Below are 64,986 nucleotides of genomic sequence, written 5' to 3' on the forward strand. Positions count from 1 at the left end.
CCACAGTGGTGAAGGATAGAGCCCATTTATCCCCAGAGTGAGTTACTCATTCCATACATAGATAAATAGGTAGGTGATAGATGAACAGAGATGGGCTTCCCTGATGGCTCAGATGGTAAAGAATCTGACTGCAATGTGGGAGACCCAGTTTTGATCCCTGGGTCAGGAAGATCCCCTGGAGAAGGGAATGGCAACCCACTCCAGTATTCATGCCCAGAGAATCCCATGAACAGAGGAGTCTGACCAGTCCCTGGGGTAACAAAGCATCAGACACAACTAAGCGACTACCACATCTAACTTCTTCTATAGATAATACATAGGTGATAAATGATTGATAGAAAATAAGTAAATGACTGATCGATGGATGATAAATGATTGACAGATAGTAGACACATAGAATATAAATGATGGATAGATGTTGATGATGGTGATGATGATCATGATAGATTGATAAATAGATAGACAGACAGATGCTACTACTAGTCCAGCTCTGAGCCAGGTACCAGAAGCGCAGTGATGGGTTAAGCATGCTCCCTCCAGCCGGTGAGACAGAGAAGCAAGCAATTAATTAAAATTCAGAGTGGTGAATGCTGTGCTAGCGAGATGTACAAATTGTTGAGGGAGCACAGGGGAGGGGACTGTTAAATCAGCTGGAAAAAGTAATGTCGAAAGATGTGAAAGAGAGACTGGCACAAAAGAGTGACATTTGAACTAAGTGTTCTGGAGGATAAAGAGAAAGTCATCAACAGGAGACAATGTAGGGAAGAGCATTCCAGGCAGAGGAAATGATCAGAGGCAAGGCATGAAAGTCTGGATAAATTACAAAAAGACCAGGCAAAGGGGGAGAATTCAAGAAGGAGACAATAAGGCTGAAATTCTGGAAAACAAACCAGGCCAAGAAGGTCCCTGGTGGAAGGACAACTGAAGAGTCTCCAGAAAAAATCCCTTTGAACTAGAAAAAGTGGTTATAGATACTCTGTAGAGGGTATCTATGATTTCAAAGGGATATTTCTAAATTGGAAGGTTGAGATACTGGGGAGGCTGCTCAGAGAACTGAGGGAGTTGAGATGAATAAACAAAAGATACGTAAGTAAAATGGTGAAGGATGGATGGATGGATAGATGGAAAATTAAATTCATTATCTGGCATACCATCTTTATAACAGTGGGTGAATTAAGAGGTCTTGGAGATGATTATTTTAATCTGATACGAAGGGACTACAAGTGGGACTACACCAAACTAAAAGCTTCTGCATAGTAAAGGAAACAATCAACAAAATGAAAAGGCAACCTACCCTACAAAACAGGAGAAAATATTTGCAAACCATATATCTGATAAGGGACTAATATCCAAAATATATAAAGGACTCATACAATTCAACAGCAAAAAAAAAAAAAAAAAAAAAAAAGTCTGACTAAAAACTGGGCAGAAAACAAAAAAACTGGGTAGAAGATCTGAATAGATATTTTTCCAAAGAAGACAGATGGCTAACAGGTACATAAAAAGATTCCCTGCATCATTGGGAAAACACAGGTCAGGATCACAACGAGATATCACCCCATACCTGTTGGAATGCCCATTATCAAAAAGACTGAAAATAACAAGTGTTGGTGAGGATGTGGAGAAAAGGGACCCTCCTACACAACAAGTGTTGGTGGGAATGTAAATTGGTGTAAATGGAAAACAGTCACACGGAAACTTCTCCAGAATAGATCACATCCTGGGCCATAAATCTAGTCTTGGTAAATTCAAAAAGATTGGAAAACAGTATGGAGGTTCATAAAATTACCATATGATCCTGCATTTTCACTTCTGGGTATTTACACAAAGGAAACAACAACACTAACTAATCTGCATCCCCATGTTCATTGTAGTAACACTTATAATAACCATGATATGGAAACAATCTAAGTGCTCATCAATGAATGAATAAATGGATAAAGAAACTGTGAGATGTATATACATAGAGAGAGCTGAGAAAAAGTGAAGATTGGTAGAGAAGGTAATTTCTCCCTTGAGAGAGATATAGAGACCTTATTAGTAATCTTTTCAGTCAATAAGTCATATCCAACTCTTTGAGACCCCATGAACTGCAGCACCCCAGGCTCCCCTGTCCTTCTCTATCTCCCTGAGTTTGCTCAAACTCATGTCCATTGAGTCAGTGATGCCATCCAACCATCTCATTCTCTGTCGCACTCTTCTCCTCTTGCCCTCAATCTTTCCCAGCATCAGGGTCTTTTCCAATGAGTCAACTCTTCGCATTAGGTACCCAAATTACTGGAGCTTCGGCATCAGTACTTCCAATGAATATTCAGGGTTGATTTCCTTTCCTTTAGGATTGACTGGCTTGATCTCCTTGCTGTCCAAGTGACTCTCAAGAGTCTTCTCCAGCAAAACAGTTCAAAATCATCAATTTTTCAGTGCTCAGACTTCTTTATGATCCAACTCTCACCTCCACACATGCCTACTAAAAAAACCATAGCTTTGACTATATGGACCTTTGTCAGCAAAGTGATATATCTGCTGAGTAATGATTATGAAAGTTTACCTTTGAAAACAATACTTCATTTTGCAAAAGAATGCCTACATATTTTTGTATCACTGAAAATTTTCAAAGCTATGAAGCTGAGGTTTGATACCTTAGGACTCTGTCAGCTGAGGTTGTACAACCATCAATTCAGTTCAGTTCAGTTCGGTCGCTCAGTCTTGTCCAACTCTTTGCAACCCCATGGTCAATACCGAAATCAGATTGATTATATTCTTTGCAGAATATAATATATTCTGCAATATATTCTTTGCAAAGATGGAGAAGCTCTATACAGTCAGCAAAAACAAGAGGGGGAGCTGACTGTGGCTCAGATCATGAGCTTGTTATTGCCAAATTCAGACTTAAATTGAAGAAAGTAGCGAAAACCACTAGACTATTCAGGTATGACCTAAATCAAATCACTTATGATTATACAGTGGAAGTGAGAAATAGATTCAAGGGAATAGATCTGATAGACAGAGTGCCTGAAGAACTATGGATGGAGGTTCATGACATTGTACAACCACAGAGACAGAATTTTCTGAACTGAAATTCAGCACACCTGGCCAACTCCAGCCTCTAAAGAACAGAGCGACAACAGAATGTAATGTGTGACATAGGTATCATCCTGGGGAATCTGGGAGTAGTGGAGGCTGTCAGTATGGTTCCAGTTCACAGCTGGTCAATAACAGCAAAGGTCTACCCACAGGCACTCTCTAGGTCTGGAGGTGGTAGGAGAAGGAAGGAGGGTAGTGAGTGATGAGGGTACACAACAGGGCAAATGGGAGCACACACACACCCTAGATCAAGGACACTCAGAGATGACAGTCCTGGTAAATCCGACATGACTGGAGCTGGGGAGGCTTCCTGGAGGAGGTAACACCTAAGCTAAGGTACAGACAGTGGCTTTTGCTGGGACACAGGCACCAGAAGAGGAGCAGTTTGGTGGATGGGAAAAGGGACACAAAGTTGGGAAATTATAAATTCATTTAGAGACCTGAAGTCTTTCTGTCTGTGCTTTCTCTTGCACAGATCTTACCACATCACAGGCCCACCCCTGTCTCCATCTTTCCAAGTCCTCCATCCTCCTAAAAATCCTCCCAGCCTTGAAGCATTCCAAGGATAAGGATGGCCTGGTTAAGGGGGTAACCAGGAATGATGCCCTGGAAAAGCAAACCCGCAGCTGGAGACGGTAATCTCCACCCACATCATGACTGCTGCCTGCTCACATGTCCTCCTGCACGTCTGGGGCAGCTCAGCCGCCTTCCCCTCTTTCTCTTTCCCTGTCAATATGCCCAGCTCCCCACATTGCCCAGCCCTTCCGGCTTAGTTGGAAAGGATTCCTGTCTCCTCCATCCAGAAGAAACATGGTTAGCTGTGTGACTTTAATCCAATCACGAACCTCTCTGGGCCTCAATTTCTTTGCCTATAAAACAAAATTAATAATTCCCAGCCTTGCCTGCCCCGCCCCCCAGGTCTCTTAGGAGAATGAAATGAAATGAAAATGGTCACCTACTGAACATCTGCTAAAGATACACAGGTTTTCATTGTTTCAGTAGAAACCAAATACATAATTATATTAAGCTGATTTTTAATTTCTCTTTGCTCATGGTAGTTTTTAATGTTGTTACAGTAAATAAAAATTACTTATTTAATAACTCGGGGAAACTAAAGTTTGAAAAAATAAATTCTACTTAGAAGTGGAGGAAAGTCTAGCATTTTGAAATTATACAGGGACATTTCCTATTTTGCGTTTCTTGTGACTCTTCTCTTTTAAAGGTATTGTTATTGTTGCCATCATCATCATTGATGAATGAATGAATAATTAATTTTTATCCTCATCTTGCAAATGAGGAAACAGAGTCTCAGGACGACTAGACTAGTTGCCCAGACACATAGCCAGTTACTGGCTGAGCCAACATCCAGATCTTTGGTCTCCATGTCTAGTGATCCTCACATTACAACACAAAACATTTTTGCATGACCTGTTTCCAACGTTGGCAATGCTTACATTCAATTTTTAAATATCATGTGTGTTTAGCTGCCACAAATCTAAATTCACATATGAAAACTAAATAGAATTAAAATAAACACACATACGGTGAAATTCAGCTATCTAGAACTTTGATTAATGCATTTCTCCAGATACCCAAGCTTTCAGACAGCTAGAGATTTAAACATCAACTTTGCTTTTTAATTTTAATCATTTCTAGAAACTGTTCTCTAAAAATATGTACTCTTTCCCTGACTTATTAATCAGCATATACAGAAAGTAATGTAACCTTTCTTAAAGCCTAAAGGTAGCCATTCTAATCCCATCTGGGACTGGAGTATAAATAACTTCATCATGTCCCTTCTCTGACCTCCATGTGCTCAATAACAACAACAACTAACATTTATTGGGCACTTACCACATACACTGTTCTAAGTAAACATGAACTGACATAATCGTCCAAACCCTAGAAGGTGGATGCTGTGACATCTGCTTTATAGACAAAGAAAGGGAGGCACTGAGAGCTTGAGTAACTTCCTCAAGGTCACAGAGCTGGCAGGCTGGGGACTCAGGATATGGATCCTGGCAGCACCGCTCTAACAGTGAGACCAGGTGCTTCCAGCCCTGACCTGTAAGGCCTTACCCTCTACGCCCCAAGAAGTGTTTGATGGGCATGGGTGCAAACCCCCAGCATAGCCCAGGCTCAGGAAAGACCGCCGCCCTCTCCAGACATTCCATACGGTCTCCCACAGGCCACCGCAAAGCTTCGTGGAAATCCCTTTCTTCTCCCCAGCTCCCAACAGTTGCTGCAGCTTATGAAGCTCGAAGATCCTCGGCCGTCCTGTTGGCCCTCCGGCCCTGCCAGTTCTGAACTTTATACCTTCAGCCTTTTTCTGGCTCTTGACAAACGGAAAAAAAAATCATTCTCAGGATTGATGTGTGTGTGCCTGTGTGTCTGCCCACAGAGGAAAAATGACATTTTTGGCCCTTTCCTCAACTTGTAGTTGCATAACACCGGAAGAGACGAGGGGCTGGACAGAAACTCAAGGAGGCGGTTGCAGCCTCTTGCCACCCACCCCAGCCCACCATGGGCCACACAGCAAACCCCGCTGCTGCCCAATCCTTTCCCTTGCTCTTCCGCAGGGAATCACTGCTGTGGCCTCAGACCCAACTTGGAAAATGTAGCATTCCTGCCCACCTTCCAACCTCATCGCCCACAACTCCCCAGCACACAGTCTTTTTTTTTTTTCCAGACGATCCAGATTCCTCATTGATCTCAACCCATGTTTCATGCTTTCCTACCTCTGTGCCTGTGCCCACACTACTTCCCCTCCAGGAATGCCCTCCCTTCTCCCCACCCTATATCCAAACTCACCATCCTTCCAGGCTGTGCTGGGGATACAGAGATGAATAACGGAGGAAGGGTCCCTGCTCTCAAGACAATCATTAAAAAGTGACTGTACAATTTAATTGCATATGGTAAAAAGCCTTCACTGCTACACCTGTGCTCACATCTGCTCCACCCCAGGTGCTGCCACCATCACCTAGCAGTGCTTAGAAATAACATCAGTGTCTCCTTCCACCACCATCTGCAATTAACAAAGATTCTCTTAAATCTTTAAGGCCTTTGACCAAAGCCCACTGCCTCCAGGGAATCTTCCAGAAAACCCCAGTGTCGATGCAATCATTCCTCCTCAGAATATACCCCCTTGTTGGTTTCAGTGGACCCCCCCCCCACCTCTGTGGGCAGCCCTGTGTTGAATCTCACAGCTGCATTTACACAGTGAGTGTAACTCTGAACCCTACACTCTGGGGCTTCTGACCAAGTACAATCCCCTTCCACTTACACCAGGTGCCATAGAAAGACGAGGACAGTCTGCGGGTGCCATGTCATGGCAAGGTGTGGAAGCATCCAGTGAAGCCAGGAAGTTCGTAAGGCCCATCTGATGCTCTAAAGTGCAAGCCTCCAATGTTTCAATGCTGACTTCCCAGATTGAAGTCTGTGTCGAGCAGTGCCATTCTTATGGTTAAAGTCAGATCATTTAATGGTCCTTTTAATTTTTTCTCAAAATTATCATCTTGGGTAGTTTTTCTGAAATTTTTTCAATAGTTTGTAAGGGGGCTCTTGACAGACAAAACACCATATGATGAACAGACGCAGCATCAACCAGCAAAAATCATCTTGCCATTGACAGTCCCCAAGATTTTTCCAGAATTGAAACAATGAAAACTTTTCATGAATGACTTGTCCAAAGATAATTTGGTAGGACAAGGTAGACTCAGTGAGGAAAAGGCCTTATCAGGGTAAGGCTGTGTTCATAGTGGAGTAAAAGGAGATAAAAACTAAATCAAGTTCTGTAATTAAGACAAGCAGTGAAGAGGGAACAGTATCTCACAAAGGTGATGAAAATCCAGTCCGAGATGCAGTCACGTCTCAAAATTCTTGGAGAAAGTGCTCCACTTTCCTGGGGTGTTGGCTCCTCAGGGGACGTAAGTGCCCCGCCCTGTGTTAAACAGGATGGATGGGAATGTGAGCTGGTGGGAAGCAGGGCGGCCTGGCTGCTGAGTGAAGTGGTGTCAGTGTTGCTGCCAGCCCACCACACTCTCCTACGATGATCTCACAAGATGACCACCCAGGCAGCCGCGGGGCGGCTGTGCACGGGCGGCCATCTGCCACACTGGGGACGATCTGCTCTACTCGGCCAACTGCTTTAGAAGCCACCGTTCCAGGTGGCAAGCCTGCATCCCACATCAGAAGGGCAGGTCTCGTGGTCCAAAGACTCACCTCCCTCGGTAGCTCGTCCTTGGAACACTCCACATACACATCCACATGCAGAGAGTGTTCAAGACTCATCCAACAGACCTATGACTGACAGTCCAGATGCTGTGGAGTAGAACACACAGGGAAGCCACGGCTTCCTCTAAGATGCAAGAACTCTCTCCTGCTGCTTCCAGTCAAACACCTGCCCGAGACCCCATCACCACAGACAGGACCTCTCATGGGTGAATTCAACACACGAAAGCCAATAAACTGGAAGAGAAGCAGGACCACTCACCAGTGCATTAAGATAGTGGTCCTTCTCAGAGCTTTCCCTGTCAGAGCCAAGGTTCAGTTCCTGGTGGGGGAACAAAAGATCCCAAAAACTACAAAGCATGCTCTCCCCCTCAGAAAAAGTTTAAAAAGAAAGCAGACCTGGAAAATGGAAAGCTGTAGAAAATTACAGTTATTGTTTTAATTATTATCACAATTATTAACTTGAGGAGGAGGTGAAGGAGAGAGCTTCATTGCATCCTTACAAAAGAAAGCAAATAGTCTGGTGACCATCAGCTGCCTTCAGCCATGGAGAATGGGCTGCTAGAGAGCCTGGTCCCTTCCATCACACTGGGAACCTCCTTCCTCGAGGGGTTCCATCAGAAAACAACTAACATGGTGCAGGAGAAAGCCAACAGTAAAAGCTACCCAGTCATTGTGATAACATAGAAACACTATTGCCTATGGTATATGATAATTATATCAAGTTGTTCTGAATAAAAACAAAACTCCCCAATTGTATACATATTCAGTGCATGCTCAGAAACTAGTACAACTGATGCAATAATTCCTCTGTCTCAAAATTAAAACAGGATCTCAAAGAAGTAGAGGACAGAGGAAATAAAATCTTGATAATTGTTGAATCTAAATGGTGGGTATGTAGGAAGGTTCATTGTACTTTTCTCTCTGAAAATGTGCATTAAAAAATTTTTTTAACAAGAATTGTCAAAAATTCAGAGACATGTAACAATTACTGGTCCTACCACTTAAACACTGTGGAAGTCTTTGTGGTTCAGGTGACTGTTGATTCTTAGAACTACCCTCTTTGTAGTACATACAAAATAAAGATTCTTGTGTAATTGCAGAAAAAAAAAGAAAGAAGAGAGGCTGTGGAAAGGGAAGAAGAGGGGAGGGGGGATGGGGAGGGCAGGAAGAAGCAGGGGAGAGCACAGATTTAAGAACTGAGCTTCCACAGGAGCAGGACCGAGTTCCCATCATACCTTCCCATGTGTGACCACGGGTAGGTTTGTGGTATTCTCTGTGCATCTATTTCTTCTTCCTGAAAATTAGGATACTGTCCTCCGTAGGCTTGTTCTGGGGCAATAATTAAATGTAAAGTGAAAGTCTCTCAGTCATGTCCGACTCTTTGCGACCCCAAGGACTATACAGTCCATGGAATTCTCCAGGCCAGAATACTGGAGTGGGTAGCCTTTCCCTTTTCCAGGGGATCCTCCCAACCCAGGGGTTGAACCCATGTCTCCCACTTGCAGGCGAATTCTTTACCAGCTGAGCCATGAGGAAAGCCCAAGAATACTGGAGTAGGTAGCCTAACCGTTCTCCAGGAGATCTTCCCAACCCAGGAATCAAACCGGGGTCTCCTGCATTGCAGGCAGATTCTTTACCAACTGAGCTATCAGGGGAGCCCATAATTAAATAACAGATGTTAAATATTCCACACATAGTAGGCACTCAAGGAACCCTGACTATTATTACTTTATAAGTCTTTGTGCTTTATAAAATAGTTACACTCAGGAGATGCTATGCTTTACAAAAGAATTCACCCCAGGGTCCCTTTAAGCTCCTAGCCCTGCTAGTGCATTTTAAACGGGATTGAGTTTGCAGAAACCCATTTACACAGGACTTTTCAAGAACGCAGCAGCCAAGGCACTAATGAAGGCAAGAAGATCTACAGAGAGTCCCTGGGCAGAATCTCTCAGATCCTGTCCAGCAGGATTCTCTGAAAGACAGGAAACTAAAAAACATCTTCTCTGAAAACCCGCAAAGTCCTACTGGCTGCCCTCTGGGAAGCCTTTTTTTCCATGCATATTTGGAAGCACTACAGTACCTCTAGCTCTGGATCCAGGCTTATGAAGACAATAGCACTAAGCTAACAGCACTGGTTAACATTTACTGAGAGCTTCCTATGGGAGAGGCTCTGTGTTAATTCCTGTGCATTATCCTACAGAAGGCGATAAAAGCTAATGTCTGCATAACTACAAGTGCTTTCAGATGAAAAAGTTTCAGATCTTCCTCACAAAGATCTCTGTTGGTTGTTTTCTTTTTACCCAGTTAGAAAAGGAGGCACAGAGCAGGTAAATCATTTGCCCAAGATTACCCAGCTATAAATGATGGATTATTGGAACCAGTCTAGCTCTGAAGTCTCCCCGTTGCAGACCCACTGCTCTGTGCCAGGTACCCTCTCCCCACCGGCACTGCATCCAGCAGCGACAGGACTGTAGGGCTAGGGTCCCTGCAGGAGGCCCCCCACTCCCCATCTCACTTAGCCCTCCACAAGCTGTTGTCAATTGCACTGAAGTATTTACAGCAACCAGCCACCGCTGACACCTCTGTCCACGTGGGCTATAATTTGATGCTCAAGCTGTTAAACAGCCGCTTTTGAGCGCTGAGCTCTTCACAATGAGTGTCTCTCCCAAGAGCCAGGCTGGCTGCCTCTCAGCTTCTCCTGACACTTGCACATCTCTCCTGCGGGCCCCAGGCATGCACACACACACACACACACACACACACACACACACACGCCATGCCAAATACCCTATCACACACAGACACTTCCTCAGAGGCACAGTTATCATCACAAAGTGATCTGAGTTCACTGTTCAGGACACACACACCCCCCCCCCCACGCATGACACATGTCACAGATTCCCAACACACCCAGTTCACACTTCTGTTGTCATCAACACACAAAACACTACATGGGTAATGGCTGAGGATATCCCATGACTGCTAGTAATGCCCATCCCATACCCATTTCCATGAAATAAGCCCTCCCCACGTAATTGTTCGTGGGAAAATAATGAACACACTCAACTCTGCATTAGTGTAACCAGAAAAACACTAAATAGACTTTTTCACTTACTTGTGCTAAATGCGGCTGTCACTTGGTTGTGCCTGTACCTGATCATTGTTTTATCTAAGTGGTGGGTGTATAAGGAATTCATTTTGCCATTCTCTCCACTTCCGCCAGTGTTTGAAAAGGTTCATCCTGCTGTGTACACCTAAAGCCCTGACTCTACATCTGTGTGTGGGCGCCTATGCGTTTTGCAGGGTAGGTAAGGTGAGAGGTGTGCATGTGCTCACACTCCAGCACGGCTGCCTGTGTGTGTGTGTGTTTGTACGGAGCAGACCCCGCACTGTGACTCTGGGGCCGCCCCTCTCCCCGGGGAGTCTTTGCAGGGTAGGGCTGCCCTCTGCATAACTATCCAAGAGCAAACACATCAGAAACCAGATCCCCTCGCAGCCCCCATCAATGTAGCAGTGGGAGGAGGGCTGTTCTGAAAGAGACCAGGGGCAGGGGATGAGGGAGGGCAGAGAAAGAAACGGGGACCTGCTGGTCCAGAGGAGAATAGATTCAAGAACACGCGCTCTTCTGTAATCACCAAGGAGATGGTCCAGAGCCGTGGACACTGACTGGTTGAAGGTCTGAGGAGGACCTGGGTTTCCAGCCCCTCAGGGGTCCTCTGAGGTCACCAGATCTGAGAGGATGGGGGTCAGCCTCAGCCCCCTTCCTGGAGCTGCTGAGGCAGGGTGCCTAGAGGGCTCCAGGAGACAGAGGCACCAGAGTGAGCCTGAGCTGAGAAGACGCCCCGCAGAGCGGCCTTCGGACAAAGGAGATTCAGACTGGATGCAGAGATGGTGGAAAGATGAATGAGGACAGAAAGAGAGGGAAGGACCAGAGGGGCAGCGAGAAGAGAAGAAATGTCTGAGTAGGATGGATAAGAAGACTGAGGCCAACAGGGGACCCTGGGCAGTGCTGAAATAAAGGCCAGAAACCCTCACAGCAGGAAGGGATAAAAGGACTCAGGACCAGGGTCTCTCTGGCAGCCTTAGCAAGTCACTGACAAAGAGTGGATTCTGCCCTACCTGTCCAAGAATCCTCAAGGAAACCTTCCTGGGACGTGGACAACACTGTGAGGGGGGCGGGGGGAGGGGTGAGTATCCCTCCCTCTTCAGAGCCCGCCTGGAGGCCCATGGAGGAGCAGGAAGCTGGTGGGAGGGAAGAAAAGGAAAACCTTCCAGTGGGGACAAAGGAGCAAAGGACCCTTGAAATCAGATCAGAGTTCAAGTCCTGATGCTATTTCCCGTGCAACCTTGCAGGAGCCCCTTAACTTCCACAAGTCTCATCTAGAAAATACAGATCCTCACCTCAAGTCCCCAGGTGGACCAAATGAGACGATGGGGATGGAAATACTTTCTAGCGAGGTCTGTGCAACTCTTCATTGATGGAGGCTGCCAGCAGGGGAGAAGCCATGAGACAGCATAGACATGACAGTGAACAATTATCTGCCAACAGGGACATTTTACTCTTAATACTTATGTGTGCTTCTACGTCCTTCTTCATCTCACAAAGCATTTGAGTTGGCTAAGAAGAGAAAATCAGACAGATTGACTGAAGGGCAGATGGGTGGACAGAGGAATAAAGACGGAGGCAACAAGAAGGCAAGAAACTTCTAGAGCAAAGGTCATTTCTTCAGACATTCAATTCATCCTTTCCTTCTCAAGCATCTTCTGTTTGGTTTCAGATGACTTTCCCCTGGTAGAAGCGTGGCAATGTCAGTCTACTTCTCTCCCTATTCCTTCTCCTCCTGCACACAAGCATTGTGCTCAGGCATGTCTGACTCTTTTGTGACACCATGGACTGTAGCCTGCCAGGCTCCTCTGTCCATGGGATTCCCCAGGCAAGAAAACTGGAGTGGGTTGCCATTTCTTCCTCCAGGTTTTCTTCCTGACCCAGGGATCGAACCCAGGTCTCCTGAACTTCCTGAACTGGCAAGCGGATTCTTTTACCACCTAGAAAGACCCCTGTGCACAAGACCAGACACTATTTCCTAGCTACCCTGCAATCAGATGGAGTCGTATGACTGGGTTCTGACCAAGGAAAGTGGTCAGAGTGATATTTGCTGCTGTAGACCTGGCCTTTTAAAAACTCACACATGACCCCCACCCCACCCCCACTCTAAATCCTCCGCTCTCTTTCCTCCTCGGCTGAGTTTAGAAGATCCAGTGGAGGATGCCAAGCCATTAGAACTGGGGTACACAATCCCCAGAGGTCGATGATAGAATTTGCTATGTTGGAGCTTCATATATTTGGACGAGAAAATTTTTATCTTTATTTTTACTGAACCTCCAAACTGAGATTCAATATTATATTCAACTTCAAAGAGAGGCAACAAATTCCAATGGTATTCCCCATACCTGTAACTAGGTCACCCATAGAAGTCACAATATTTTTCTAAATCATGTTAAGTGGCTGCCAAAATATCAAAAGATCATTTACACTGAAAACTGTTGAAGTTGTACTATTAATCCTTTTGCTATTTTCTATTTAACTTGTTATATTATTATTATTCCATCCTATTACATAAAAATTTTTAATACTTTGATACTTGAATTTCAATATAATTATTTTATAGTCCCATGAATTGGATTTTTTGTATTGAACATTTTTATTCTTAGGGGTCCATTGGCTTAACCAGCCTGCCCAACAGGACCCACGACACACAAAAAAATAAGAACACCTCCTCTATAGAGTAATAGAGCCCCTAGAGGGAAGGCCCTGGGTCTCTGGATGATGTCCCCTGCCCTACTACCACCACCACTGATTCAACATTTGGATTATGAGATGAATAAAAAACAATCTTCATTTGTTAAACTACTAAGACTTTGAAGACCTTTTATATACAGAGAGTAGACTTTGTAGATCCGGGAAGAGTACAGGGTGGACTTCTTGGCTTGAGTTAACTCTAGACTCAGTCTTAGTTCTCCTAAATGCCCTTGTTGATCCTGGAATGCCCTGGATGCCCTCCCCTCAAACTTCTGCTGTCCAAATGCTCCCAAACCTTCAAGTCCCAGCTCAAATGCCACCTCTTACAGGAAGTCTTCCTAGGTCTCCTCCCCATCCCAGAACCTCCTTGCCCTTGAATTGAAGCACCAGGCACTACCAACATTAGACTGTGAGCTTCCTCAGGGGTAAGACATTGGATAAATTCCCTTCCTGTCCCCCAGCTTACAGCCCCCCCCACCCACAGTGGGCCCAGTTCAGGAATGATCAGCCATGGTAGGGCTAGTAAATGTTTGCTGCATGGGAGGTAGGTGAGTGGCCAGGGAACTGTCTGTTTGATTCAGCTCTACTCCCTTATAACCTGGTCCAGGTCCACACAGCGTGTGCACACTTAGGGAAAATGGCGTAGGCGAGGGTGAGGGGGCACTAGTGCTTTCCCACACTGGGGCCTCAAGTTCCCTTCTCTTGAGATTATTTCTGTTCAGTCTGGATTCCCAATCAACACATCTGTCCTCTAGGTCTCTGTAGTCTGGGTAGCCAGATGAGACTAGAAGGAGTTCAAAACAAGACGAGTCCGATGAAAGATGCCTTCTGTGGGTCCCAGCTGAGGCAGCCTCTTTATCCCAAACCCTTGAAAGCCACTCTCTCTGCCCACTCCCCTCTCTCCCATCCCTCCCTCACCCTCACTCACACCAGGCAAGTGAAACCTCTGCCCTTGGACTGGGAGCATGTCTTTTCTCCGTGTAGCTCTGGAAGCTCAGACCTGCCCCTGACAGCTGCTGCACCATGGGAGAGTGGAAACGGTGCAGAGGTCTCTGGTCCCCTCTTTCAGAGGGCTCCTGCCAACTCAAGCTCCCTTCAGAAGGGAGAAGAGAATGGAGATGAGCTGAAGTCCCTGCTGCCTTTCTCTCTTCACACTGTGGGGCTCACGGGGCCCCAGGCCCTGCTCTGGAAACTGCTGTGCCCACTCCCTCTCCCCCACCACACAGGGCACCAAACACCATCACTGCTCTATTAAGGGTCAAACTTCTGAGTAACATTAACTCCACTTGACTTTGAGCAATGTGACGCATTTTGGGGGCGCTTCCACAAGCAGGTGGTTGATTCATTCACGCAGGTGCCAGGCCTGTGTCATGTGCTGAGAACACAGTGATGCACTGGACTCAACTCCTGCCCTCAGGGAGCTCCCAGTCTGGTAAGGGAGGTAGAACAATGAGTAGAAAACACTCTACAATAAGTTATTTAAAAGCACCAGGGGTTGTAGAAGTCCTGGGGACAGGATCTAACACCAGCCTTGGGGGATAGAGATGGAAGGCTTCCTGGAAGAAGTGACACCGGGGCTGGGAGCGAACCAGGTATTAATAGAAAGGGGAAGAGACAATCCAATGCATGAACCTTTGAATCACTGACTCTTGGACTTATCAAAGGGTAGAATCATAGACATCTAGAATCATTCTAGTGAACAACAATGTATTGTGCCAGATGACCATGATGGGTAAAAAGATCTCAGAATCAAAGGAATCTTGTATCTCAAACTTGGCCTGGCTTCCATAGCGGCTCTTGAAGGGTAGACTGTCTCTTCCAACTCCAAGGACCAGGGGAGAGGAAAATGAGTTTGAAGTTTCCCTGAGTATAAGAAAGAAGGGTGAATCCCTCTTGGTGGAAAGAAAGGAATTCTCTGGGATGGACAATGGCACAGCAGGAGGGGACCCTGGCTCCCTGCTAATGCAGTGACTGGTGACCCAATGGTCAGAGCTCTGTTGTTAGGCGTAAGAGTCAAATAGGACGGAGTTTTGGGTGGTGGTCAGTCTCCCCAACAGGTTGTGGAAGTGATTCACCTCCTAAATTATATCCTCCAGCTAGTCTCTCTCAAAGCCCCCTGTATCCTGCCTTCAGAGCCCATGTTACAGTTTTAATTAGATATGCACTTGTCTGTTTCTTCCTCTCCTGCCTAGATTATCACCACCTTACGGCCAGGCACAACATCTGTCTCGCTCACCACTGTATCCTCAAGCACAAAGCAGGTAATAAGAGACTTGCTGAAATGAATTGAGATTGATGAGTGGATATGGAAGGACATTTCAGCAAATGAGGGATGGCCTGGTGGTAAGCTCGTTTCATTTCACAGAGAGCAACACTGGGCCCAGAGAGGATGGAGCTGCCCCAAGCTCAAGCAGCCAGTGTAGACAGAGAGGTGGGGGCAGGGAGGCCTGTTACAGGGTGGGAGCATCCACAGGAAGGCACACATAGCCCTGGCCCCCAAGATGCCCCAGCCTCTACAGAATCAGTTTCTTAAGGAAGTTCTCCTTCCCCTTCCGTACTCCACCACCTTTATGGCAAGCCCAGCCTTCTCTTCAAATGATGTGCCAGAAGGAGAAAGGATGGAGCAGCGACTGGTGTGAAGGTGGGGGTGAGGATGAGGAGTCCAGTTTCGGTGTCAGAGCTTGGGGACCTACGACAAGGACTGGACAGCCTCAGCACTTAATCTGTGCGGTTTTCCGCCTTGCTAGCTAGAACACAGAGCCAGGCAGGTTAGCCCAAGCACATCCCCTGAGCACGTTAGCGTGGATAGGCCCGGGTCAGTGCAGGGTCACGCCTGTTAGCGCAGGGTCAGGCGTGCTCAGAGTTGGGTCATCCCTTATAGCGCTGGGTCGGCTCGCTTTAAAGCAAGAGCTTCCCTGTTTGCAGATCAGCCTCTAACGCAGGGTCAGAGCGGGGCGGGGCGGGGTGGGGGGGTCCCCTCCTCGGTAGCGGCGGAATAGCTCCGGGTACTTCGGGGCCAGCGGCGCCCCCAGGTGGCAGGGCCCCGTCGGCGCTCGGATCCGGGTCTGGGAGGGTTTCAGGAACTTCGTTCCTCTCTTTCAGGTGGGAAGCCTGGTGGACCCAGGTCCCGGGCCTCGCCCTGCAGAAAGTGTTTTGCTTCCCAATATTCTTTACACGCATCTTTGGGGCTCTTTCTGCTCACAGCATGCCACTGGGTGCGTGAGCGCATCTGAGAGCGAGAATCCTAGAGGCAGGCGGAGAGCAGACGAGTCATCGGCAAATTCCAGTCTCCGCTCTAAAAGGAGCGACCGCGGAGCCCGGCCCTTCCTCTCCCGCCTCTCCCCTCTGCCTTGGGTCTCAGTCTGCGGACAGGCTTGCTGCGGACTTGTCTCTGAGGGCGCGGTCCACCCCCCACCCCCAGGCTCTGTGTACTTGCCGCTGCGACCCTACACAATCTTAAGTTCTGAAAGTTTGCACTCAGACGGGACACCGAAGGAAGAAGCAGAACACAACCCACTCCCCAGCCGGGCTTTGGAACTGTCCTTCCCACAACGCGGGCCACCTACCTTGGTTCCAGTCCTTCCAGCCCCTCTCCCTCTTCCTCAACACGTGGACACTCCCCACAGCGCTTCCCAGAAAGCAGGGTGCAGTGTCTCTGGGTGAACAGAGGCAGGAGTAAAGAGGGCTGGGGAAGAGGCTCCCTGTCACTTTGGGGACCAGCCTCCCATTCCCTGCCACCTATCCCAGTGCCACAACGGGCAGGGAATTCAGCAGGCTGCCAGGTGATGACTCACCTTCACAGTAGCATGTGTTCCCCATTATCCACAAAGGAGGCAGGTTTATGCAGAACCAGGGAACCAAGAAGTCCTTGGAGACTCAGCCCCTCCAACAGCTCTGCCAGGGGAGGAGAGATCACACAGTCTAGGCTAGAAGTCTCCTGCGTCCAGAAAGGAGCGAGTCAAGCCCCCACTCTCCTGCCCCTCAACACAATGGACACCCTGAGGTGGCCACCTGGGTGCCTTCTCTGGAGTCCCAGCACAACCTGTGGCAGGCCAGCTCTGTCCCTTCCTGCACCCTCGGAGAGCGGAGGGGGGAGTGAGAACTCCTTGGCGGACTAGAGGGAGGAGCTGGGCGAAGTTGCTGACCCCAGACCTGGAAGGTGAGTCCAGGCCAACACAACCCAGCTCATTTCTCAGACAGAGAAACTGAGGCTCAGTGAGGGCGGGAAGGACTGGGCCCCAGGTCACAGAGTCAGCAATCCTCTCTCCTCCTCCCCTTCTCTGCCCCTAGTATTAATCATCTTCAGAAAGGTGCTAAAATGAAAACTGCGAAGGAAGGGAAAGAGGCATCAAAGTCTGGTACCATTCGGGGATCAGTGTAACTTAGAATTTCTACTGCCCACCACCATTCCTCAAAGCCCTAAAACTGGGCCATTCCATCCATCCTGGTTCAGGAAGAAATGGCTCCAGCCAGGGGAACCTCAGGCCTACCCGATTCAGATTTGCTTCATTTATCCTCCACTGTGTGAAAGGTCTAAAGTCTGGTGGGGCATGGGAAGCAAGACTTGGTGTAGCCAAGTGGATAGACTGACAGATTGGCCAACAGACTCATAGAAACAGGGAAGGAGGAATGCTACTCCCTAGGAAAACTGAAGGGAAAGAGGCAATGTACTGGCAAACCCTGACCATTCTCCCACCCCACCCCCTTCCTCACTGCCAAGCTGTTGCCCCAAATTCGCCGTGTCTGGGGCTCACTGAAGGATTCGGCTGTCTTCCCCAGCCCAGGAACCTGGCATAGGGTGGAGCACAAGAGGTTCTTGCTCACTCACACTCCTCTTTACTGCACCTCATTCACCGAAGGGCAACCAATCTCACTCCCTAATTTATCCGAATCATAGTCTGCTCTCTCACACCTGGATCTCAACATTCCTCCAGTCCTGCCTCTGGGAAGAAAGGATTCAGAAGCATTCATAACCCAGACTACACTTAAGATTTCCCTAGTGTACCAGGGGAGATGTTGGGTTTTTATTTCCCTCAAAATGCCTAAGCAAATACTTTAACTATTGATGTTGGTTCATAGAGGCTGCAGATTCCAGCATTACATCTGGCATCCTGCTGAGCAACTTTGAGCGAACCCATCCTCACCCCTCCTCTAGACCTGTTTCTCCATCCATTCAATGTTAGCCTTGGAAACCTTGCAAGCTCCGGTGTTACCAGCTCAACAAATGGCACCCCGTCCTCTTGCTGCGAGATTGATTTCCTAGGAATGAAGCCTCCAAAGTCCTCGGGCTGCTGACAAGTCCCTCTGTGTGGGCTGGAGGAGTGGGGGCAAGGGGGGTTTCATGGCACCAGGCCGAAGAGCAGGTCAGAGGCCAGACTGTGGAGCCTCTTCGCTGCTCTGGAAGAGCCTGGATCCACCCATCTAAGGCAGGCTAAAGGGACTGGACACCAGTGGGATAGGGAGGAAGTGGAGGCTTTGAGGGGAAGGCTAATCTGCTCCTCTGCGGGATGGTCGCTGTGCCCCTCAGTACCTTCACTGGCTGCCCCAAAATCTCAGCTTTGCCTGCAGTGGGGAGGAAGTAGGAAGAAGGTGGACAGGTCTCAGTCTTTGCTAGAAGAATAAGGGATGAGGCTCAGAACTCAGGACTCCTCCCCGCCCCTGAAGAAACCTATTCCTAACCCTTCTACCCCAGTCCTCCACACCCACACCCCCCAGCTTCTGCTCTGCCCCAGGAGCGGGGAGCACACTCTCACACAGTGATACAGTCACAAGTATACACGCTAGCACACACAAGTGTTCAGCCCCGAGCCATCACCCATACAGACACATATTTGCTCTCACACACAAACATATACACAGTCACAGACCCCAAATACTCAAAATCACATATACACAGACTGTGATACCTGGAACCATCAGCATAAAGTGGAAATTTACCATCCTTAACCCTTAACATACCACTTTTTTTAACCTTAAATATGGTAATCACTTCTTTTGTTTCTCCTCTGTTCTCCACTATAGAATTAGACAGCATTTAATGATGCTAGGCAGACGTTTGTTGCTTGTACCTCTGGTACAATGTCCAGCACACAGTAGGTGTTCAATAAATATTTGTGGAAAGAAGGAGCCAAAGAGTTGAGAGATGTCCAGGGCCTAAGGCAAAATAACTCGCCAGCGTTTGATCCTTACAGGTACCTCCTTGAACAGGAAAACTGTTCTTCACACAGACTGAGCCCTGACACTCGCCTCACGCTCTTCAGATGGTCAACAGAGGGAGGAGGCATGGGGTAAACAGATCAGAGGCCAGACCTGCCGCCTGGGACCCATCAGAACCCGGAAGCTGCCTCAAAGTCCATCTGCCCTCTTAATGCTATATCAAAGACTCGTGGCTTTGCAAAAAGATCCTCAGAACAGTCCTCTGATCCTCCAGTCTGCCTGGGGCTCCACAAAGAGTGACTGCCTGGGGCTGTTGCGTGGTACCGATGCAAGGCCAGCCCACCAGCATCTCCAGCCCTGCGATCCGACTCATCGACTCCTCACATGGGAGCCCAAGTTCTCGGATCCACTGGCCCGATCCACAACTGTTCTGCTGTGTAATCCCGGTCTGGTCTCTTCCATTCCAAAGCAGAAAGTGGAGCCATATCGTCCTCAGAACCCTCTGGGCTCCTGCCATCTGGGTTCGAGGCTAGTTTAAGTGATAACCTCACCAGCTGTGCTCTCTGGACTGGAGTGACGCGTGGGGAAGGGAGAACCAGCCCCCAAAGATTGGACATTTGCATGGAACTCGCGGTTCTGACACTAGCCTGATGGGCCCTGAAGGCGCAGCCCGGAGGGACTGTGAGGACTAGAGCGTGTGTGGGGGGTTCTCCCTACACCGGGACCGGGACCCGCACATCTGCATCTGAATGGAATGGGCCGCTAGTCTAGGAGTCCAACCAACACCGACACCTGCTGAGGAGGGGGACACAAAGCGAGGGCCCTCTGGAAGGGGCGATGAATTAATTTGGACAATAAACCGCACTCCTGTACCCTCATCTCCCCCAACCCCGCCACACACACACACACACACACACACACACACACACCGTTTGGCAGTGTCCACACATCATTTGAAATACGCTTTTCAGGACTGCGGCGATTCTTCGGAATCGTTGGGACTGATTTAAATATCTTGTTCTCCCAGTAATTCGTCCTTTCCAGTCCTAAGATCCATACAACCGCAATTCCAAGGATACTTCTGCCTGCGTAAACAGAAATGTCCCGAAGGTGAGACTATCCTAAGATGTTTTTCCAATATCGGGGGAGATGAGCACAGACCTCCAAGACCCCGGCTTCCCGGGGCGAAACGCTCAGGAACCCCGTAGCGGCGGCTGTGAGCATCTTCCCAGTCGCCCAAGCTTGCGGGCGCTGATGCGTAGCCCTTGGGATCCGCGCATCCCCGAAGAGCTGGGCGAGAAGGAGGCGGGTACCGGCTGAGGACCGGGACCCTGTCGACCCCCTTCAGGAGGACGAGATTGCGGCCAGGAAGCTGGCATGGCCGAGGGGAGGACACCAGGCGCAGACCCCTGCCGCGTGGAGAAAAGCGAAGGCGCGGACGACGAGCGTCTTCCGCTCTGAGTCCGTGTGGAGCGAAAAGACAGCTCCACAGACACCCAGGACTCAGAGCCGGGAGCTGTGCGCGGGTCGGAAACAACCCCGAGGGTGTTTCCGCGCCCAGGTCCAGCCCTGGGGCGCAGGTACCAGAGGAGAACGCTTTCCTTCAGCAACAGTCCGAAGCCTCTGCGGCTCCGGAGCGGCCACAGCCTCGGGCCGCACAGCTTCTCCGCTACGAAAGGAGGCGGTGCCCGCTCCGCCCCGCGCCGCGCCCACCAGCTCGCGGAAAGATTCGTTCCCTAAACCAGAGCTGGGAATCTCTGTCCTTCCTACAGCTGTCCGTGTTGGTACGTGTCTATGCCGACCTTAAGGAACAGAATAATTCCACTCCAAAACTCTTAACATTTGTTTTGCTCTCAAATGCCCTGATAGACGAAAAGCTTAGGAGGCTGAATTATCCTGCACGACCCCTGCCACCTTTAGTTCCCTTTCACCGTTTCTCCGGAAATTTCAGAACGCCAGCCGCAAGGTCAAATGCGAGCTGGGTCTCAGGGTGCGGGTGGGTCCTCTTGGATACCTCGCCAGGCCCCAACCCTGACAACCTTTTGAACCACGTATCGGGATAATTTGGGAGCAAACCCAAACTCGCCTCGCTTCTCTTTGGCGGGATGCGCAGCATTTCAGTTAAATTCCGATTCCGAGCCATAAAGACCCTAGGCGACCGGCCTCCTCACACCGCCCCGCTAAGGTTGAAATCTTAAGAGGCACACTCCACACTCAAAATCTTTTCCCCCTTCTTTCTTGCCGGGTCCCTCGTTTAAACGGCGTCGGCGCCTTTATTCGCCTGACCCTAAGCGGAGGAAAACCCGCCTGATCCGTCATTGTCTGGTCCGCGGTTGGCCCCACCCCCGCCCCAATCAGTGTCACAAAACGCCCCTTTCAACAGATTCCAAACCCTCTTCACCCGGGCTCACCGAGCCTTCAACTTCATTAAGTGTGCGCTACGGCGGCGCTGGAGGAGGCGAAGTTTAAATAAACCGGAGAGGAGAGGGAGGAGGGGTGGGTTGCTAGTTGAACGGGAGAGGGAGAAGTGTTTTTGAAAAGGGGAAAAAAGTCATCAGGGGAAAAGCGCTTTGTAACCACGAAGACGCGCCCGCTGTGGCGAGAACAAATTGGATATGGAGGGGGAAGTGTCCGCCCCCACCTCAACTCCCGCTCCTGGGTGGTCCGGGGAGCCCCAGGAGAAAGAAAGATGGGGAGGAATCGGCGGTGAAAAGAATTAACCAATTTAATTGGGCTTCAAGAGAGAAATGGGGAGAGGCTCACCGATGTGCCCCGATCACCGAAACCAAACACTCTTCAGTAAAATAAAATAAAAATGAAATAAAATGTCTGCCTTTAGCCTTGGCTGAAAGACGTTTATGTCAAAGTTTGAGAATCAAGGCTGTTCTCAGCCATAGAGAGTAAATCTGCAAGATGGGGAAATTCTGCCCGGAAAGACCCCCTCCTTCTCTTTGTGGCCTCGGGCCTCCCGGCGCCGGATGAAAAGGAATGAAATTGAACGAAATTGAACGAAATGAAGTGAAATTGACCAGTGAAATTCGCCAATTTTCTTCTCCTTTAAACTGCCCGCTCTCAGCAGCACTTTCTGAACTCTAAGCCGATTTTTTAGCATTTTTTTTCTCACCTCGAGAGATGAAGGTGTGCCCTGGATATTTTCTTATTATTGTCACCGATCGTTGGAGCTTGCGGGGTCAGAGACTCAGCTGTATCCACCCAGAAGGCCAGGGAACCCACAGGAGGGGCTCCAGATGGAATGGCCTATTTCTCCTCCCAGAAGGCTGGCTTCCCTCCTAGGTAAGCGGATTTATGCTGAACCACCACCCTGATGCACCCAGAGGGTGAGAGGGGGCCACTGCCAGAACCTCTCTTATCAGGGCGAGGGGGGAAAAAAGTCCCAGGACTCTACCATACAAACGTGGGATTACTTCAGCCTTCTCCTTGCCCCTCCCTACAGTCCAGGTCCCAGGTGGGTCCTTGCCAGCTTTTAATTAACAGGTTCCCAGCCCACACAACCTGAAGGAGTTCTGAATTCAAAATACCCTCCCTTCTCCCCCGACTTCAACGGTGCACATATCTCAACAGTTCTTGTCTGGCATTTTTCAAGGCCAGTAATTATATCTGGCCCAGATCTGGCCTTCTTGACCCAGGGCAAAACTGGGGTCTGAATTGGTCTGAGACATCAAGCTCCCTAGAATCCCCTGGAAGGATGCATCTAACTCTTCTCCAATCCTCTTTATTTCTACCTTTTCCTGATACAGACCCTCTGATGCATATACACCTAGCAATATGCATAGATAAATTCACACACACACAACACTCTTCACAAAGACACTGAACAATCCCGAAAGACCCACTGCTTCTCCTGGAAGCAGCAGTTGTGGAAATATCTATCTACACCATCAGATATGAATTCTGGCTGACTTGATTTTTTTCTCTTCTAAAGGAGAAACAAATTGGTATCTTTTACTTAAAGCTCCAACCTAATATCTGGGGGTGGCATATTCATGGTAAATAAGATCATCTAAGCTTCAGTGTGTTTTACTGAGGGCAAACACACGATCATGTTCAAGCGCTCAACCTTTCAAGTGAAAAGAAATGAAATCAAATTCAGCAACAGAAGTCAATGAAGCAGCCAGCAAGAGACCATTATCCCAGAATCAGCAGACATTTCCCTCTATCTACCACTATATCTAACCTTCCCTCTCCTGGACTATTTGATAAAATCACTGGAAGGGAGGTCTGTGCTTCAGTCTCACTCCACTCCCGCAGTCTCTCAACAAGATGGAGGAGAGGATGCCTCACCTCTGGCAGAGGGGTTGCACTTAAGATCTGTGCCTGGAACCTCCTCTCTCCTTAACTGGGGAAGGTGTTAAGAGACTTAGGAGTCCCAACCACTCTTCCCGGACCCTGGTGCGTTCTTACCCTGATCCTGATTCTGACCCTTTTCATACAGGGTACTCTCTCCTCTACTTCCTCCTTCTTTCCTACTGCTCCTAACGCCTGAGATTTGCCTAAAGCAGCCTGTAAGGCTTTTCCTTGTCTGCCCCTGTCAAGCTCACTCCATCTGATTCTCTGACCTTTCCTTCTTCCTTCTCTGTCACTTGTCTCCCAACAGACTTGTCGCCCCCAGCATGTGTCTATTTTCTCTGAAGGCTGAACTGCCTCTCACTGCACCTCCATGTTTCTCTTTTTCTCCTATGACCTTAGTTGAATGTTCAGAGAAAAGAGCTAAGTAACCATCTTTGTTTCACCCCAAGCATCACCTCTCACCCAACACACTTGCAAGTCTGGCCTCTGGGAGCTCCAGACTCAGGGCTTATGGAAGACTCCAGCCAGCCGAGTGGCCTTGCACTCAGGCAATAGGTTCTGAGCAAGGCTCAAGGATTGGGGAAGTTTACCTTCATAGAAGAAGGCCTCACCAATCCTCTCCTTTAGTTCATACTGCCCTCCCCCCCAAGTTTCTCTGGCTGGAGGAGAGAGGGGTTTCAGAGTTTCCAGTTCAGGCCTTTCACTCTGATTATTCCATGTGTGTTGGGGGGGTCGGGGGGGTGCAAAGAATGCCCTACAATGGTCAGAGAGAGACCTCTCTCAGGGACACAAAAAGAAATGGTGACAGAGAATCGAAAACAGACACATGGTCACAGATACACACAGAAATAAAAACACAGATATCCTGAAATACAACTGACACCCCCCCCAAAAAAAGGACAAAAAGCGAGGCTACATGACAACCCAGACAAACATGAACGCAAGCTCCATAAAAGCCCCCATGTCCAGAAGCACAGAAAGGCTTACAGAATATGCATCAGTAAACACTTTCACTCACATTGTACTTAATGGGTAGAGTGTCCATGAGCCTGAGGCACCCAAATCTGTCCAGGCCATGCTAAGTCTGAACTAGAAAGAGATGAGAATCCCCCAGGTACATTTGAAATAAAACCTCTCTGCAGACACCCCAGGCAGAAACCTTCGAGGACCAGAGCGAAAATGAAAGTGCTAGAGGGGTCACAGGCATCCCAGAATCCTGGCCTTATTAACAGCCGAATGCCAAGACCACAGTGTCCCCTGTATCTGACAAACTCAAGCCCTCCTCTGCCTGCCTGGCCTGCTCAGGGCCCTTCCTCACTTCTCTCTGCCTAGGAGTCTGTGAGACTCCGGACTGGGAAAGGGGAGTGCAGGCAAGTAGACAGAGTTGGTGACTTCTGGAGTTCACGTACATTTATTCAATTGACACTGATGGGGGGTGGGGGGAGACAGGTTTTCTTTTCTTCCACACAAACCATCAGGCGATTTCACAGAGTCTCCCCAATTGGAGAAGCCTAAATCAATGCACACCCAGTGGACCGAGAACGCAGATAGCAGCCTGCGATACAGATATTTACACATGGTTACAGGACCCCTGCCACAGGATGTGCCCTGGCCCACCCCACCCCCACCTCTCCGGTCCCTGACCCAGACCCTCCTCTCCCACCCCAACCTCATTGCCTTTAGCTACAATAAATATCCCAGGGCCTGGGACAGAGCAGACCGAGGAGAGGGCTGCTGGCCCTGGATGGCTGGACCCAGCCGGCCACCGGAAAGGGGTAAAGTTCCTTCCAAAGCGCCCCCGACGCAAAAGAGGGAGGATTTTCCTCAATGGAGTGGGATCTCGGGATTGCCCAGGCATTGTGGAGACCCTCGCTTCACCTCTCCGTTCACCTTCGCCTGTGTAGACACTGCAGTAGGTTTCCGAGAGAAAACGAACTGCTTTGGAGAAGAGCAAGGGGGGGAAAAAAAGTTGCATTTTCCTTTTAAGCACAAAGTAGATAATAGGTGTCTTTAAATTATAATATTGAACAATCAGGGCCTCAAAGCTGGGGAAGGAGTGAGGGAGAAGCAGAAGGGGAGACCTCTCTGCGCAGTCGGTGTTTCTGGCGGGATCTGCCCCGGCCTGGGCAGGCACCTCTCCGGGAAAACATTCTTCTGGGGCTGCCGAGAGGCGCAGAGACTGGCAAAGAGCGAAGACATCCCCTCCCCCTTTTACTGCTCAAACTGAAATGGGATCACGGCTAGCGACCTCGTCGCGTAGACCCGGGCCTCTTCCTGAGCGATGAAGCCCGCTTCGTCCCAACTGTCGGAGAGATTCCGAGCGTGGAACCACGGGCGCCGGCCCAAGGTCTGGAGACTCTTCATAAATAGACTCCCTGAGTTCCGCTGGGACCGCAGGAGCTCCAGGAGAGACTGAGGAGTGCGGGCTCAAAGTGGCCCGGATCCCGACACGGTCAGAAGTGGCAGCCACTGAGGCCTGCGACTTTGCCGGCAAACGGGGGTCCTGAGGACAGGAGAGCGTCCCCGTGGTGCGAGAGGCGAACGTGGCCGGCCACTGGAGCCAGGGCCGGGGCAGTCAGCATGGCCAAGACCTGGGCCTGACCCCCAGGACCCGCCGCCGCTGAGAACGGCGACCCCGGGGAGCCCTCGCCGGCGCCCGGGGGTGCTGCCCCGCCACCACCGTGGCCCATGATGTGGTCTATAGAGAAGGAAGGCCTCTGCCCGGCGCCGGCGCCCCCTCCGCTCGCGTCCGTCTTGAGGCCGGGGCGCAAGAGTGCGGTGCCTGCTGCGGGAGGGCTCAGGGATGCGGGGTAGAAGGCTTTGGCGCAGCCAAGCTCCGCGCCCAGGAAGGCTGGCAGGCCCGAGGGGCCCGGGCCCGACCCTGCACTCGGAGCAGGCGCAGGGGCCGGAGCTGAGGCTGCGCTCGCGAACACCGAGGCCGTCGGAGGTCCGGGTGGAGGCGCCGCGGCACGGCCCGGGGGTACCGACAACTGGCAAGGGGCGGCGGCGGCGGCGAAAGCAAAGGCGTGCGGGTGTGGATGCGGGTGTGGGGCCGGGCCCGGCGGGGGTGCGCCGTAGGCCGGGAGCGCCAGCCCGTAGCCGTAGCCATAGGCGCCGTAAGCCGCGAAGCCCGGCAGGAACGCGCCGGGGTCCCCCGCCGCTGCAGCCCCGCCGCGCAACAGCAGGTCCGGGTGCGGGTGCGTGTGTGGATGCGGCGGCGGCAGCGGCTGCCGCTTGAAACGCTTGCGGCGCCGCAGGAAGCTGCCGTTGTCGAACATGTCGGCCGACTCCGGGTCGAGCGTCCAGTAGTTGCCTTTGCCCGGGTTGCCCGGCTCGCGGGGGATTTTGACGAAGCAGTCGTTGAGCGAGAGGTTGTGGCGGATGCTGTTCTGCCAGGCGGGGAACTTCTCCCGGTAGTAGGGGAAGCGGCCGCTGATGAACTCGCAGATCTCGCTCAGCGTCAGGCGCTTCTTGGGGCTCTGCAGGATGGCCATGGTGATGAGCGCGATGTACGAGTAGGGCGGCTTCACCAGGGGGCTCCGAGTTGCCGCGCCCCCCGACGGCGGTCCTGGCCCGGGCCCCGCCGCGCCCCGGGCCGCCGCCGAAACTGGCCCGGGGCTTCCCGCTGCGGCCGCCGCCCCTCGGGGCGCTAGAGCGCGGGGCTCGCCGTCCGAGCAGCCGCCGGACTCCTCTTCGTCTTCCACGGCTTCCCCCGCGGCTTCCTCCGGGGGAAGCTCGGGGCCGTGGGGGAGCACATCCCGGGGGGCGCGGGGCCCGGAGCGGGCAGGGAGCTCCCCCGCACCGCTGCTGCCGCCGCCGCCGCCCACCACGTCTATATCTGCGTCGGCCTCGGACAGCGCGGCCGGGGAGCTCTCGGAGGACATGATCTCGCAGCAGCAGCTGCCCAGGGTCATGGTGCCGCCGCCGCCACCGCCGCTCTCCGGCTCCGCTCCGGCCGCGGCTCGGGCTCCGCCGCGCTGCCTCTGGGGCGAGTGTGTTTTGCGCGCGGGCGGGGAGGGGGCGGGGGACTGAGGACTGGCGGGGAGGGGTGTCCCCCGGCTCCGCAGCGCCCCCTCGTGGTTCACTCGGCCGCTCTCATCTCTCGGTGAGTACCCTACTGGCGACGGCTCTCTCCGCTGCCCCGGGAGCCCGAGCCGGGGGCAGCTCCTAGGGCGCGGGCGGAAGGAGCTGAGGAGCCCCCCCTTACTCTGCCGGTCTTGGCCCCAGCCCCCCCTCCCCCGCCCCGGGCTGGAGAGGTCGGGGGATTAGTCCCTCCCGCTTGGCGGCAGCCTAAGGCGGAAGAGCGCGAGTCCGGGGCGGAGCTCCCTGAGCGGGGTGGGGCTGGCGGGGGCGGGCAGAGTGCCTTGGCGGAGGGGCCCGGCGGGAACAAACAGCCGCCTCGGCGGGAGCGCTGCTCGGGTGGCCGGAGGCAGATTCTCCTCTAGCCCGCAGATCCCGCAAACCCTCGCTGCCTGGAGCCGCTGCCTTCACTGCGTTCAGCCCTGGATGGTCAGGGTTCACGCGGGTGCCAGTTGGAGCTGGGAGTAGCAGCGACAAGTCCCCCACCCGTCATCTCCCCAAGGCAGCGCCCGGGCCACCGAGGCCGAAGCGCAATTGGAGCCGCACCAGCGGAGCCTGAGATGCCGGGACCAACGCTGCCAGAGCGGGGCCCGAAGGAACCCGAGCGGCTTCCGGCCCAAGGCGAGACGCACTTGAGTGATCGCAAGGAGCAAAGTTGGCGTTCTCAGCTTCGGAGCTTGGAGAGGTGAGCGATTCTGGCTGCGCCCCTGTCTTCCCCTCCAAGGCCTGGACCCCGCCACAAGGGGACCCCATCCCCTTGCGACACCGCGGGACTCCAGACGGGGGACTGTGTGTGGTCAGACCCAGGGAGCTTGTCGCGTGCCCGTTGCCCGCTTTCCTAAAGCTTTTCTGGGGAGCTTTGGTCGTCTTTCGAGAGCGCGGACCGGCCCATCGCTGAGTTTGCCTGTATCCGATCTTCTTGGTTCTTGGTACCCGTTTGTCTCTCAGGCTCTGTGACTGTGTTTCTCTAGCCCTCGGTGAATCTCTGCCTGTTTTCTGTGGAAACCCTGCATTTTCTGGATTTCTGTTCGTCGGTCTGAGAATCTCTTTCTCAATCTCCCCGTTTCTCCCACCCCCGTCGCACTGCAGAGCCACCTGCGTTCCTTCTCCCTTCCCCCTTCTCTGGCCGGACTTGCAGGCTCTACCGACAGGCAGCATCGAGACCTCCGTCAATGAACCCTGACCTCAACCACAAGCCAGTGTTGCCTTCAGCTTTCACAATCTTGTGCACGCGGTGTTGGTTCCGTGCTCTTTTTCCTATCAGCTGGGTTCCTGGCCATACCTTTAGGACTCCTCCTCTCCTGGCCTCCCTCCAGCAACCAGTAACCCCCAATTCAGACTGGGGCCGTCGCAACCTCTGGGGGTGACAGGGGGAAATGGGCACTGGACGTGATCAAGTTCAGAGCCGATGGACCGGCTGCTGCCCCGACAGCGCCCCACAGTGGTCAAAGCTCAGGCATGCAGGCCGCGAGCCCCAGCTGCGCTCAGCTGTCGCAGACTGTAGGACAGTCAGCTAGTGATTCTCCACCCCTACCCGCCGCCTCAGTTTCCTGCTCTAAACAGTAGTTAAGAGCAAAGACCCTGGAGCTAGCCTGCTGGGATTCCAGTGCTGGCTTCACTCCTTACCCGCTCTTTGTATTTTTGTGTTTCTTTCTCTGTAAAAATGAGGTTAAAAACATCCACCCCCTGACTAATATGTAAAAGTAGCCCCATCACTGTAGGCTAGATACAAAGGAGGATATTGAAAGCACTTTGCAGACTCCTGGGGAGAAAAGGGTTCTGGGCAGTGTAGTCTCCCATCTGGATCTCAAACCCCCTTCTAGCCCTGGGCTGGGTTACACCCTTGCTATCTATTAATAGTCCTCTCCAGTTAGCCTACTGAACTAGGTTTTCTGTAGATAGTACTGGGGGCAGAGTAGAAGGGATTTTTTCCGCCCTGCAGGGTCATGTGAGAGTGGATGAAATCTTTTACCCAACAGCAGTCTCCATTCTAGTATATTCCACAGGTGGGACAACAGAGGCCTCGGGGGCAGGGGGACTCAGTCTCCTCTCCTACAACATGGAAAAGCATAGCTGGGTGCAACCCTTTTCGTGGAATCCTCAGAATTCTCCATCCTCCCCAGCGATTTGGCTAAGGGCAGAAGAGAGTGGAAGGCATATCCTGTGAGAGCAAGTCTGCTGGGCACCCCCATCTGGGACTTAAGACCAACGGGATGCACCTAGTGTGCTAGGTCCGCAAAAAAGACTGTCCTTGGGAAAAGAGAAGTGCTCCAGTCCTCAAACCATAATCAAGAAATTGGACAGACTAGTGGCCCTGAAATAATAATTTCATAGGTGTTGGGACCCTCCAGGAAGCAAATAAAAGCATTGGGGAGAAATATTTGCATGAGTGCAGATAAACTCACATACCCAGGGTTGCTAGATTTACCAGATTTATTTTATCTGGCAAACCTATATAATCCCCAAGCTTGCTCATTACTACAGAGGCCTCTCACTGACACTCACAGACACTCCATACCATCCACCGCATACACACAAGCTCCAACCAGCTGAGCTCTGGTACTGTCTAAGTAAATGGAGAGAAAAACAACACTGGCATCATCCTTCTCCATCTCACTTTCTAAATGTCTTTATTTCTAAAATGGCAAATGTGAACCAGTAGCTTCTTTCTTTGCCAGCACTCTCTCCTGGTTCCCCTTGCTCTAGCCCCCTGCCCAAGCTCAGGATAAAACTAACTGAGGCATTTGCTGCCCAAATATCCTGATTCTTGCTCCAGTCAAGACTACCTTTCTACAGAGCAGCTGCAGCCACCAACCCACACCTCTGTCTGGCCCTGCTTCACCCTCCATTCTGCTGATACTCAGGTCAAGGAAAGAAGACATTGGCCCCCGACCCTGTTCTGCAAGGTGATTCTTAAGAAATCCTCCAGATTCTTCAGAACACATAGTTATGAGTGGAAACAGGCCAAGGAGATCATGTGACTTGCTAGACTTTTTGAAGGGCCCCTTAGTGGGGTTGGGCCCAGGTGTCCAGGCTCCCAGACTAGAATTCCTTTATTTATTCAAATAACGCTGCTTAACACCTGACCCAAGCTCAATGCTTGCCTAGGGAGGGGTGTTTCTGGGAGCTTCTCACTCCGCCCAAAGCTCTGGCCAAATTTGTTTCGAACAATGCCAGGAGTAGGTGCCCTGGGGCTGGGAGAATGGCGACCCAATATTCGGGATTCGTTTAGTTTCCTACTCTTCCCTCGTGGCTCCAGCCTTTCCTGCCTGCAAACTGCCTCTTCGACTTCTCTGGATTGTGTGTGCTTCCTTGGGTGTGTCTGTCACTTCCCGCCGCGAAAACCTGGGTGCTGACAGAAGTCTAGGCTTTCAGCTCCCTTGCCTGCAGCCTCCAAGAAGCAGGAGGCGACAGATTGTGCGGGTCTTGCTTACAAGGTCACTGGTAGTTTTCAGCCTCTTCTTTCCTCCGTCTCACTATTTAGCCACCTTTCTCGAGCAGCCCAGAAAGGATTGGGAGAAAGCGTCGGGGGCGGGGATGGCGGGCGCAGATCCGGGCAATTTTCCACTCGGAAATGTTGGGAGCACCGACAAGAGGTTGTTGCTTGTTTGTTGCGCTGTGCAGCTATCAGTAGCGTCTCTCCCCTTATGGCTCCTCCCTGCTCTTCTTCTGGCCCCTGTAGACGTGCTCTTCTCCTCGACTGGAGGGAAAGGAGAGCTCTCGTTTGATTATGAGACTATAATTGTCATCACGAAACCGGCCACGAGCGGCGCAGAGCTAGCTAGAGGCGGGGGCGCGGCGCGGAGCTCTCCCGCGGCCTTCCCACGGTGCGTGCGGCGAGCGCGGAGGTCCGCCCCTCCATGCAGACCCGCTGCAAAGCGCCGCCTGAGCCAGGCAGGGGACCCCACGCCTGCACGCTTCTCTGATTTTACTCACAAACCTAGCCAAGGTACCGCGCAGCCACCCGCTCTTTTGGTCCCTCCCCGGGGCCGCAGCTATGGAGCAAGACGGCGGTTGGGCCGCAGCGGGTCCATCTTCCCTTTCTCCTCCAGATCTTCGCCTGCTCAAAGGCGGTCGGCTGTCTTGGCCCTGAGTGGGAGGCGGGAGACTCCAGATCGTGTGACCTAAAGGGGCGAGCTGCAGGCAGCGGGGCTCCACATACATAGGAGTTCAGCGAGAGACCGGCCTCTCCGCGAGCCCAGAAATGGCAGGGCCTCTGGCGGCGTGAGCTCTTTTCACTCCTAAGCTAGCTAGCTCTGCACCGGCTCAGGGGTCGGTGCCTCTGCGTTCCCCCATCCTCGGGAATCCTCAGCCTCTTGGAGGAAACGACTTGCGCTCCTTCCATTGTGCCCGGCCACCGTCCCTCGGCTGCGTGATGGGGGCTCGCGGGAGCACCCTCCGGCCCCAGCCCTGGGCGCCGCGGAGCTTGTGCACTTCGGTTAGTTCGCGGGAAGAGGGTTTCGGGCTCCGGAGAGGATGAAAAAACAGCGTGGGTCCCAGACCACCCTCCAGACCAGGAAAGCCGGCTTCGCCGCGACCGGGAAGGACCGGCCGTACACGCTTGGGACATATGCGGCAGGGCGTGCGGAGTTGGAGACGCTTGCAGGTGTGTGGAGGCCTGGGCATCAGATCAGAGTGCCTTGCGGAGTGTGTCCTGGGTCCGCGTGCGTGTGTCTGCCCCTCCGGGCGTAGGGCGACGGTGCCTTTGTGTGCTCAAGTACGTCTCTGAGAGGCCGGCGCCAGTGCCGAGTTCTCCCCTTCCCGACCGCACATCTGGGCCGGGGACAGCCCTGGAACGATCGCCAGCCAGGCCCACAGCTCCACCTCGGGACCCGAAGGGCTGCGAGCTGCAGACCCACTCTGGGCCACGGCGTGACCCTCCAAGGAAGGAGGATGTGAGGGTGCGAACCTGGGCAGGGGGCTTGCACCATGGCGAGGAGAGGAGGGGACAGGGGCCTCGCACGGAGAGCCAGGAGGACTGCAGCGGCCGCCTCCTTCCTGTGAATTCCTCGCCGCCGGCAAGGACCGCAGTGCCCCGGGAACCGGACGGCTTTCCGCAGCCGCGACCTGGGGCGGAGAGGGAGGGGCGGGTGCGGAGCGTCCCCTACCCTATACGCACGAACGCGCACACGCGTTTAGCCTTTCGGAGCCCTAGGCAGGGTCACTGATGATGCCGTAAGTCCTCGCGCGGGCGAGTAAATATTGCTGGGCCTGAGTCCTCTGGAGCTGCTGTGGAGCCGCGGAAGCCCTGCGGAAGCCGAGTTAGGGAACCAGAGTCCCCGCTCTGCAGCGCGGGAGCTGGGGACGGATTCCAGGGAAACAGCGACCTCTGGAGGAGCCGCGCAGACACGCAACGAGGCAGGGACTGGACGATCAGGTCTGGGATCAAAGCGCCCCTTCCCCACTCCACTCTGTTGGCAAAATCATTCAGAGACTTATAACCTCTGGACTCCCCTTTGCGCATGCTTGTTTCCTTTCCCAGCTTGTACCCAAGCTTCAAATCCTGGCTCAAATCCTGCCTTCTCCAGAAAGACGCCTTCTTGAGAGCCCAACTCGTCTTTCCCTCTTCCTGCTCTGAGCTCCTAAGAACCTAAAGCCTGAACCCTCGCCTCTAGCCCTCTACCGTACTAGCACCCTTTCCAAAGAAAGGGTCATTAGTCCATCCATTCCACCCACCCTTTGCATTCCGTGCTGGATGTGCTGTTTTCCTTCCTCCCCCCTTCACCACCAGTAAATAAAGAATGAAATCATTTATCCCCAAATTGGACTATTTTCAATGTTCGTTTCTTAGATGGGGAAATTTGAGATCCATTTCCAAGTCAGAGAGAGGGCTGACTTGCCCAAGGTCACACAGCAAAGGTGGAATTAGATCCCATGTCCCAGCCCAGAGCCCACTCCATTTCACTTGAATAGGAAGGGGAAATGCCAGAAGGAATTTGTTTGTACATGTGTGGAGGTGGGTGTTGGGGTTGGGGGTTCCTGCTCCAGGATGGGACAGTAAGGAGGGCAGAGAGGGCAAAGTTGCCCTGGAAGATCAAACTCTTCTTTCCCCTGACTCCAACCCAGATCAAGCTACTTTGAGGGACTCCAAATTTCAAGAGTTGGCCAAGTGTCCTTACATCAGCAGGCAAGTCTGATGGAAGCTGAAAACAACTTCAATTCAGGCAAATACCACCCTCTCCTCTAACCCAGAAAGGGAGAGGGGCCCATAATAAATAACCCAGAGGGTGCTGCTGAGATCTGAGGTCAGCCAGAGAAGGCCTTCTGGTGCTTGCAGTTAGAAGGTTAAGGGAGAAACTAGGAGGGTGATTGGCATGTAATTTGTAGGAGGCTCCTGTGATACCTGCCTGGAAGCCTCCTCAGGGATGCTCTCCTGGGCATCATGTGCTTCTCTGCAAAGACTACCAGGCAGCCTGGTCCCTGCCTGCTTGTCCAACCTCATCTCCAGCCTCGACCCTGATTTGCTGTTCCTCATGTCTTCACCTTGCACGCAGCTCACTCCTCCTAATCCATCCATTTCAAATGTCAAGATTTCTGAGTTGCTTCCCCCCACCCCATAATACCCCACGTTGGCCAGGCTGTGCAGAGCTCCTGCCTCTGTTTCCAAAACACTAAGTCCCTCTCTTATCACAATTTGTTTTCTAGTCTGTTACCCTCGCTAGACTGTGTGCTCCTTGAGAACAGAAATTACATTGTCTTCATCCTCATCTTTCCTCCTCTACAAAATGGGGGTAATAATTGAACCTACCAATTGAATAGTTGTGGGAATTAAATGAAATAAGGCACTTAGCCTAGTGCCTGAAACTTTCAGAGAAGCTCAATAACTGTTTCTTATCACCATAGTCATCATTATTAAACGCTACCTTCTGCCAGGCACAAAATCCAACACATAATAGACACTCAGATAATGTTTGATATGTGGATACATGAATGAATGAATGAGTAATCATATGACATACTTCTCACTCTGTCTGGGACTCTAGACAAGGTTGTATCTAGCTTACATCATCACTAGAGATATGTGTTCTCTAATGACATTTTTTTCTCCCCCATCAGTCCCCTTCTCTGAAGGAAGGAGAATGTGTGCCCCCATCAGGGAGAGTTTTTCCCTGGTCCCTGAACCCAGAAGTAAGTGGATTTCTCTCTCATGCTCTCTACCTCAGTTTCTTTCCTTTAAAATGGTTCTGATCAATCAAACCAGCCACACTTTGCCAGAATCTCCTGAGGACTCTCCATTGCCTATGAGACAAAACTCAATCTCCTTAGCATGGTGAGCTGAATATGTTCAGTTTTGAGATGTCCCACATCTCTGTTGGGTAAGATCTTCTGTATTCCATGTGGTCCTCCTGATAGGGCTGTTCAGTATCTGTCCTCCTCCTACTTGCCTCCAGGAGCAGACAGGCAACCTGGATGGATTAAACATAGCATTGCAAGCCCAAGGTGATAGGCCTAGGTGGGACCTAAGTCGAGCCAATCACTCCTTTTACAAGATTCAATATACGAACTCTGAGATGCCAGGCTATAAGGACTCTGGGGCTCTGGGATACATGGACGTGGGCCTCTGGGAAGTTCTCCTTTTGGATCAGAAGATGAGCACGCAGGCCTGGCTGCCAGCAGCCATCCTTCCTGTTATGTGGAGAGTGCCATTTGACATCAAAGTCCAATCACAGATGAAAACACCCTAAGGAGCTAGAGCTTAGTGACAATGTTGAGTCCTCTTTCTCTGCCTGAAACTAGAACTGTTAGACTTCTCAGGTATTCTAAAGATATTCCCCTTTCTGCTTAGTAGCTTGAGTCGAATATTTCACAAACAGCAGCACCACAGCAGAGAAGGATCCTGAGTTCCTGAGACCATTGAGGTGCCACGCCCTTCTGAACTGCTTGCACAGACTTTTATGTGAAAAAGAAATAAACTTCAATCTTGGTTAAGCCACTGTTGTGGAATTTTCTTTGGTATGTAAGGTTGGGGAGGAGTTGCTCAGTTGCTCACAGTTGAACTTAACTATAATTAATACAGGGAGGGATGGGGGAATGTCTCAAAGACATGAGGCCTGGTCTGGGAGGTGTTAGCCTGGAGAATAAAGGACTCAGTGTTGACATAGCCGCCATCTCCAGATCTCTGCAGGGCTGTCCTGGAGTACAAAGACCAAGGCAAAGGGAATCTGAAGATTATAAGGGGACTCAATTTCTGTGACTCCATGGAAGGGAGAAATTCCATCATGGCTGTCCTTCAGAGATTCGATCTGCTACTTTGATGGTAGTGAGCTCCCCATCACTGGAAATGCATGAGTAGAGGCTGGACAATCACTGGGCCGGAATCTTAAGGCATCCAGGTAGAGCAGAAGGAGTACTGTCACCACTTACTGGGCTCAGACAAATAATCTTTCTAAGCCTCAGTTTTCTCACTTGTAAAGTATCCAGGTAGCTAGGTTGGAGACAGAGACCAAGGAAATTTCCTGGCACTGCCTCTCAGGGATTTATGAAACCTAGTACTCCACTTGGAGCCAACTAGGAGTCAGGAGGCTTTGGTGAGGCTCCTCTCTCTTCTCTTCAACCTTGACATTTTTTAGCATGCCTGCTCCAACCTGCCAAGAGAATGTACCTCCCCTGGTTTGTTCATGAGACTGGAGAGGAGCAGTTGCACCTGAGGCCTGGGATCTACTCCCAGACCTTCCCCTCCCTTCCTGTGTCACCTCAGATACACCTCTCTACTTCTCCCATCCTCAGTTTCCTTATCTGACATGTGAGAAGCGCATCTTCTCTTCTGGGCAGTCTGGATCCAGAATCAGGGCTCTTAACTACAGTACTGTGCCCTATCTATAACTCCAAATGTGAGCAATTGACATTCACAGCAATAATAATTATCATGTTTCTGTAGAGCCTGACCTTGCCCAGGTTCTTGCTCTTCCCAGCCCAGGTCAGCCTGGAATGGTACCATCTGCTGCATGAGCTGATGTCATGAGTCAGGGATGACCCAAGTTTCCCCAGCTATGGAGGGATTTGCTTTCAGCCAGGAGTTTGGCTCTCATCATCACATGCTTGCCTCTCACAAAGGACTCTGCTTGATATTCACTTGTCCACCTCCTCCCACAAGACTGGGGCTACTCAGATTTGGATGATTAGAGGCAAGGAGATAGGAAATCAAAGGCCAGAGAGGAACAGATCTTAGAACATGATTCTGTGATCAGAAGAAGGGAGTCATGATTGGGGCCTGAACGGGGAGGGCCAGAAGGGCAGATGGCAGTGTCTGGCAGGAGGCCTGGAGGTCCCTACACTTGCCAGTGATGCCCAGGGTTTGGGGGCTGGAAGGGAGACATAGCGATCACCCTGCACAGATTGATACCCAGGACATAGACCCACCCAGGGTGGAGGTGGCAAGTGCCCAGCCTTCCCAAATCTGGAGACCAGAACATCTCTGGGAATGCCACCGGGGAGGAGGGCAGTGAGGTTTGAGTAGGTGCAATTCTGACCACAGTCACTAAGAGCCCTTTTGTTTAATAAAAGAGGGCAGCTGCCAAGAATAGGGGAGAATGGAAGATCTGGGAGGGCTCCCTGGGGGAGGTGGAAACTGCAGCCCGTTTTCTCTTGCAGAACAAATCACTGGGCTCCTCGTGAGCAAGTGCCTTTCAGAGATCAGAAGCCACTCTCAGCCCCAATTGGCATCCAAATGGATCCTAGCTTTCTTCTATAGATTTGCTGCTCAAATCAGGTGCATACAAGGTGGCCAATAGGTGGCGCTTTTGCCTCCACAAAATTAATGAGGGGAGAACAGGGGAGAGACACCAGATTCAAGGAGAGTGGAGAGAGAAGGGGGGTGTTCAAGAGGGAGGAAGGGGAAAACTGAAAGAAAAAGGAAACCAGAACCTGTCACTTGGCTTGGGAAAGTAGCTTTCAATATCAGGACTGTGGGTGTGAGTTGGGGGGACACAGATATTGGGATGAGGAATTTTCCTGGTGTCTGGGGCTTTCCACCCAAGTTTCCATCTCCACTGGCCTCTCTCAGACAAAGAGAATGACTTGGGAGTCAGGAGGACCTGGAGTCCAGTTCTGAGTCAGTCACTTTGCAGCTTGACCTGGGTAAGTCACTTAACCTTTTATGATACTCGATTTCATCATCTAATTAAGTGAAGCTAAGAATTGTAACAGGCTTCCCTGGTGGCTCAGATGGTAAAGAATTCTAATAATGCCATGCCACATTCCCGGAATAAACTGTATTTGGTTGATCGTGCATTTTTATAATATACTACTGGCTTCAATTTGGTGATATTTCATTAAGGAACTCTGCTGCTGCTTTCATATGTGAGAATAGCTATCGTTTGCATGTTCACTGCTTATCAGTTTTTGATAACATCATTAAGTAGATAGAATTGGGATGACTTCCATTCTTCCTGTGTTCTGGAACAATTTATATAACTAGAAAAATAGGTTCCTTAATGATTGAAAGAATCACTGGTAATATTGGCTAGCCTAAGTGCTTTCTGGTGGGAGCAGTGGGGGAATGGTCTCTGGCAATGTTTTCTGTTTTCTACTGTACTCACACGTCTGTTTGTTTTAGTCACTAAGTTGTGCCCAACTTTTTCCGAGACCCCCATGGACTGGCTCCCTTGTCCATAGGATTTCCAAGGCAAGAATACTGGAGTAGGTTGCTATTTCCTTCTTCAGGAGATCATCCCAACCCACAGGTCAAACCCACATCTCCCGCTAGGCAGGTGGATTTTTTTTAAACCACAGAACCACCAGGGAAGCTCCTATTAAGATTAGTTACTCTTTAAATTAGTCAAATGAAACCAGATTGTCTACTAGGCAATGCCTATGCCCCTCAAAGTTTCAGAGTGAGCGTGTGAAGTGAAAGTTACTCAGTCATGTCCGACTCTTTGCGACCCCATGATACAGTTCATGGAATTCTCCAGGCCAGAAGACTGGAGTGGGTAGCCTTTCCCCTCTCCAGGGAATCTTCCCAACCCAGGAATCTAACGGGGGTCCCCTACGGGGGCAGGCGGAGTCTTTACCAACTGAGCTATCAGGGAGTGGGCATGAGGCTGCGATTAAATGGAAAAGTATGTAACCTCCATGGAATAGGATGGTTTTAGACAATGGCTGCTTGTTTCTATACCTTTGTACTAGTTTCCTCTACCACCACCATTACTGCTACCAAGCCACCATCCTTTCCTGCCTGGGTACTGCAGTAGCCTTTTAATTGGTCTCCCCACCCCACCCCAGTTCCCCTCTAACAGCATATGTGGGGCTATGAAATTTCCTTTCAGACTTTTCCTATGACTGCATTGTATGGATTTTAATATGTGCTATTCTCACCTTTATGATTTTATAGTCTGAAACTATAATTATCCTCTAATTTTAGTTACTTAGATAAACGACTTAAATCTTCAAGTGCTTGTTTCAAAATCTGGTCCAAGAATGTATTCTTATACAACCACAAATTTATGAACATTTTTTAATGTTATGTTTTTGTTTCAATAGTAATCTTAAACATATTCATTTAAGCATATTGTGGATCACTTAAATGACCTCCTGATATCATAGGTATCAGAAACTTGGTATTTAGAGTCTTCATTTGCATTTATTATCAAGGAGTTCTTTAATCTTGAGATAAGGTAAAAAAATGATGTAGCCTTGATAAATAAGTACAGTGTTTGGGCCTGTTGGTGACATGGACTGCTACATGAAGGAATGCTTGCACTTCATTCAGAAGAAAAAAAATAGTGGATGGATTTAGCCATCACTGCTCAGGCACACCAAACCCAAAGACCTACAGTCTTTAGTCACATTCATGGTACAAGTGTTTCATTTCAGCAAAACAATGTCTTTTTTTACATTTGATTAATGTAATGAATTTGAATTTTTATTTTGTAGCTCTGTTTGAATTTTTATTAAAATACTTTGTTTTACAGTTATATGAGAGATACAAGTCTAAGGAATTTACACCTGCTTGTACTAAATGACATTATAATAAAAAATTAAAATCAATTCTGGGGGCCCACAGAGCTTTATTCCTTTAGGAGGAGACCACTTTAGCCTCCTGTATCCTGCAAAATCCTCCCCCTACCTCATAAGTCTAGGTATTTCCCATGGGCTTAAAACCAGCCAAGCCAGTCCCTAGCAGTAGAGGGTTCTCCATTGTGGTCCATTTTTTCTTCTGCCTTCCCAGGTGAAGCACAACCCTGAAGATTACCTGAAGGAGCTTCTCTACTGACATGCTGGCCTGTGTCCTTGCCAAGAACGTCACTTTCCTAGGTACTCAATTTTCTACCTGCTAAGGTAACAGTGGCCACTTTCTTGAGCTGAATCGCACAGGCCCTCTAAACACTCTAAGCAGCTCAGCACCATTGTGGGCCCAAAGTCATTCTTTCCGGGGGTTCCAAATCACCCTAAGTCAGGAAGCAGCCCCTCTCAGCTCACCTATGAGTAACTCCTTATTCTTATAAGGAACTCAGGACCGTTCCCCTAGCTTAACTCTCCTACCCAAACAAGCATCCCTCATTTCTATAACACTGAGCCTCCTTCCAAGTTTCCCAGTAGGTAGGTAGGGTAGGCGGGAAGTGTGTACTGAACCCAGGAAACAGTCTCCCATTCCCCTCGTTCTCAACCACCCCTAAACAAGGTCTACAGAACACAGCTTTGACACAATCATTTAATTGTCAAAATGCACACTTAGCTTCTCATGATAAAATAATCATCTTGGTTTCAGATAATGCAAAATTTTCCCCCAAATTGACCTCAACTGAAACAAAGAAATAAACCAAAAGGGACGTTTGGAATCCCAGGAGCACAGGATCCAACACAGGATAGAGATGGAGGGAATTCCAAGGAAAACAGTAAAGGGAAATCTCAGGGCCACATCTGGGCAGCAGACATGGAGCACAATCAGCCCAGTCTGAAGCTGAAGGACAGAAGGCTCTGGGAGAGATGCCCCCAGGAAAGGAAAAACATGACCAAAAGCGATGACAGATTTCCTGATAGGTTTGACTTCATGAAAAACTGTGCTATTGGAAGATATGGGAAGAAGCTTTAGCCACAGGTATAAAGCTAAGCAAATGAAAAAAAAAAAATAGGCAATAACTCCAGGAAAATTCAAAGTTGCACCAAAAGGAAAAAAAAAAAGGAAGCCTAGTCATGGTACACTAGCAACTTATTGAAGAACAAAATTTATGTGGCATTAGTCATGTAAAAGGGCTTCCTTGTTGACTCAGTGGTAAAGAATTTGCCTGCTAACTTGTAGGAAATGCAGGTTCAGTCCCTGGATTGGGAAGATACCCTGGAGAAGGAAATGGCAACCCACTCCAGTATTCTTGCCTGGAGAATCCCATGGACAGTGGAACCTGATGGGCTATATAGTCCATGGGGTCACAAAAAGTCAGACACAACTTAGTAATTAAACAACAAGAAGAAGTAATGTAAATCCTAGAAACTAATTTAACCAAACGTTGGTAATTTCAGGTGGAGTGGGGAAGCGATAGAGATTTAGAGGTAAATGATCATCTATCATAATAGGAAGTTAATCATTCTGTTCTAAGAGAGAATAGTATAAGCATGGAAATAGGAAAGTAGATCCAAAAGAGACCAATATGAACTGAAAATAGATATTCTAAGAAACAAAGCACATGTCCTAAGGTCTTTGATTGCTATTTGACTTGTTAGGTTATGTGACTGTTTCAATTTAATAAAAACAAAACTTAAGTGTTAAAAAATGTATCTTCAGAGTAAAGATGATATCAAGCTTTCTATTAAAATGAAGGGGTAAGTATTTGCTTAACATTCTGAAGACTATTGAAATTATTTCCTCTAAAAAGAGGGCAGAGGAAATTATATTGAAATCTCACTTCTAGAAAAAAAAGTATTTGGTGCTTTAAAGACAGAATTGAATTAAGACTTTTGCTTTGTGTTTTCAACACCTCCCAAAGTGTCAAAATTCTTAGGATGCTCTATGACATGTAGCTTTCCAGACAATGAACTCTGTAAGGGCATAAACACTCTCATTTGTATCCCTATTGGTCTCAGAGCCCAGCACAAGGTCTGGCACACAGTCAGCCCTCCATGATGTTGAATACAGGAAAATTAAAGAAGCATTTTTAAAATAAAATCTTTCTGACTTTCTAGGTCAGTATTTACCTTTCTGGTATTTCCATGCAGACATTTCTCATCTCCTCCCCACTATTTCAAGATCCCAGGGACAGAGACTTGTATGGCAAACGAGATTTGAATTCAGAATTCAAGAAGCACTTCCCGACTTCAGCCAAGTAAGAAGGAACTTCTTCCTGTCTGTGGAAATTTCTTGAATTTGGAAGGAATTTATCATGAAGTTCTGTGAGGCAGAAGGAGGGACTGTAACACCATTTGAAGCAGAAGCAAGTATGCATTTTGATCTCCACGGGGCTCTATTCCTTAGAGAACTGAGAGCGGGATCTTCCCTACCTGCTTGGCTGCAGGGAGGGGTGATTTTCTCATTGGACCAATGGGGACTTAGTCTCCACCTCCCTGTCTTTCAGCTCTACTGCAGATCAGTGGGAGAACTGCAAGTGAGAATGGGTAAGAAGGTGCCAAAGTACTGTCAGCCCAATCATTATTCAGTAAGTCAGGCACAATATTAGACACTAGGGATTCATTCATTCAGTCAGTCATCAAATATTAAGTGAAGGGCTGTTATGCATCAGGCAAATTAGATCTGACTTGCCCAAAGGGGTTAATAGCTGAGGGAACGGGGTCTATCCAGAGCATTTCATACCAGCCTGTGCATACCTACTGCCCTACCTCCAAAGAGGGCCTTCCCTGCCTTCTCAGATTTCCTGAACCTTTCTCCTCTATGAGCTGCTTACTCCCTGTGCTCACCCCCTATCGCTGCCCCCAGAGCTTTAAACACTTGTATCAGGCACGTCCAACATGCAAATCACGTTCACCCTGGGCTCAGAGACACTGATCCCCTCCCCCGCCCTTCCCCACACCTAATTCAGGCCCTAGTTGACTGAGAGCCCTGGGGCAAAGGAGCTGGGAAAAGCCTGATGCTTAGCTTTGGATCAGCACCAGAAAGCAAGATAGGGTCAAAGGCCAACTCCCTCCCTCTCCTGCAACTTCTGAGTGCTCAGTGCTGCCCTGTCCTTGGTGCTGGGGACAGTCATGAATCAGCTCAAGTCCCTGCTGCTCCAGCTCCCATTTCAGCAAGGGAGTTAAGATGGGGTGCAGAATCCAGCTCCAGACGTTCCGCAGGGCATGTATAGTTCTCCAGCCTGGTCCCACTCCTTAAAGTAGGGAATAGCTTTTTAAACTGAGTCCCAGCCTTGGCACAGTGCCTTTACTCCAGAATACAGTGCATGCTAATCACCCTGGAATTTTGTTAAATTGTGGAAACCGATGATTCAGTGGGTCTGAGTTAAGATTCTGCATTTCTACCAAGCTCCCAGGTACCTGGACCACAGTTTGAGTGGAAGGCTCTAGGGCACTTGTCTCATTTCTCTGAGAACTGATTGATAATGTCTCTTCGCCACTGATCCATAAGCTCAAAGCATGGATCTTGCCCATTTGTTTAGTGATACATTCCCTGTGCTTGGCACATTCAGTGAGTGCTTTCTGGAGGAGTAGGCATTGCTCCCTTATCCATGGGAGCTGGGAATAATCCCACACAGCAGACAAACGCACTGGCCAAATACACTCACCTGCATGCCCCATCTTTACCAGCTTCTGCAGCAGGTGATGGATGGCATTTCACCAGGCCTATTATGTGCACAGCTATGGCTGAATCACATCCTAATCCTACTTCATGAATCTTTGCCCGGTAACTCACAAGGGGCTCACCCCATGTGGCAACCCAAGACCCTGAACAAAACTTCCCTACTGCCTCCCCAGACCACTCCCCCAAGTCAACAGCCAGCACACCAAGCCCAGAGGAAAGTTTCTTCTTTTTAATTAAACTAGTTTTAATTAAAAATAATAATAATCTAGTAAGTCTCAAGTTTTTCAGATGATGGGGCAGCCCACTAACTTCCTGAAGTCAAGGAGCCCCTGGTGTTGCTTGTCTCAGAAATGACGAGCTGTCCTGGAGTCTGGAGGAGCTCAGCCAGGTTCCAGTCTGTGTCAAAGGGGAGTGCTCTCTCAGTAGGAAACGGAACCGACAGGTAAGTGGGAGTGGGGGACAAGCTTGTGGGGGGAATGAAAGGATAACAGCTAGGGAGTCACAGACCCAGGAGTCTGGCCTCTAATGTGTTATTAAAAAAAAAAAAAAAAAAAAAAAAAAAAACACCCAGGGGAGGTTAAAGACCAGTTGGGAGGCAGTTTGAGATCGAAGGTCTGACTTCCAAAGGCTTGAAATTCACCGAAATTCGAGGTGGGGGCTCACAGGTGGTGCTCCAGGGTCCCCAGACATGGGACCCAAAATAGTGCAGGGGTCGGGGGCATGCACAGATGAGGGCTCACAGTGGAGGGAGAAGAAAAGCGGGCCTTACAATTCGGGATGGGGGATGGGGGGTTAAGTCCAGTGGAGAGATGCTGGGAGGTTCCCCAGGGATGAGGGACAGCGGCGGGTGAAACAGGTGTGCTCAGTCCACGAGGCAGGGCTGGGGAGCTCCGAGGTGCGCTCTAAGGCACGGGGACAGAGATTGGGGCTCCCAGGCAGCGCCCCTTCCTGGGGAAGAGGGGCCCGGGCCGCCCCCCGCCGATGGGATGGGGGCTCACAGGTAGCGCTCCAGCCCAGGCGCGTAGCCCGGCGGCCGCAGGTAGGCCTCCCCCGGGCCGAGGGAGCCGAGCGCGGTTCCCGGCCCTGCCAAGGCCAGCAGCGGCTCGGCGGGCAGCGGGCCGGGGCCGGGGCGCGTTGCGGGCAGCCCCAGGCGGTCGGGCGGCGGTGAGTAGAGCGGCGGGGAGGCGGTGCAGGGCGAGAAGGCGGCGTCGGGGGCCGCGCAGCAAGGCGGCTCGGGGGCGCCCAGCCCCGCCAGCTCGGGCGGCAGGCTCACCAGGCTGTCGACGCTGAAGAGGCGCGCGGGCGGCGCGGAGCCAGGGGCAGCGGGGGGCGGCGGCGCGAGCAGCGCGGGCCCGGGGCCGGGGGCGTAGGGCCCGTAGGGGAAGGGCGGCGGGCCGGCGGCCGGCGGCGGGGCCGGGAGCACGGGCAGCTCGGCGCGCTTGAAGCGCTTGCGGCGCCGCAGGAAGCTGCCGTTGTCGAACATGTCGGCGGCCGCCGGGTCGAGCGTCCAGTAGTTGCCCTTGCCCGGGTTGCCCGGCTCGCGGGGCACCTTGACGAAGCAGTCGTTGAGCGTGAGGTTGTGGCGGATGCTGTTCTGCCACTTGCGCGGGCTGTCGCGGTAGAAGGCGAAGCGCTCGGTGATGAAGCGGTAGATGGCGGCCAGCGTGAGGCGGCGGCCCGGGGCGTGCGCCAGCGCCATGGCGATGAGCGCGATGTATGAGTAGGGCGGCTTCCCGCGCTGCAGGGGCCGCCGCCGCCGGCGGCCCGGGCCGGGTGCCGGCGCGGGCTCCGGCTCCCCGCGGCCCGCCGCCGCCTCCTCGGGCTCCGGCCCGGGCTCGGCTCCGGCGAGCGGCGACGGCGGCGGCCCCGACGGCGCGACCGAGGGCGGGGCGGGAAAGCCAGAGAAAGCTGCGGGCGGCTCCATATCGCTGCGCCCAGTCATGGGAATGCGGCGGGCTGCCCGCGCTTTCGCAGAGAGCCGGGCCAATGACCTGCCTTATATGGACACGGCCCCCTCCCTCTGTGCCCCCAGCCAGGGGCGAGGGCTCGGACCTTCGCTGGCCAGCGCCTCCCCCTCTAATTTGCCTTCCCAATCTTCTTTCAAGGCTGACAGTTCTCCCCCCGCCCCCCGCGCCCCCCATCCGCAGCCTTTCACCCCTCCCTTGGCTTCATCCCTTTGGGTCAGTCTTTCCCAGACCCAGCCTCATCCCTTCTCTATCTCCATTGGGTCAGCCCCTGGCCCAAGCCCCATCACACCAGACTCAGTCAGCCCACTTCCCTTTCCACTCTTCCCTCAACCTCCACCCCTTTGGGTCCGTGCCAATCACAAATCCATCCATTCACAGCACTCTCTGGGCCCCCTCCCCATCCAACTTCTCTCAGCTAAGTCCTGTCTCTTCCATCTTTCTCTCCTGGTACCCCTCCGCGTCCTTCCAATCCCAGCTGGGGCAGAGATGAGAGCCTCCCAGAGCCAACTTGCCAACCCTCAGCATCCTGATGCTGTGCTGGTCAAAGAGGTGTCAAACCCACCCCAGGACGTTAGACAATGTTGAAAGGTAGGTGGGGGGGGGGGGGGGTGGGTGGGGAAGGGAAGAGCAGGAGGCAGGCTTTGTTAGGGGAGGATATTTCCTGGCTCCAGGGTTAGCATCTCCTCTCCCTGCTATCTCCCCCACAACCTTGTCCCATCCAGGCCTGCATCTTTTGAAAAAACAAAATCGTGAAAAGCGATCAGCCAGCAGATTTGGGAACCGGAGAACTGATTACTTTAAATCAAGAGCCCGCTAGAAAATCTGTAATTTGGAATTACCTTCTGGATGCCTCTTCTCCATGCATCTTCTGTTCTAGAAAAAAAGGCTCCCTTTTTCACACCCTCATGTCATGCACCCTGGGAAGATGCGCAAAACACAGCCGCACAGCCCAAAGTTCCAAGAAGCAGTTACTGGCTCAGAGAGAGACCCCCCCAAGTGCTTCCACAGACTGGAAATCTAAGCGAGCTGCTTATGGCCCAGAAATGCCAGGCTCACATCTCACTGGGGAATGTTTTGCGGGGTGCATGCATGCTAAGTCTCCTCAGTTGTGTCTGACTCTTTGGGACCCTTTGGACTGTAGCCCACCAGGCTCTTCTGTCCGTAGGATTCTCCAGGCAAGAATTCTGTAGTGGGTTGCCCTGCCCTCCTCCAGGGGATCTTCTGGACCCAAGGATTGAACCCAGGTCTCTTGTGCCTCCTGCTTTGGCAGAAGGGTTCTTTACCACTAGTGCCATCTGGGAAGCTCCAGAAAAGCCAGACTCACAGCTCATTGGGGAAGGTAGTGATGAGGAGGTCCCTTATTCTTTATTAAAATCTATCTCTAGGAAATACCACCACCCACCTCACTGTTCAAAAGAGATGCACCCCTGAGCCTGTTTTAGGAAACTTTTCCAAAGTGAGAGGAAAGCCAGACCTGGCTTGGAGGGAACTAAGGGATGAAAAAGCCTTGTCTTAAAGAGGCTTGTCTCTCCTGGAGATAGGCAAGTTCAAGGGAGCAGGGCTGAGAGTAGGTAAGACTACCGAAGTGGCCCAGATTTAAGGGAGTGCTCACTCTCAGGGTGATACAAGTGCAAGGTCAGCATTTGAGAGCCAGTGCCTTCTTAAATTTGGAGCCCTAGGTGTCTCACCCCAGCTCTGGCTGAAGTGGAGTGCCTGTGGGTACAGATGATCAAAGCTAGCTACAGCAGCCAGAGGGCCTAGGGCTTCAAATTCCAAACTCAAAGCTCAACAGCCCACTCTCGAAGCTCCGATCTCAGCAGATAATATAACAGCCACCATTACTGAGCATTGTGTATGTGGTAAACACACATTAGCTCACTTAAATGTGAATACCTTGTGAGGTTCTACTATTAGTATCCCTGTTTTGCAGATAAGGAAACTAAGGCTTTGAGAGGTTAAAAGACTTGCCTGACTTCACATAGCTAGTTAGTGGCAGGTGGGATTAAGCCCAGAGTTCAGTGCACCAGCACACCATCACACCATGATATTTTAAAGCTGAGACTATTGAAATAGTTTACTCTAGAGTCTTTCCAGCTCTCACAACTTCATCTGCAAAATTGGTGTCTAGCCTCTCTCTGCTGACTTCCAAGTCAGCATTATTTCCAAGTGTTCATTTGACATGACCCTCAACCCAGTGCACCCCCAACTGCATCTTCCTCCCCATCCTGCAGTTCAAATCTCAGCCAGTGGACCCCTTGCCCCTTACCACCCAGATCAGAAATATTGGGCATCATCTCAGGCTCCTCCCTCCCCCATCACTCCCCACGTCTCAGCAATCCGCAAGTCCTATCAATACCATGTGGATCCAAATCCGTTCTTCCTTCAGTTCTCCTGGCCTCAGTTTCACCCACATCATTGATCGAGCACTTCTGTGCCAGGTCCTTTGCCAGTGCTCAGGGGAGACAAAGTGAAGAGATGGACACCCAGACAACTACCACCCATTCTGAGAGACAGGCAGAGAGGACTGAGAAGCAGAGAGGAAGGAGAAGATGACACTCTAGAGAGATCTCAAGATAACCACCCTCCCACCACAAGTGAAGGGTCAGCTGGTTTATACATGAAGAGACCCCACCTCAGTCCCCTCTCCACCTTGCATCCTACTGCCTGGCACAGGCCTTAGGAGCATAAGATGGTGCAGTCACAGTGAACAGCTCACCAAAGAGGAAGGCAAGACAAGCAGCTGCAGCAGCACGGAGCCTGGCTCCAAGAGCCTAATGTCCAGGGCCGATTGCTCATTTGAGCCTCAGTTTCCTCACTTGCTGAAGAGGGACGATAATGGACCCTCTCAGTGTTGTTATGACATTCAAATGCGATCGTGTATGAAAGTGCCTGGCCCACACTGGCACCTGGTAATAGACTTTAAATAAGAGATTTCTTTTCCACTACACACCTGGCACTTTTGGTATTAAACCAGGAAGGGAAGGAGAGAGGCAGAGCCAGAGAAATGATTTCAGCACCTGCATGTATTCAGCCAGGTGCAGCAGAATGCTGCCACTATTATCACGCAGGAACCGGAGCCACTATCTTTCTCCTCTTCCCTTAAGGCTGAAGCCCCTCTCCAAAGACCCCTTCCACAGCCTCCTGGGGTCGGGAGTGGGTTGTAAGAGAATGACTTACTACCTCCCTTGGCAGACTGAAATTTTCTTGTGCTATCAATTTTCCAGTCCATGTGTAGAGTCTGAGACATATAGTATATGTTCAGTAAGTGGTACTGAATGTGTGGTTGGCTGTGCTACTCTTGGGGAGAGTGGGGGCAGGGAGCTGGGCCAAAGGGGTGAGAACCCAGACTTTTCCAGTTCTCTGTGTCTGCCTCGCCCCCTCCTTTGGGCCTGCTTCCCGGAGCCAAGCAGGCCGGTGTCAGGGGGTGGCCCAAGGGCTAATCCTTGTTTTCAGCGTGGCTGGGCCCTCTTTTCACAGGCCCTGGGCCGGACGGGATGCGGCTGAGCATCCGGGCATAAGATGGCCAGTGAAGGCGGCCCCTTTCTCATGGGCCTGGATTCCAGGCGGCCCAGCGTCTGAGTGGAGCCCCTGGGGCGGGAGGAACACAGTGGCTGGGCTGGGCAGGCCTTTGTCTGACCATGCTGGGTGGATATTCAGGCTGGCAGGAGGGATTAATGGCCAGGGATTGGCCCTGGGGCCGGCCTTCCCACTGCCCTTTAGAGGCCAAAGGCCCAGGTCAGGGCACACAGTGTTGATGGCTCCCTAGATAGGAGTGGAAATTCCCACCCTGTCCAAAGCTGTTAGCATCAGTCCCCAAGGCTCCCTGCCCCCAGCCCCACCTCTGCAGAGGCACCATGAGCCAAGAGGGGCTTCGAAGCAAGGATCAGAGGGTGGGGGCCAGAGCTTCCCAGCCACTCTGCCTGGGAGAGAGGACTGAGGCTGAAAGTTATCTTGGGTCCTTGCCCCAAGATTCACAGCCACCCTAGGAGGGCCCCCAATTGCCCTTCCAGAACTCTGGAGAGAAAGAGCTATGTTAACCCAGTGAGGGTCCAAAGGACCAGCCTGAGCTGTCACTAGACCCAGAAAGGCTTCCTAGAATATTCTTCAAATACCCTAGTTTGACGGAGAAGACAATGGCACCCCAGTCCAGTACCCTTGCCTGGAAAATTCCATGGACCGAGAAGCCTGGCAGGCTGTGGTCCATGGGGTCGCTAAGAGTCGGACACGACTGAGCGACTTCACTTTCACTTTTCACTTTCATGCACTGGAGAAGGAAATGGCAACCCACTCCAGTGTTCTTGCCTAGAGAATCCCAGGGACGGGGGAGCCTGGTGGGCTGCCATCTATGGGGTCGCACAGAGTCAGACACGACTGAAGCAACTTAGCCGCAACAGCAGCACCCTAGTTTGAGACCACTCTAGAGTCATTTATTCCTAAAGCCCTCCATCACAGCTGCCACAGAACCCATAGCCCAGAGGCTGAGAAGGGGCTTAGGAACTCATGGAATTCTTGGAGACACCCCCACCCCAGCCCTGACACCTCAGGGCCTCCTCCCTCTGACCTCTAAGACCAGAGCTGCCCAAGATACTGGTCCTTCCTCAGAAGTCAGGGGCAGAGAGTTGCTGCCTGGCAAGGGGGCATACTGGGTGCCCAGTCTGGGATGGCTTTTTCTAACCAGACTGCTCCTGAACCAGGGATGAAAGAAGCAGCCCCAGCCTTACCCACAGAGCCTGAACTCTGCAACACCCTCTGGGCTGAGTGGCCTGCACCAGCCTCGGGAAATGGAACAGGGGCAGCAGGCCTGACTCTGCAGAGAGAGCATCAGAGAAGAACCCAGGAGGAGGCTGCCCCACGTCGTGTGTCTTCATTCCTCAAGCGCTCTCATTCAGCAAATCCCAAGGACCTATGTCTAGACTGTCCTAGGTGCTGGGTCAGTGAAGAGTCAGACTGTCCTCTGCCTTCGCTATGCCCAGGAGAGGGCAGCCATGCAGCCACTGCCCATACAGGGTGGTCAGTGTGTGATGCGGGCAGAGAAGGGATGGTAGGGGCACAGAACAGGGAGCCCACCTAGCCTGGCAAAGCCAGAAGGCTTCCTGGAGAGGGTAGAAGTCCAGCTGCAGGGGGGCAGGCCCAGGCTGGATGAGGGCTCATTCTCTGTGCCCCCACCTCATCTCATCACTGCACTTACTGAATTTCCATGTGTCTGTCTCCCACATTATGGGTACTGTGTCTCACTCATATTTGAATCCCTGGCACTTAGTATAGTGCCTGGTACAAGTTGATAGTGGTTAAATGTGAATCAGATGGTCGGAAAGATGGCTAAGTAATGGGACAAGAAAATCGCGGGTGCAAAGACAAGAGAATATAGTCTGTTCTGGGAAGTGCAAGACTTTCAGTATTTTTCTACTAAAAATGAGATGAACTCAATATCCGTGACAACCTAATTGGGCAAAGAATTTTCAAAAGAATAGATGCATGTATATGTATAACTGAATCATTTTTTTGTATACCTGAAACTAACACAATGTTGTTAATCAACTGTGTGCTCCAATATAAAATAAAAAGTTAAAAAAGTTAGATGAGCTAAATACCTAAATACCTAAAATTCTTAGGACACTGCCTGATGCATCAATATTGCTTGTTAACTATTTTAACTTTTTAAGATTATTATTTTTCAATAAAGCTTTAATTATTTGCTTATTTTAGTGAAAACATTGAACTTTTGTTGTTTTGAATACATTTATCAATAGAACATAGGTCTTGGTAAGTGGTGCCTATGACTATAACAGTTTTTCTAAGATGAAGAATATATATTTTTTCTGACAAAATTTTGTGAAAAAGACAAAAGTTATGAACCAAATAATAATAAATATTGTAAATCATGTCAAAATAAGCAGATCAACAATGTGATGAAAAAATCACTTGGTCTTTCAGTAGAAGTTTGTTATCTAAAAACATTATGAAAAAAAAACATTATGAGCTGTTTTTTGTTGTTACTATTATTGTTTACTGTGGCTAGTGTAGAGCATCGGGGTACTGAGACAGAGAAGGTAGGTGGAGTCAGATTATATATGACTTTATTTGCCAGGTTTCAGAGATTACATCTTTCTAGAGACAACAGGAAGACTTGGAATATTTTTCAGCAGGGGAGTGACAAGGTCAGATCCGTTGTTTAGATCAGCGTGACAGCAGATGGACTGAAAAGGGAAGGGGCTGGCGGCTAAGAGACCAGGCAGCTAAGGCCTAGCATACGATGCTCTGTGAATCGAGGCTCCAGTTCTGGGGAAGCAGCAGACTCTTCATACCCATTCACTCCTCACCAGGGCAGAGGGGCCTCCAGCGTCCATCTCAGAGAGTGCCTTAAACCCCAGCTTTGTCACACCTCCAGGAACTGGCCATCACCCTCTACTCCTTTCTCTCCCTCTCTGACCACCTCCACTCAGCAAGATCCATTAGTTCTCTGAGGTTTGTCTCAAGCACTCTCTTCTCTTGTCCCTCTGTCTCAGTCTTCATTCAGGCCAACATCAGTTCCCACACTACCGACTGCAGTGGCCTCCTGGCTGGGCTCCCTACCTCCCACCCAGATCCCTTCTATCCCCAGCAGCTAGAGAAGGGCCTCATCTGTTGAACATGGTAGGCGTCTCCCCATCAGCTCAAGATTCAGACCAAGTCCCTAACCCGGCTGGCGGTGGCCACACCACCTGACTCACCCAAGGCCCCGCTGCCTATTTCTCCCCTGTCTCCCTGTGCTCTCTTTCCCCCGGAGCACACACGTGTTCTTTACAGACCCACTGTCAGCAAAGTGCCAGGTCCTCTCCTACTCTGAGCCTTTGTTAGCCGAAGTGAGCAAACCGCTTTGCCAGCTTGGCTACAAAGGCAGTCTCATTTACTTCTCCAGTCAGCCCCTTGATCTCCTAAGATCCTAACTAACAGGAGAGTCCATCTTTCCCTCTGAAAGATCCACCCAGCCTGCCCGGTGGACCCCTTCTTGTCCTCTGAGAACAGTTCACAGAACATAGGGCTTCCCTGGTAGCTCAGCTGGTAAAGAATCTGCCTGCAATGCAGGAGGCCCTGGTTCAATTCCTGGATCAGGAAGTTCTCCTAGAGAAGGGATAGGCTACCCGCTCCAGTATTCTTGGGGGCTTTCCTGATGGTTCAGATGGTAAAGAATTCACCTGCAATGCAGGAGACCTGGGTTCAGTCCCTGGGTTGGGAAGATCCTCAGGAGGAGTGCATGGCAACCCACTCCAGTATTCTTCCCTGGCGAGTCCCCATGCCGAGAGGACCCTGGCAGGCTACAGTCCATGGGATCGCAAAAAGTCACACATAGCTGAGCGGTTAAGCACTAACACACAGAAGATAACCATTTTATCCTCCAGAAAACCTTCCCCAGTTTCTCCTTCCTCTCTCTTTCAGCAGGCCAAAGGCCTGCCAGTGTCCCTGGCCCAGTTGAGCCTTCAGCACATGCTCTACATCTGTGTTTCTCTGTGCCCCGTTCATCCCTGGACCCTGTGCCAGGCCACAGAGCTGCCCAGCTCAGGGAGCTTTGCTGAGTGACTGACTGACTACCTCACTGAATGAATGAATGAATGAATGAACGAACCACCAGAAGTATCTGGAATGGCAACAGATCCGGGTACCTGATTTCGGCTAGTAACCTGCCTCCTGCTCTTGCTGCCTCTCTGCTCAGCTTTGTGGTCCTGGGCTGAGACCCCCCCACGCAATCCTTGCCTCTGCTGGGTCCAGACTTGATTCAGGCTCACACTCAGACAGTGTCGGCTCAGCCCTGAGGGTGCAATTCCAACCACTACTAAACCACACACCTGGCATCTGAAGTATGTTCCATATCATTTGGGGCTGTCAGTGTTCTGCCATCCTCCTCACCCTCAACCTAGGCAGTCTCAGGGCTCTCATGCCTCCCTGCTTCTCATTTCCAGGGTAGCTGACCGGGAGCAGTGCTGTCAGCCAGACCAGCTGATGAGCCAAGGAAGCCTAGGCTGGAAAAGAGGGAGTTAGACTCCGCCGCTCATTTGCTATGTGAGCCTGAGCAAGTTGCACAACTCCTGTGGCCCATGTTAGACACATAAACCCCCAGGGCTTGAAGAGGATCTGGGCCAATGATTCCCAACCTAGAGGCCCTTTAGCTAAAACAAGGCATCTGGAAACCACGTGGCACCCTGTGCTGTCTGTAAAGAGGATGCACAATGTGTCTCACACACAAGTATGAATGTTTTGCAAATGGATGTGGAAGCTGCTGTGACTGAGAAATACCCACAGGGCAAAGCTTTGTAGTCATTTTAATTTGTAATCCATCAGTGGATATTAAAAGCACAACTGCTATCATATGGGGCAGCAGAGAGGTATTTGTTAATCCCCATTCTTAAACTACCGCTTTAATCCAATATGCCTTCTTCACAGTTTTGTATATTGAGGTCCAGGAAGGAAAGAGGTTTGCCTAAAGTCTCAAAGCAAGTCAGTGCAAAGCCAGAAATGGAGCCTAGGTCTCCGACCCCCAGCTCCTCCTTCTCTGCATTTATTCAACGGTATTTATTAGCACCTGCCTGTGTGGACTCTACCCTGGGCACCAGGGAGCCAGTGATGGAGAGCCGCCATCCTAGCCTCAGGCACTGACATTCTGTCAGGGAGAGGTGACAGTGAACAAAGACTCTATCCTAATCCTCAAGGGGCCTGGGAAGACTGGAATCAGGAAGTGATGTGATAAGTTTCCTGTTGTCCAGTGACCACTGCATTTGCAATGTGGATGATAGACCGGAAGGGGTTTGTCATTTAGGGTATTATTTAGGATGTTTGGGGAGACAGGTACAGAAAAACTCAACTCAGAGTGATCTAGGCTGCAGGGAAATATGTTTTTCTCCCTAACAAGGTCAGAGAGAGGATGCAGTTAGGGCTGTGGCTCTCCTCTCTGATTCTCTTGGCTCTGCTGTTCCTCATGGGTTGGCTTCATTATCAGGCTGGTGATTGGATAATTACAGCACCCAGAACTACAGCAGTGATTTGCAAGTGTCCTATGCCTCTTTCTTAGGAGAGGAAATCTCCCCTTCCCATACCTCAATGTCTCCTCAGCTGTCATTGGCCAGAATTGGGTCACTTCCCTGCTCCTAAAACAGTCACTGGAAGAGAGGAATGCATTACAGATTTGACTAGGACTAATCAGTACCTAGGTGGTGCTAATGGTAAAGAACCCACCTGCCAGTGTAGAAGATATGAGACGTGGGTTTGATCCCTGAGTCGGGACTATCCCCTGGAGGAGGGCATAGCAACCCACTCCAGTATTCTTGCCTGGAGAATCCCATAGACAGAGGAGCCCAGTGGGCTACAGTCCATAGAGTCGCAAAGAGTTGGACCTGACTGAAGCTACTTAGCATGCATGCATGCAATCAGAACCTACCCACCCCCAGAACTGGGAATGAGTCACTTTCCTATGAACAGGGTTGCTGGGGGAAGAAGGTGGATACTGAAAACAAACAGATTCCCTTAGGAAGGAGGGAAGGACAAAGATTGATGTAAAGAGAGAAGCAAGAAGGCTGGAAGTCCAGCCTCAAGTCCACTGAAAAGAGCGGCTTGCATACAGCACTTGCCTCATTACGTCATACAAGACACTCACAGATATCTGCTAACCCACCAGGCTCTCAGCTCCTTGAAGGCAAGGCCTGGGATTCAACCTCTTGTGGATCCAGGCACAGGAATCACCAGAGAGGAAGAGGAATGGTTATAAAGCCAATGTATTCCAACAGCAGGAAGCGCAGGCTCCGATCTGAGAAGGGCCCCAAGCTGGGACCAGGGAAGATCACCCTGTGGACCATCACCTGGCTGGGTGAGGTGGGGCCATCATCTTGGCCTCCCTGAGCCTCAGTTTCTCCTTTAGAGACCTGAGAGAGGATGTTCTTGCTCTTTAGCCACACTCAGCTCCCACAGTCTTCCATCTCTATCACCATGGATGAGCTAGTGGGTGGGGGGTGAGTGCAGAGGGGTTAAGCAAAAGGGAGAAGAGGGAGACGGCAGCACTCCAAGAACTGGAGTGCTGGAGCCGGTCGACCAGCTGGTGAGGTTAGTGAATCTCCTCCCAGCACTGCCCTCAGTGACATGTTGGTAGTTTCAAACTGGCCACAGTAAGAGGTTTTGCACCGGAAACTGGCAAACGCTACCAATCAGAACCTATTCCCCTCTGTTTTGTGCCCCCCCATACCCCAAATCCAGCTGTTAAACATTCAGCAGCCCACCACTTGGCAAAGCTCCGGTGATTAAAATAATAAAGCTCAGATAAGGCTGAGGCTCTTCTTTGTGGCTCTTGGGGGCTCCAGGAGGGAGGGCCTAGAGGGCAGGGCCTGGGAGTGGGTGAGGGTCAGGCATTGACCTGTGGTCTCTCCAGGAGCCGTTATCTCACACTCCGGGAACCCTGTGTCTGTGTTCAGCACTAAGCCAAGAGTCTTACAGGACACCCCTAACACAGTAGGTCTGAGAACCAGGCCTGACCATCGCCATCATTCTATCCTGAGTTCCAATACTCAGTTCATACTATTTGATTCAGTAATTCCCCTGCTAGGAATTCACCATGAGGGATGTGCTCAACAAGTCAGGTTTATTCAAGGATAGTCATTCACTGTATTATTTGTAATAGGGGAAAATTTGAACCTACTGTCTTGCAGTAGGTTGGGTCTATTCCTGAAAACATTCGGCAAGTAGTGAAAGAAGAACATTTTTGAGGACTTTTTAAGGACATGAGGAAATATTTATGATATAATATTAAGTATAAAAAACAGCATGTAAAAGTTACATAGTACAATACCAATGTTTGTATATGTGTATATACATGGAAGAAGAATGGGAAGAAAATGCACCACAATATCAAAAGCTTTATCTCTAGATGATAGATTGGGGTGATTTTTTTTTTCTTTTTTTCCCTAATTTTTTAGAAATTAAAACTATAAACATTATTTGCCAAGTTGTGCTCCTAAGACATATGCATTTTGCTGTGTTTACATGTGCTAATGCTTCAGTAAAAAAGTTTTTAAATTTCTACATATTTGATATACCAGAAACCAATAGCAGTTGCCACAGGCAGAAGAAAAACAATGTGGTTATAAAGCAGAAGTGAGAGAGGGAGACTTTATCCCTTTTCCATTTGTATTCTTTGAACTTGAGATCATGTGAGTGTATCACCTATTCGAAGATGGATTGAATAAATTTTTTAAAAACAGATAATAAGCATGCGTGAGTTCATTAACAAGAGGAAAAATATTAATTTCCAAAATCATCCTGTTTACAGATGAAGGAGTGGAGACTAGCAGAGGTTGGGGTACTGCCCAGAGTCACCCAGCCAGGAGACAGTTCCAAGCCCAGGGTCCCAGTGGCAGCTGTCGCTGGGTGTGTCTGGAGCTTTGAGTTTACAAATTACTGCTTCCCTATAGGCTCATTACTCATTATAGGTGCAGAAGCTGAAAATACTTAAGTTTAGCGCCCACCTTCCTCACCCCACTGCTTCCCAGGTGGTACCATGGTAAAGAATCCACCTGATAAAACAGGAAATGCAAGAGATGTGGACTTGATCCCTGAGTCAGGAAGATACCCTGGAAGAGAAAATGGCAACCCACTTCATTATTCTTGCCTGGAGAATCCCATGGACAGAGGAGCCTGGCAAGCTACAGTCCATAGTGTCGCACAGAATCAGACGTGACTGAATGAGCGTGCACACCTTCACCCCACTGTCACCTAGAGTGTTGGCTCCCAATGTCCCACCTGGCACCCTTCTCCCCCAACGCTACCCCTGGTGGGCAGGGGCCATGTCCACAGTAGTCTGTAGAGATTCCCATAGACTGCTCTTATGAGACCTAGAAGGGCAATCACTTTGCCCACCCCAGGCCACCCTGTGTCTCCCTAAGGACAAGAATCCAAGGAGGAGTCCTGAGCCTTGGGCGAGAAGACGAAGGGCTCTCCTAGAAGCAAGAAGCAAGAAGCAGGATCTGGAACAGTTTCTGCTTTGGAGCAAGCACGCAGTCATTAGTATGGCTTTGGCATATTTAGGGCAATAACTGCATATTTTCTCCAGGGTGCGTTGTGAACCACTGTTGCTCAGAGTGTAATGAGTATGTTTCCTATGAGGTGGGGATGTTTACACTCCTCCCAGGCCTGCCTGGGCTGCTCTTCTGTCATCTGCTTGGCCATAGGTTCCAGGCCTTCTTATTTTCAGATGGATCCACAGCGCTGGGACCAGCCAACAAATGCAGCTGTGAGCGTGGCTTTTGTGATGGTACCAAGGATCAGTGGAGCAGCTTACTAGGGGGAGCATCCTTCATTCCAGTGCTTTACTGTGGTCTAAATTCACTTCTTTTCATCCGTGTTCAAAGACTTCAGCCTGGGGATTTTACAAGCTTTAAAAAATAAAGGGGGGGGGGGAGTTTTTTCTTGTTTTCCCAGAAGTTAAATGGGTGGAAAATACAAATAAAAGGTCAACTCCTATGTCTCCATCCCTCTGGCCCTAGGCAGCCACTTTCTCTCATTCACCTTTGGACCCCTACAAGCCAGGTTCTTCTATCTGGAGTGCACTTCCTACTCTCTCCACATCCACCCATCTCTGAAAAACTCAGTTCATGCCACCTCCTCCAGGAAGCCTTCTAAACGGGAATATGTCTCCTTCTCTGACTTCCCCACAGTGTTTGTGCTTCCCTATCCCAGAGTCACTAACTCACTCAATACTAAAAATGCTTGCCTAACTCCCTCCCCTGCCTAACTCTGTGAGTCTTGAGAATAGGCAATAGGAATTATTCCTTTACCAAGGGTCTGTGTCCAACACAGGGCTAGGGACAGAACAGATGCACAAGTGATACTGACTGATTAATTGATAGAAAGAATAAATTAATGACCACAGTAACAGAGCATCAGAGATCAAGGGGGCATCAGCCCCATCATTTTACAGATAAGGATAGTGAGACTTAGAAAGAGAAGGGAGAAGGCATGATCAGGAGCCACTGGTTACAGACGACAGAATACCAAGTCAAACTAACTTAAGAAAAACAAGGCGGGTGTACTGGCGCATTAATCATGGCAAAGATGAAACTGGATTTAGGGATATCAGGACCAAGTACTCAAACATCCTCTTTATGTTAGCATCACTGTCCCAGACCACTTTCTCCACAAGGTTGGGGACCTGGCTGTTGGCAAGCCTCAGTCTCTCACAGTTCTACAAGCAGAGACAAAAGAGCTGCACTTGAAAAAAATCCCCCGAGAGGCACCTTGAATGGTCCAACTTGGGACCCCTGCTCACTCCTTGCAAATCACAGTCAGAGGATGGCAGCTCCCAACTGAGGGAGGATCAATTCTCCCAAATACACGAGGGCATCCCAGCCATGACCCTTGAGGGAAATCACTGTGGACTGGGCAGCCACCACAATTTAAATCTGCTAGAGTCACTAGCATTTGTTGAGCATCTCTGTACCCTACCCATGTTAGATATTTTCCTGCCCACTTTTTTACAATAATTCTGTGAGGTGAATATATTTACTCCCATTTCACAGATGAGAAAACTGAGATTCAAAGAGGATAATTGGCCCAAAGTCTAAGAGAGTGAAAGAACCCAATAAAACACTTAGTCCCACCCTCCGCTGTGTATAAGTGAAGGGCCTTCAGCCACCCGTGAAGGTAGGGACTTGCTTGAAGTCACAGAGGAGGTCAGTAGGATAGTTTGGAACTGGAATTCATGAGCATGTAGTCACATCACAGTACTATATACATAACAGGCATCTTCTGTATCTGCTATGCTCATGACAATCCCCTTCTCACAGAACAGCCCACCCACCAATCCCCAGGGCTATGAGGAATGGCACCAGAGGGTAGCCTGGCAGTCATGTTAGCAAAATGTGACCCTGTTCTCCTCCCAAAGCTGGTTGGGCCAAGAGTGGGACACCAGCTCTTGCTGGTTCAATCATCCTCTCTTAGGAATGTGGAGATTCTTTTCACGTGGCTGGACATGACAGGTGCTGTGAGCAGCCACGTTTCCCCCATCTGATCAGAGGGACAGAGGAGGCCAGTTTGGGAAGAGAAAAGAACAGAGAGGCAGAGAGAGAGGTGGGGAGTAGTCCCCACCCCTGTGGTCGTGAGCTGAGTCAAGTCCTTTACCACATTAGGTCACTTGAGATTCTAAGTCCCTTGTAATCAATCCCCCTTTTCTGTGTTTAAGCAGACTCTGGTGGATTTCTCAAGTTAATTTTTTTGGAGTATAGTTGATTTATGATGTTGTGTTGGTTTCTGCTATGCAGCAAAGTGAATCCATTATACATATACATATATTAAACAGACTAGTGGATTTCTTGTTATGAAAGTGGCATCCTTTCATAGCATGTGGCAAAGTGCCTTTACTCAAAGGAGGGGTCACAGCATGAAGCCACATGGTTACTTCAGGTATTTCAGGTGGTCTGGTGAAGAGGCCTGTGTAGGCTGGAGTGGTCAGAAGAGCTTCACTGGAGCAAGCAGGACTCCTCTGTCCGTCCTTGAAGGATAGGATGCATATAAGCAGGGCAAGAAGAGGCAGGAGCACTTCCAGGGGACACTTGAGATGATGCAAGACAGGCTAATTTGAAGGAGTCAAATGTAGAGCTAAGCAGGGCCAGTGAAGTAGCAAACAAGGACGGTGGTCTTCTGGTCCCCTAGGAGCCATGGAGAGCTCCAGTGGATGTCTGGTGGATACAGGGAAGGACTGGGAGGAATTAGCCCCTGGGAGGGTTTCTCAGGGTTGGTTACAAACCGAATCACAGAGGTGAAAGCAATTACATCCCACCTGTGCTCTAGGCTGACATCAGGCATTTTGCCGTTTCCTGCTGGCCTCTCACTCTCCAACCTCTGTGACTTTGTGCAGTTCTACCAGCCAGGGCGCTCAGTGGTTAAGACTCCACCTGCCAATGCAGGAGACATTGGAGACATGGCTTCGATCCCTGGGTTGGAGGATCCCCTGGAAGAGGAAATGGCAACCCACTCCAGTATTTTTGCCAGGAATATCCCATGGACAGATGTGCCTGGTAGGCTACATGGGGTCGCAAAAGAGTCTGACACGACTGAGCAACTGAGTACACACACGCACCAGCCTAGGAGCCCTTCCATCCAATCTCAGCCCAGCTCAAAGCCACCTTAACCCAAAGCCTTTCCTGTCACCACCCCAACCCCCAAAGTGTAATCCAGGCTTTCTTTCTGTGATTCCCACTTGGACCCTCTACTGTGTAGTTTACACGGTAATTATCTGTGTAAGTATCTGTTGCCCCCACTAGAATGTGAGCCCTGAAGCCAGGATTCAGATCTGATTCATTGCTTATCTATTGCCCACAAGTGGAGTTGGCCCCCAGTATGGGAAAGTTTGCTGCATACCTGAGGGTAGCCATCGTCCACGCTAACCATGGGAAGAAGTGGTATGTTTGCTGCCTCAACCTCCCGCCCCCACTTACCAATCAAAAGAGAGAGAGCAAGACGTGAGGGATCAGGGAGTTCGTACTCCCGTGGAGGGCTGTGGAGTTGAGAGTGTGTGGGGCTATGGGTGCGTGCATGTGTGTGCACATGTGTATGTGAGTACACGGGTCTCTGCTGGGAGCTCTCGCTAGGTTGTCAGTTAAGGAGGGCTCCCTCCAGAGCTGGGAAGTTGGCAGCACTAGCTGTGTCATTAGCTATGGTGGCCAGCCCTGGCCTCAAGCTTCATTCTAGTCACACAGTCCTCTGTTGGGCTAGCAGGCATCAGGCCTGGAGGCCGATGGAAGATGTAGTCAATAACTCCAGAGCCAACCCCGTTTGGCTCAGAGCCCAGGAGGGGCTGGGGCTCGGCAGAAATCAATCTAATCTTCCGTGACAAGATGCCCCCAAAGATCCTGTTCATCTTTGTTAACCTGCAGTTGACATTCAGATTAATTAGATGCTTCCCAGCCTCGCATTGCTCCCCAGGGCTTGTGAGCGGTCAGGAGAGGCAGCAGAGCAGCCGCAGGAAGCAGACTGGGTGCTGAAAGTTCGGACAAAGAGGAAAGGGGCCGGAGACGAGCTGGTCTTGCTGAGTGCCTGCAGGTTTCAGCTCTGACCAGCACTTCATCCCTTCCTCCCTACAGGCCTAGGTGTCCCTTCTCCAGCACGTAAACGTGGATCCTAGTGCTTGGCCCTGAGTTGGCTTTCCCCAGGGTGAGTGGCTGTGAAGAGGCAGAATGGGAACCTGAACCCAGATTCTTGATGGCCACCCTCTTGTCATGGAATCTCGTTGTCTTTACAGGGTCTAGAGGTAGCACCTCGAGCTTCTCCAGCACCTTTTCTTCCCAAAGCTTCATGCCCCAAATCCTCATGACCCTACATGTCCAATACTCTCACAAACAGAATTTTTATGCCAGATTTCTGCCAACTGGCCTCCCTGGCCCTCTGTCAAATCACCCTCATTCCACCTGCCGTGTGCTCACCAGCATTTACTACAGTTGTGTCACTTGGTCCTATAGGTGTGTGCCTGCATGCTCAGTCGTGTCCAACTCTTTGCGACATCATGGACTTTAGCCCACCAGGCTCCTCTGTCCATGGGATTTTCCAGGCAAGAATACTGGACTGAGTGGGCAATTTCCTCCTCCAGAGGATCTTCCCAACCCAGGGATCAAACCCACATCTCCTGTATCTCCTGCATTGGCAGGAAAATTCCTTACCACTGAGCCACCTGAGAAGCCCGTCCTATAGGCGATATTTGCCTAATGTCTGCCTCTGCCACCAGACTCTGAGTCCCATGAGGGGAGGGGCTATATCTTTTCACGGCCGTCTCCCCGTTGTTCATTCACTCAACAGAACATAGTGCTCCGGCCCTGAGGTGACTTGCCCCAGGGTGAGTGGCCGCGAAGAGACAGAGCGGGGACTTGAACCCAGTTTGCTGATGGCTGCCCACTTGTCAAGGAGTCCTTTTGCCTTTAGAGGGTCTAGAGGTGGCTTTCCATGAGCCAGGGCCCGCCTGTGTTCCCCCCTTGGCGTCTTCCCTCCCCTCCCTTCCCCTAGCTCAGACGCTGGCAGTGGGCACAGCAAGATTCCTCTCTCCTCCTGGAGGTCCTCCAGCTAAGCCTCAGGGCTGCTGGGTCCTCTGGCACTTGGTCTACCTTCTTCAGGCAGTACCAGTGACAAGGAGGCCCAGGGGGCAGGCTTTCAAGGAAACACTCTGGTGAGGCATTTGGAGTGATATTCGGTTGGGCCAGGAGGCTGTTGAGGGTGGCAGGTGCTCTGTGGGCACGGTCCTGGATTCCAAGGAGCCAAGGCCAAGGCAGGCCAAGAATTCCTTGCCTTAATTTTTTGCCTCTAATTCCTCCCAGAAATGAGGCGTGTCAGTCCTCAAATTCTTGGGTTTTTACGAGGCGATTATGGTGATTACTATAAATCTCCCGTGTGTTGTTTTCAAAGGGGCAATTAAGTGGAGGAACCAGGCACCATTTTCATTTCTCATTAAGTGATTAGGGTTTGTTTGGCAAATCCCAACATCTGTGGCTAGAGGCAGGCTCTGCTGAGCTTGACTTGGGCAGTGCACGGCCTCCACACACGGTAAGCGTCCAGCACTTCCCTTTTGCCCTGGCTTCTCCTGGCATGAAGGAATTGGAAGGAATCCTTTCATTGTGCAGATGAGGAAACTGAAGCACATGATGGGGAACCCATCCACAAATACTGCACCACTAGCAAGCTCTAGAGCCAGGTCCTGCCTCCCAGAGTAGGTCTCCAGGCAGTACACCATGCTTCTATCTAATGAAGGATTTTTCGATAAGCTTGTACCCACTGAGGCAACTTCTGGAAGGAACAGTGAGGGCTCTTTCTTTAGCATAGTGTCATTTCCCCACCTGATTCTTCTTTCTCCTAGAACAACCATCCCATCAACAAGTAGACCAGACACTGTTGGCTGCCCACACAATAGTGTATTCCCAGCCTCCTATTGTTTTGCTGGCCTCCCACTAAAGAGGCTATACCCAGCGTGTCTTGTGGTTAGGAGAGGCTGTGTGATCCAGTTCTGGCCAACTGAGAATATGGGGGATTCTGCTGGGGGACTTCTGAGTAGATAGAAGTCAAAGTCACTCAAGGAGAAAGGCTTTGCTTCATATTCACTCCATCATGTCTGCTTCTAGATGTGGTTGTTTATAATGATGCTCATAGTTGAGGCAGCCATCTTATAATTTGAGGCAACAGGCTGGAGGAAGAAAGCCAACTGTTCCAGTCATCTTTTGCTATGTAACAAATTACCCCCCAAAATTCAGAATCTTAAAACAACAGTTTAGTATTATCCTTCGCCATTTGGTAGGTTGGTTGGGCTCAAACAGATGGTTCTCACCTGTGGTCTCTTCCAGTAGAGGCTAGGCCAGGAGGCATCTACAGGCTCACCTGAGCCAGATGTCCTAGATGGCCCCCTCACATAGCTGGCAGCTGCTGCTGGATGTCCAGTGAGAGCTCAGCCAGGACTCCTGACCAGGACACCAGCACAGGGCCTCTTCACACGACTTGGGTGGCTCCCAGTGTGGATGTCAGAGAGCGTTTCAAGCACTAAGCATTTTAAGCGGCCCAGACAGATGCTGCAAGGATTATGACCTAACCTTCAAAGTTCAAAATATCATTTCCAAAGGTATGACCTAACCTTCAAAGTTCAAAATATCATTTCCACTACATTCTATGGGTTAAGCTAGTCACTAAGGCCAGTACAGATTCAAGTGGAAGAGAATTAGACTCCATCTCTTTATTTAAAATTTACTGAAGTCTAGCTGATACACAATGTTGTGTTATTAATTTTTGCTGTACAGCAAAGTGACTATAATACATACATGTGTGTGTATATATATATATACTTTTCCATTATGCTTATCACAGGATATTGAATATAGTTTCCTGTAGGGAACTAAACAGTAGGACCTTGCTATTTATCCATCCTATATATAATAGTTTACACCTGCTAACCCCACATTTTCAGTCCTTCCCTCTCCTCACCCCACTCCCCCTTGGCAACCAAAATTCTGTTCTCTGTGTCTGTCAGTCTGTTTCTGTTTCATAAATATGTTCATTTTTGTTGCAGTTTAGATTCCACAAAGAAGTGATATCAGATATTTGTCTTTCTCTTTCTGACTTACTTTGCTTAGTATGATAATTTCTAGGTCCATTCATGTTACTGCAGATGGCATTATGTCCTTTTTTATGGCTGAGTAATATTCCATTTTCAGCTCTTGATGAAAGCACAGCAGGGTCACACTGCGGAAGAGCAAGGGGCATGGAAAATATTGTTGCCTCCATCTTTGGAAAATGTAATCTGCCATACCCACACCCTGAGGATGATTATATGGAACAGGGAAAGAGTCATGGTCCTTGTTACCTATGAGCTACCTCACAGTCTCTAGACTTAAGTAAATAAATAATGTTCTAAAGGCTTAAGCCATGGTAAGTTGGCTTTTCTGTCAAAGTCCGAAGCAAGAAGAAAACATGATAAAGGAGGACTTCCTGGAGAAGGTGGGGCTTAAATTGGACATTTCAAAATCATTTCAAACTCTAGGGGTACCTGATACCCCTAGGTCTGAGTTCAGGTTCTGCATTTACTACCAGCTATGTGAGTCTGAGCAAGTTAGCCGCTGTGAGTTTCAATTCCCTCATTTGTAAATTAGGAATAATGAAACTTGGCTCTAAGTTCATTCTGAGAATTAAATGAAATG

General features: G+C 50.3%; 2 protein-coding genes and 1 long non-coding RNA gene across 6 annotated transcripts; 1 reads left to right on the top strand and 2 right to left on the bottom strand.

The window, feature by feature from the left end:
* Positions 1 to 25,180: 25,180 nt before the first annotated feature.
* FOXD2 (forkhead box D2) lies at positions 25,181 to 27,552 on the bottom strand. Its single transcript, XM_020868919.2, has one exon. It carries the CDS (start codon positions 27,493 to 27,495, stop codon positions 26,035 to 26,037), a length of 1,461 nt encoding a protein of 486 aa, XP_020724578.2. The 5' UTR covers positions 27,496 to 27,552; the 3' UTR covers positions 25,181 to 26,034.
* A 415-nt stretch (positions 27,553 to 27,967) lies between these two features.
* On the top strand, positions 27,968 to 51,010 carry LOC139035242 (uncharacterized). 4 transcript variants are annotated; one of them, XR_011487888.1, is made up of 6 exons: positions 27,968 to 28,346; positions 39,828 to 39,937; positions 41,810 to 42,205; positions 43,624 to 43,785; positions 45,786 to 45,898; positions 50,005 to 51,010. It is a non-coding gene; the product is annotated as an uncharacterized lncRNA (long non-coding RNA). The 4 variants fall into 4 exon arrangements; XR_011487887.1 differs by having other exon boundaries at positions 41,810 to 42,028; positions 42,166 to 43,785; XR_011487885.1 differs by having other exon boundaries at positions 41,810 to 43,785.
* On the bottom strand, positions 44,338 to 45,285 carry FOXE3 (forkhead box E3). Its single transcript, XM_070467163.1, has one exon. The coding sequence runs from the start codon at positions 45,283 to 45,285 to the stop codon at positions 44,338 to 44,340; it is 948 nt and encodes a 315-aa protein (XP_070323264.1).
* Positions 51,011 to 64,986: the final 13,976 nt, after the last annotated feature.

This window comes from Odocoileus virginianus, chromosome 5, assembly GCF_023699985.2.
Source record: "Odocoileus virginianus isolate 20LAN1187 ecotype Illinois chromosome 5, Ovbor_1.2, whole genome shotgun sequence".
NCBI lineage: Eukaryota > Metazoa > Chordata > Mammalia > Artiodactyla > Cervidae > Odocoileus > Odocoileus virginianus.

What these genes read in the sequence shown, in the direction of transcription:
- FOXD2 (XM_020868919.2), bottom strand. Translation starts at nt 27,495, where the DNA reads ATGACCCTGGGCAGCTGCTGCTGCGAGATCATGTCCTCCGAGAGCTCC.
- FOXE3 (XM_070467163.1), bottom strand. Translation starts at nt 45,285, where the DNA reads ATGACTGGGCGCAGCGATATGGAGCCGCCCGCAGCTTTCTCTGGCTTT.